The sequence below is a fragment of the Heloderma suspectum genome, chromosome 1, assembly GCF_057233095.1.
Source record: "Heloderma suspectum isolate Gila_16-S chromosome 1, 16-S_ref, whole genome shotgun sequence".
NCBI lineage: Eukaryota > Metazoa > Chordata > Lepidosauria > Squamata > Helodermatidae > Heloderma > Heloderma suspectum.
The window spans coordinates 33182845-33254933 of record NC_139458.1 but is presented as its reverse complement, the minus strand read 5'-3'; the positions used below and the strand labels follow the sequence as shown (position 1 = coordinate 33254933).

Genomic DNA, 72089 nt, shown 5'->3' with positions numbered 1-72089 from the left:
CCAACTGCACCCTTTTCTGCTCCATTATTTGATGCAGGTTAATCTGCAGTTGTGGAGCATTAATCTGTAGCATGGATATGGACTAACACATAGAGATTCCTGCCCTAACCCAATGAAATGGCATAGAAAAACCTTCAGACAATGGAGGCCCTAAAGTACCAGATCAGCAACTCATCTGTTAACATAAGACATTACCTTAGACCAAGGATCTGTCTGTCTCGTACTGTTTTTCCAACTGTGGCCAGATACATGCCGGAGTGCTTATATGCTGGTCATGATAGTTATTAATTTTTATTTATTGCATTTATATTCTGCCTTTTTTCCTCTTGGAAGGAACCCAAGGCGGCTTGCATTATCCTTCTCCTCCTCTCCATTTTACCCTCACAACAACAACCCTGTGAGGTAGGATGGACTGAGAGTCTGTGACTGGCCCAAAGTCACCCAGTGAGCTTCCATGGCCGAGTGGGGACTAGAACCCTGATCTCCTGGCTCCCAGTCCAACACTCTCACCACTACACCATGCTGGCTCTCAGTTATGCCCTGTTGCTTGCCCTCAGTATCCAGCAGTGAGAGTTACACTGCCTGTAAGCATAGAGGCTCCATTTCACTTGTCATGGATAATGTCCAATCATATATTCTTAGGACTATCTATCAGTCAGGGTGTTGCAGCAGTCTCCAAGGGCCAAACTAGAACTAGACACATTTAATCTGGCTGTAGATCATTAAAATAACAACAAACAGTTTACGTGTGTGTGGGGGGGCAGTCAGATCAGGACTGTAATGTGGAGGGCTTTAAGTCCCCATGCCATGGTCCTGATGCAAACTGCAGAGCACTGCATTTGCTATGTGCAATAGGAGTTTTCCTCTTATTGCAGATTGCCTGTGACCCCCCCCCCATTTGGACCAACACCATGCCATGGGCCAAGGGTTAAAGCCTCCCTCCCCTATACCACTATCTTGATCCAACTCTTCCCCCTCCTGCATCTCACCAGCTATTTTTTTTTTATTATTATGTATGCCAGACGTGAATAATATCATGTCCCAGTTTTGCATTCAGATCAGGTATGGGCAATTAAGAAACTATTCTTCTTGGACTAAAAAACCCCCTCTCCATACTACTCCTTCCACCACATACCTGAAAGTCATCTGAGTCTAGAAGCTAGATTACTGGGGCGGAGGGATAGAGAAGGTAGCAGCAGAGCTGGGAAGGGCAATGACCAGAACTTTTATAAAGCAAATATTGAGGAAGAGGTAAAGCGTGGACTTAGTTTGCCATCCCACCCTAATCAGTATTATATGTAGGGTGACTATGTGTCCTACTTTAAATATGTAGTGTGGCCATGTGTCATTTATTTAAAGGACTGTCCAGTCCAAGTCAATTTAAATATCAAGAATCCTAAAAAGGGAGAGCAACAAGGGCCTTGAAGTTGCCCATCAGCACTTAGCATCCGGACAGCAGACTGAGCAGGTACACAGGTCACCTAGTCACAGTCTCCCCCACTGTGGTGAGATGTATGTTATTTCTATTTCTATTATATTCATTATTTCTAAATTTGCATCTATATATATATATACAGCAGCACATACAATTTTTAAGCAAATCTGTGTTTTCTTTTGTACTTCTTCGGTGATGCATTAATGGATCACTAAGTGTGTGTGTGTGTGTGTGTGTGTGTGTTTTAAAACAAAGTCTAGAATTGGACTAGGAGAATCCAATTGTTGTTCATGCAGAATCTATCAGGTAGGTGAACAAGTGGCTTAAGATTGCAAAGCTACAAAGTGAGCACAAATTTCAACCCCAAACTCAGAGCCTCCCCCCACCCTCGCATGCTTTCAAGAAGAAAAAAGAGTTGGTTACAGCCATGATGATGGGATTTGGCCAGCTCTCATTATGTAGTGCAGTGTTGGGCCGCCATGCATTTCCTCAAATGATTTAACCATAAATTTTCTGTCCATTAGTAAAACCAGTTTCTTTCTTAAAGAAACAGCTGTGTCCTGCCTGCAGCCTGCAAAAGAATGGCATTAGTCACATGCCGTCCAACACGTAGCACAATTGAAAAGTTCGCTGTATGAGACTGACAGCGGCTATTCATATCAAATCATTCCACCATCTGGCTGAATGGCAGGCTTCTGGGTAGCAACTGCTCCCCTCCCCCTGCACACAATCTTTATGGGTCTCAAAATTTAGCTCATAGTCATAACTTAAATCCCTGCATAGAACAGAGGCAAAGAGGACATGTAAGACTGTGAACTCCCCTCCACATTTAAAAACACGCACAACAGAGTTGATTGCACACAAATTGTATATCAGTCCACTGGTCTCTCCATTTGTCCATCCATCCATCCTGTTTTATGGACATAGCCTTACTTCAGATGAATCTGATAACCTTGGTATGATCTCATCCTCCCCAGTCCCCACCCACCCTCCTTGGGAAATCTTTTTGGTTGCCCTCAAAATTCTATAGATATTTCAGCTGAGAAGAAACCACTAAATATGCTTAAAGTTTTCACTTTAGGTATCAACATAAGGATGTGCAGCAGGCACCCAGAGAAATTTGCTCCTCTGTTAACAGAAATTTTTTATTTTTATTTTTCTGGCTTCCATCAAAAGCCCTCTGATGTTCCCCCGATAGTGAATCTCCCCCAGATAGTTTCACACCTGAGTTTAGGTGACATTTCAGTATAAACTAGATCAGCCTTGCCCAACCTGATACCCTATACATGTGTGGTCCTGCAACTCTCATCATTTGCAGATCAGAGAAAACATCAGGGATGTGGGTAGTAGGGGATGAGCCAGTGCTGGGAAGAATGGGTGCTCCTCCTGGTGCAACTGAGTCCCTTTCTCCATGCTGACAGAAGCACAGAACTCTGTGCTTCTCTCAGCACAAAGGGAGGCTAAAGTCAGTGAGGACAGACCATTGATGTCAGTGGATGTGGCAACATCCAACCTACAGAGGACCTGGTGGGGACAATCTGGCCCCTACCCATATTTAGTACTGCATGACTGATCTAGGCCATATAGCTACAAGGTAGGCATGAATGTTTCCTTGCCATCTGAACTGTGGAATGTGGTTGCCAAGGAGAAGGCCTTTTCAGTGGTGATGCCATGGCTTTGGAACCCTCTCCCCAAAGAGGCTCACCTGGCACCTGCTCTAATGTCTTTCCAGCACAAGGGCAATAAGATTTTCCCCAGGCTTTTAAACTTTGGTTGACCTATTTGACTTGGATGATTTAGATTATTTTCATGCTGATATAGAGTTGCAGTGTTTTATGTATTTGTTATATTATGTTTTAAATATTTTACCATAAGCCACCTTGATAATGTGTTTGAAGTCCGGGATATAAATCATATACATCTAAATATTTAATTAGGGGGGGGTGCGCGTGCGCGCGCAATTTCTGGTGAAATCTCAGAAAACATCTGTGTCAGTGTGTAAGGTGGGAGTGGCAATGTGCACCCCCGGACACCTTTCTTGGTTCCCAATGAGGTGTCTCAGGGCATGTGAGTGTATATGTGAGTGAGCGAGTGAATGAGTGTGTGTAAGAGGGAGAGAAAGAGTCTATGGATGGTGATACAGAGTGAGAGAGAAACAGAGATGTGGGGAATGTGGTTTGCTGGCAGGAAAGGGGTGAAAAAGAGTTTGTGAAATAAGTTTCTGTTGGCACTGAAAACTGGGTTCACTTCAAATGAGGTTTTTTTATGTGTTGGGGCTCAGACCCCACCTCAGCCTTGTACTCGGTCTTTTGGGCAGATTACTTGTCCTTTGTGACTGTCCTTCCCATCACAGCCATTTTGTGGTAGTGCCCTGGACAGTTTCTCAGATTACCAAATGCGCTCCTGGGCCTCAAAAGGCTGTTTACCCCCAGTGTAGGGAATGCATGACAAAACACAATTTCCTGTGTCCAGGGACCTGTGAGGGAGAAACAAGCCATTCAGCAGAATAAATTAAGCAAATATATACATATTTGGATAATTTATAAAGATTGGACAATTACCTTTTTCTGGGCTTGCCTTGGTGCAGAATGTTGATATCACACACCCACACCCATCCAGCCCCTGATCCTAGGATGTATCCAAATGGGCATATCCTCATGATTTGGCATTCCTATTGTGCTGACAGTTGTTCCACACCCACCCTGCCATTGTTATCCCTTCTCTCTCTCATGACCAACTGCAGATGTGTGGACAACAACCATGCAGTTTGGGGGGGGGGTGGCGGGCGGTAGAATGGCGGGGAGCCTCTGGAAGAAGAAAAGTTTGTGTTTCTTTCACAGCCACTTCCTATACTCATGGATTAATGCTAGAGAATTAAATGAAAAAAGCCAGGAAGCTCAAGCTGGGTCTGACTACCTAAACATTTCTGGAATGTTTCTGCCAGAGCCATGCTCTCAATTCTAGTCTTGATAAGCTGGCACCAGCTAGATTCAGTCTGATGGTGGTTTTCAAGCAGGAAATGGTACAAGTCTTTTGCTTAGATTTTAATTATTCATTTTTATTTTTTGCATGTAACCGCTTGAAGAAAAAGCAGGGCATCAAAGCAGCTTGCATTTCATTCATGGGCAAGCTTATGGTAGCCTGAACCTGTTTCGCTTCAGCAGTAGAACTGCTTGTCATATGCCTTCAAATCATCCTCTGGGTTGCTCTCTTTTATCACTCAGTGTTAGCTTTCTTATTGCTTAATGCAACTTTCCCCAACCAAGTGCCCTCCAGATGTGTTTGACTGCAAGTCCCATAATTTGAAGCCAGAGTATCAAAGTGTGGAAATGATGGGAGTTGCATTCCAACACATCTGATGGGCACCAGGTTGGGGGAGGCCAGCTTAATGTGAGGGTGGTAAGAAGCCGGGGGATGTAGTTTAGCGAGCTGGGACACATCCCATGAGAACAGAGCTAGGAGGATGCCCAACAATGGGCTGATTGGGAAAGGGATTTGCCCCACTTAGACCCCGGGGATTGATGTAGGGCAGCCTTCCTCAACTGGGTGCCCCCCAGGTGACCTAGACGACAACTCCTCTAATCCCTATCCAGTATGGCCAATGGGAATACTGGTGGGGGGCGATGGGAGTTGTAGTTCAACACATCTAAAGGGCACCAGGTAGGGAAGGCTGGCTTAAGGGAAGGAAGAAGGGACGGGTCCAGCAGAGCTGGCCCTACTCTTATGAAGAGTGAATAGCTGATCTTAATTATCATGAAATGGCAGCCAGATCATTAGTTATTTAGTTTATTATTTACTACCAGGGAGGAGGCGGCACTTCTGGGGTGTGCTTTGGGTGCAAAAATAATGTTACTGGCCTTGGATAGCATAGAATAGTAGGGTTGGAAAGGGCCTATAAGACCATAGAGTCCAACCCCCTGCTCAATGCAGGAATCCAAGTCAGAGCATCCCTGACAGGTGGCTTCCAGCCTCGTCTTGAATGCCTCCAGTGTGGGACAGCCCACCACCTCCCTAGGGAATTAGTTCCATTGTCGTATTGCTCTAACAGTCAGGGAGTTTTTCCTGATGTTCAGCCAGAATCTGGCTTCCTGTAACTTGAGCCCATTATTCCGTGTCCTGCATTCTGGGATGTTCAAGAAGAGATCCTGGCCTTCCCCTCTGGGACAACCTTTCAAGTCCTTGAAGGGTGCTATGATATCTCCCTTCAGTCTTCTCTTCTCAAGGCTAAACATGCCCAGTTCTTTCAGTCTCTCTTCACAGGGCTTTGTTTCCAGTCCCCTGATCATCTTTGTTGCCCTCCTCTGAACCCTCTCCAGCTTGTCTGCATCCTTCTTAAAGTGCAGTGCCCAGAACTGGACACAGCACTCTAGATGAGGCCTAACCAGTGCTGAGTAGAGGGAAATTAGTACTTCCCAGAATTTGGAAGCTATGCTTCTATGAATGCAGCCCAAAAGAGCATTTGCCTTTTTTGCAGCCACATCACATTGTTGGCTCATATTCAGCTTGTGATTGTGAACAACAATTCCAAGATCCTTCTCACTTGTACTATTGTTGAGCCACATATCCCCCATCTTGTAACTATGCATTTGGTTACTTTTTCCTAGGTGCAGAACTTGGCATTTATCCCTATTCAATTTCATTCTGTTGTCTTCTGCCCAGCGCTCCAGTCTATCAAGAACATTTTGAATTTGGTTTCTGTCTTCCAAGATATTAGCTATCCCTCCCAATTTTGTGTCATCTGAAAATCTGATCAGCATTCCCTGCACCTCCTCCTCCAAGTCATTAATAAAAATGTTGAAGAGCACTGGGCCCAGGACTGAGTCCTGTGGTACCCTGATCATTACCTCTCCCCAGTTTGAGAAGATCCCATTGATAAGAACTCTTTGAGTCCAATTCTGTAGCCAACTGTGGATCTACCTGATAGTTGTTTCATCTAGCCCACTTTGAGCTAGTTTGCTTATCAGGATATCATGGGGCACTTTGTCGAAAGCTTTGCTGAAGTGGAGATATATATGTCCACAGCATTCCCACAGTCCACAAGGGAGGTTACCTGATTCAAAAATGAGATCAGATTCGTCTGGTAGGATTTGTTCTTGACAAATCCATGTTGGCTTCGAGTAATCACTGCATTGTTTTCAAGGTGCTCACAGATAGATTGCTTTATCATCTGCTCCAGAATTTTCCCAGGGATTGATGTCAGACTGACTGGTCTGTAGTTCCCAGGTTCCTCCTTTTTACCCTTTTTGAAGATAGGGACAACATTGGCGTAAATAGCCTATGACGGCAAAAATGGGGAAGTGAATGGTGGCCGCAGATGCAGCCGCCATTCACAAAGCAGCGTGAACGGCACCAGGTAAGAGCTCCATTTCGCGCGCCTTTCACGGGGTGGTGGGGTGGGGGGTTTTGTTCCTCAAATGGTGTAAATAGCCATCCATGGTGAAGCAAAGCCCCCCATCCAGTGAAATGCACGTGGAACGGAGCTTACTTGCTGCCGTTTGTCAGTGCTTTACGAATGGCAGCTGTTTCGAATGCCGTGATAGGCTACAGAAGTATTTATGTAGCGTATCACGGCTAACGCAGGGATGCCATTTGCATCCCTGTGGAGGCCGTGATAGACTACATAAATATATACGTAGCCTATAACGGTAATAGGAAGGAATGCAAATGGCGGCCACCATAGCCGCTGCCATTTGCGTCCGTGTCTTTTGCCGTGATAGGCTACGTATATATTTACGTAGCCTAAGACGGCAAAAGACAGGGGCGCAAATGGCGTAGTGGCCGCCATTTGCACCCATCTTTTGCCGTGATAGGCTACATAAATATATATGTAGCCTATCACAGCAAAAGACACAGACGCAAATGGCGGTGGCTACGGCGGCCGCCATTTGCATCCCTGTGCAGCCCAGCGGCCAGATGTCCGGCTGCGGAGTCGCCGCAGAGCAGAGCCGGCCGGGGAGGATTCCAGGGGGAGGGACGGAGCGCCTCCCCCCCACCGCAGATTGCCCGGCGCGGAGCCAGGTAAGTGTTTCGTACATCCCTAGGTTAATCCTTGGAAGTAAAAGCTCATTACCTCCTGTAGAGATAAACCTTCACAAGGCTGCTTCTAAAGGCACCAGTAAACCTGGCTGCATTAAGGGTCTTCCTGAGGTCATGAGTAGAAGCTATGACTAAATCCAAAAAGTCAAGATGCACAGATATGTGTTTAAGATAAAAGAACTAGAGCTATTGCTAGGTTAGATGGTAGAACATAAGAACACAAGAAGAGCCATGCTGGATCAGACCAGGGGTCCCTCTAGTCCAGCATTCTGTTCACACAGTGGCCAACCAGCTGTCAACCAGGAATCCACAAGCAGGGCATGAGTGTAACAGCACCCTCCACCCATGTTCCCCAGCAACTGGTTCACATAGGCTCACTGCCTCTGGTACTAGAGGAAGCACACAGCCATCAAGACTATCAGTCTAGTAGACTAGTAACCATTGATGGCCTTTTCCTCCAGGAATTTCTCCAACCCTCTTTTAAAGCCATCCAAATTGGTGGCCATCACTACATCCTGTGGTAGCAAATTCCATAGTTTAACTATGTGCTGTGTGAAGAAGTCCGTCCTTTTATCTGTCCTGAATCTCCCACCAAACAGCTTCATAGGATGACCCCGGGTTCTAGTATTTTGTGAGAGGGAGAAAAATGTCTCCATATCCACATTCTCCACACCATGCACAATTTTGTAGACCTCTATCATGTCTCCCCTTACCCTCTTTTTTCCAAGGTAAACAATCCCAGCTGTTGTAACATTCCCTCATAAGGGAGATGCTCCAGCCACTTGATCATTTTAGTTGCCCTTTTCTGCAGTTTTTCCAGCTCTACAATAGATTTTTTTTAATGTGGTGACCAGAACTGTACACAGTATTCCAAGTGTGTTCCCACTATAGATTTGTATAGGGGCAGTATGATATTGGCAGTTTTATTCTCAGTTCCTTTTCTAATTATGCTTAACATGGAGTTTGCCTTTTTTACAGCAGCCACACACTGGGTTGACATCTTCATTGACCTGTCCACCCACCACAATCCCAAGATCTCTTTCCTGGTCAGTCCCCATTAGCTCAGATCCCATCAGCTTATACTTGAAGTTGGCATTTTTTGCCCCAACGTGCATCATTTCACACTTGCTTACGTTGAACCGCATTTGCCATTTAGATGGCCATTCTCCCAGTTTGGAGAGATCCTTTTGGAGCTCTTCACAATCCCTTTTGGCTTTAACCACCCTAAATAATTTGGTGTGACCCATAAACTTGGCCACTTCACTGCTCAGGTGAGTCACAGACATGAGAAACGAGCTAGTTGGATGGAGCAGGAATGAGTCTCCCATCTCACTGGCATGAGTGCAAGACATCCCTAAGGATCTGCACAAGACACATATTGTACTCTTATGGGTTCCCCAATGTTCCCCATTGGTGAAGCCATTCACTGTGTCAGGGATGGTTGGTGGGCATTATTTTCTTCATAGAAGTGAATGGTAGCTACTGAATGCACACAGGGGCACCACTGGGTTGATTAAACCTGTCCACTGTCTGTGGTGATCCCTGAGTCTGGGATGAGGAATACGTTTTGCCCCCTCTTAACAGTGTGCTGATTGCAACCAGTGTACTTTGTTCCATCAATCTTATTCAGACAGTAGCCTGAACAGGATACAAGCAACACATGTAAGTGGAATGCCAGTCCTGTCCCGGAAGTCCCCAATCTCCCCATGTTGAGCAGGAAGGTCTGCAAAGGGCCCTTCAGTGGTGGCACCCCGTTTGTGGAATGCTCTACGTTATGGTCTTTCTGGTGCCAGGTAAAGACTTTTTTATTCTCCCAGGCATTTTAAGAACTGCTTTTAGGACTGTATTCTGCTGCTGGTTTTAATTTGTAATGGTTTTAGTCTTTGCTGCTGGTTTTATCTTGGTTTTAATCTGCACCATTTTTATTTTTGTTTTATTGTTTGTATTTTATATTTTTAATGTCTTGTATCACACCCAAGGAACTTTGGTTACTGGGTGGTTTAAAAGTATAGTATATAAATAGATACATTTTACTCACATTCACTGAATGCGAGTAGAAACCTCTACACCACCAGGGACACTACTTTATCAGGGTTCCCAATTGCATTCATATTTAAATGAACACAAGTAGAAGCTCATTGCAGACCTCCCCACTCAACATGAAGAGGCTGGCGACTCAGGGAGTGGGGCTGGTGGAGCACACAAGGATGTTGTGGATGGAGCTGTGTGTGCTTCTGTTGCTTGTAACACCTGAACAGAGCCAACATGGCTTACTTGTTTTATGACTCCATGGTACAGTCCAGAATTCTACCACTTCATTCTGTATAATATGTACAATGTCTCTGAAACTGGAACTTGTTTACAACTTAATTCCTTGGCAAGAAAGCCACAGTTATGCCAATATCTTTCCAGAAACTTCACATTTCTCAGTGAAAGCAGACTTTAATAAATCCTTCCTAGATTATAACTGCAGGCATAGCATTGTGTTTCAAAAATACTGTTCAAGTTAAAATTGTACGATGTGAAAAACTATCCTATACTACCCATACTACACCATTAGTAAATAATACAAAACTATGATTTCTTTTTAGTCCAAGGCCTGTATCTATGCAGATGTTTTCTGTGAATATCTTATATAGAGATGGCTAAACTCAAGATGTCATTTTAAATAATTACATTTAAAACACTTGATATTCACATATGGGAAAGAAATGAGAAAGTCTTCCTGCACTTTTAAATGCTAAATGCATTTGCTCTCGTGAAATATCCCCCCCCCACACACACACACACACTTCAAACCTTTGCATACCAAAATGCCCAGGAACCCAGCTGTCAGAGGAGTGACATGTCAGATATGAAGTGGCTCTACAGCTGGTCCCTGTCTGCATGCTGGGAATGCATGTGGAGACATTTTTTTCAACTGCTGTATGACTTTGACAGTCTCACAGTTAAAATGATGTATCATTCTTATGCCTTTCCTCAGTGGACACTTCAAAGTGCATTAGAAACTCCAAGAGGAGTGCCCTATTGTTAATTGTTTCTTTCAGATGTACATTGGGATGAACATGGCTAAAACAGAGAGGAACAAAAGGGTTCCAGTGGCCTCTTCGGAAAACCCCTGTGCAGCTCAACCTGAGTCTGACCTTGAAAGGGTTTCCTTTATTTCGAAAATCGTGCTCTTCACTCCACTGCTCTATTGTCATCCAACTGCAGGGGAACACGGATTCTAAAGGAGGGAATGTCGGTACAACATCAAGAACATCTTTCTGCAGCTTCATGGAGCATTTTGTTGGTGCCCTTAAAACATTAAATACATTAGGTCCTAAATAAAAATGCAGATACAAATGTGGGATTAGAGTATGGTTTTGGATGCATCCATGTTGGTAGTTTGTCATATAATCTGGTACTAATAATCACTCATGAAGATGGCACAGGAAAATCTGGTGCTGTGATCTGTCATTCATTCTTCCTCCTTCATACTCCACTTTCAGAAAGTGGGTGGCTCAAAAGCATATATGTCATTAAACTTTCCTGCCCTGGACTGGCTTTCTTTGTTCAGAATATATTTCTGTCTCCCAAAAGTATTACATCTGACCTGAAAATCAAAATGAGAGATTCTTCAGTGCAGCTCTAGTCAGGCCAAAGGTTTTACATTACTCCCTCTTCCTAGTCATTCTCCTGCTCCTCTATCATTACTAGATCCTTAGAAAAGATATGCTTTTACAGTAAATTTGCACCATTTCACCTGGGCACACTTTGACTTTGCTAATTTCATCTGCTACTTCTCTTAAGACAGACTAAACACATTTATCTCCCATTCCTGGAATTCCTCTTTTCAGCATGTTTTATCTAATGTATTGGGATATGTAAAGGAGCAGGGATAAAAATGTAAAAATTCAGTATTCTTTGGCAGGGAAGGGAAAACTGAGCTCCCAGTTCTGTGAGGAGAAACCTGTGAAGTCAGGAGGGACAAAATTAAGTGAAATGAGATATGACAAGAACATTGGAATGAATACATCTCTGTGCATTATGCTTGTGTCATCAAATAATTCTAAATGGGTTACCAGGATGTTGATGTATTCCAGATTCACTCACTTAATAGGTAGCGTACCTATTTTCTCATATGTATGCAGTGGTGAGAAAAAGTTTGTGAACCCTAATGATAATAACGGAAATTCCATAGTTTTACCATGATAGTTTCATGAATCAAAAGCAGTCGTTTTCTAAATATCCAGTAGGGCTTATCTTAACCAGTTCTGTGTCTTGTGAAATAACATGATGTATAAATTAGGCAAACATTGAGTACTTAAGAGTCAGAATATGTGCAACAGTAAGTGAACCCCTGATTGCATAATTAGAATAAGGTGTTTAAGTAATTAGGTAGATCTTCAGGGGTGAGTTTGGGAAGCCCCACCTTATAAAAGGATCAGAAACTCTGTGGATTTGGTCTTCACCATACAGTGCATCATCCAGGAAGTCAAAAAGAACCCCAGAGTAACATCCAAGGATCTGCAGGCCACTCTCAGTTTGGCTAATGTGAGTGTTCCTGACTCAACAATCAGAAAAAGACTGAACAAGAATGGCGTTCATGGGAGGATAGCCAGGAAGAAACCACTGCTCTCTAAAAAGAACATTGCTGCCTGTCTGAAGTTTGCTAAAGATCACATAGATGTTCCCCAAGACTTCTGGAACAATGTTTTCTGGACAGATGACTCAAAGAGCCTCACCCCAGCCATCAAGCATGGTGGTGGAAATGTGATGGTTTGGGCCTGCTTTGTTGCCACAGGACCTGGACAGCTTGCCATCGACACAACCATAAATTCTGCAGGGTAGCAGAAGATTCTAGAGGAGAAGTCAGGCCATCCATCCATGAGCTGAAGCTGAACTGAAAGTGGGTCATGCAACAAGACAATTATCCTAAACATACAAGCAGATCTACAAAAGAATGGCCGTGGAAGAAATTCCATGTTTTAGAATGCCCTAATCAAAGTCTGGACCTAAACCCCATTGAAATATTGTGGCAGGACCTGAAGCAAGCTGTTCATGCCAGGAAGCCCTCAAATGTCACTGAGTTGGAGCATTTCTGTAAGCAGGAATGGGCCAAAATTCCTCAAAAATGATGTGAGAGACTGACCAACAGTCAGTTAGAGGAAACGCTTACTTGAAGTCATTGCTGCTCAAGGGGGTGCCACCAGGTACTGAATCTAAAGGTTCACATGCTTTTTCATACATGGATATTGAATGTGGAATCAGTTGGAGATACAGTCAGGGCCAGAAATATTGGAACAAGGACAACTGTTTTGGCAGTTGGCCTCCATACACCACCACACTGAAGTTGAAAGGAAACACACTCAGATGGGAGCGAAGTCAGGACTTGGAGCTGTAATTCAAGGGGTTTGACAAAAGTGGGGCACTACCCATTCAGGAAGGACAGCCAGTGGCATACACACACACCCATCATTGGGGGCTCATAAGTAATGGAACGAATGGCTGACAAGCAGCTGCATGTCCAGGTGTGGCCTGTTTCCTGGGTACCCCATGACCAATCAAGCAGATGAAAGGCCTGGAGGTGGTTCTGAGTGTTACATTTGCATTTGGTAGCTGTTCACTGGAACTCCCAACATGAGGTCCAAAGAGGTGTCCATGCGAGTGCAGGAGGCCATCATTAGGCTGAGGAAACAAAATAAACCCATCCGAGAGACAGCAAAAACATCGGGAGTGGCCAATACAACAGTTTGGAATATCCTGAAAAAGAAGGCATTAACTGGCAAGCTCAGCAACAGCAAAAGGCCTGGCAGACCACGGAAGACAACTAAAGTGGATGACCGCAGAATTCTGCTCATGGTAAAGAGCAACCCTTTCACAAGATCTAGTCAGGTCAGGAACGCTCTTGCGGAGGTAGGCATGTCATTGTCAACATCTACAGTCAAGAGATGGCTTTATGAATGTAAATACAGAGGCTTCACAACAAGGTGCAAACCACCAGTAACGCTCAAGAACAGACAGGCCAGATTAGCCTTTGCCAGCAAACTCCTAAAAGAGCCTGCCCAGTTCTGGAATAAGATTCTTTGGACTGATGAAACCAAGATTACCTTGTACCAGAATGATGGGAAAAGTATGGAGAAGGAAAGGAACAGCTCATGATCCAAAGCATACCACATCACCTGTCAAACATGGTGGAGGCAGTGTTATGGCATGGGCATGTATATGGCTGTCAAAGGAACCAGGGCACTGGTAGGGTTGGCGGAGAATTTCTCCCCGAAACTTCAGGGGGCCGAGCGCCAACGTGTTCGGCCCCCCGAAGAAGTTTCGGGGAGAAATTCTCCGCACCCCCCCGCACCCCCCCCAGGACAGGACTTACCTTTCCCGAATGTCTCTTCCGGCGGCGGGTCCCGGCGGCGGTTCGTTGGATCTTCATCAGGGGCGGGGGCAGCAGCCGATCTTTCGACCGGCTGCCGCCGCCGCCATTCCAATAAAACTAAAAAAAAAACGCCCCCGTGATAGGCTACGTGACGATTAACGTAGCCTATCACGGCTAGATCTGCAAAGTCAGCCGTGATAGGCTACGTAAATCGTCACGTAGCCTATCACGGGTGACTTAAAAAAAAAAAAAAAAAGCGCGTACGGCTAATGGCGGCCCCCATAGGGAGCCGCCATTCACGTTCCTTATTTGGTCACTGTAGTCTACGTAAAGATTACGTAGACTACGGCGACCAAATAAGGAACGGGAATGGCGGCTCCCTATGGGGGCCGCCATTTGCGTACGCGTTTTTTTTTTTTAAGTCACCCGTGATAGGCTACGTGACGATTTACGTAGCCTATCACGGCTGACTTTGCAGATCTAGCCGTGATAGACTACGTTAATTGTCACGTAGCCTATCACGGGGGCATGGTGTTTTTTTTTAACTTTTTATTTCGCAGCCGGGCGAGGCGAGGCGCCTCCTCCCCGGCCTGAATTTCGGCCGGGCGAAGCGGGAAGCCTCCCCCCCCCCGGCCTGAACTTCGGGGGGAGAGCAGCGACGCGCCTCCCCCCCACCGCGAAAAGCTGCGAGACCAGGTAAGTGGCTTTCGTGCACTCCTAGGCATTGGTGTTTATTGATGACCTGACTGCTGATAAAAGCAGCAGGATGAATTCTGAAGTGTATAGGGCTATACTTTCTGCTCACATTCAGCCGAATGCTGCCAAACTGATAGGACGCCGCTTCATATTGCAGATGGATAATGACCCAAAACATACAGCAAAAGCTATCCAAGAGTTTCTCAAGGCAAAGAAGTGGGATGTTCTTCAATAGCCAAGTCAGTCACCTGATCTCAACCCAATAGAGCATGCTTCTCACTTACTGAAGGCAAGACTGAAGGCAGAAAGACCCACAAACAAGCAGCAGCTGAAGGCAGCTGCAGTAAAGGCCTGGCAAAGCATCTCAAGAAAGGAAACTCAGCATTGGGTCATGTCCATGGGTTCCAGACTTCAGGCAGTCATTGACTGCAAAGGATTTTCATCCAGGTATTAAAGGCGATCCTTAAGTTTGAAATAATGTTGGTTTGTTCCATTACTTATGGGCCACCAACGATGGGGGTATGTGCATGCCACTGGCTGTCCTTCCTGAATGGCTATTTCCCCACTTTTGTCAAACTCCTTGAATTACAGGTGAAAGTCCTGACTTCACTCCCATCTGGGTGTGTTTCCTTTCAACTTTGATGTGGTGGTGTACAGAGGCCAACTGCCAAAACAGTTACCCTTGTTCCAATATTTCTGGCCCTGACTGTAAATAAAGGTTGAAAAGCATCACGTTTGTCATTTGTTTACTCAGGTTATCTATCATTCTTTTATCTAGGATTATGGGGTTAGATTAAGGTCTAATAACATTTTAGTTTGGAAGTATGTGACAATCCCAAGGGATTCACAAACTTTTTCTAGCCACTGTTGCTTGCAGGTATATACTGGATTTCTACCTAACACTGGACTCTACCTATTGACATAACATCATACATTCTGATCTTGCAAAGGAAATCTATGCATACAGCTCATGCATACAGATGCATGTCACAACAGTTCACCTGGCTCCTACTGAACTTCATGGATGCATTTGATGCAGATGGTAAAATCCAGCCTAATCAAAGGCCACAATCCATATATAACAAAGCCAGCCTAGAGCTGGATTGGGGTATCTTCTTCAGAAATTGAATATTGAAAGCACTGGGCAGTATCCAATACTGCTGCTGTACTTCTGCTCGATGTGTTGCACAAGTGGGAGCCGCCGCTCTCACAATGTGGAGCTAGTGGTTCAAAAATCAACCCTGCTGCAATCCATAGTGCTTCCAAACTAAGGCTTTTATTGTGCAATCACCCTGCCTCACTCACTGAATTTTACAGGGCATCCAGACATAGTCATCTTCCACTTGTAACGTTTCTATGTTTTCCCACAGCTTCTTTCCACAAAAAAATCCATCAAGGAGGGAAAGTTGGAATAGCCGCACAATGTCTTCTGACTGGTAGTGCTAGGAGCTGTTCTTCTGGAAGCACCCCCACCCCCCAGTTGAAGAGCCAGCTAGATAGGCAGAGCTGTGGGGTCTCAGTGTGTGGTTAAGAAACTGTTGTTGGGTGTAAGATTTAGATTTGTTAAGCGCTAGAGAACTTTTTAGAAGAAGCAAAGCTTATACAAAAGGGATAGGCTCTACTTGAACCATAGTGGAACCACACTGCTGGTCTTCAACATCAGAAAGGTTGATGCTGCTTTTAAAGTTTAAACCCACTTCTGGGGGAGGGGGCTGGAACTAGGGATAGGCAACAGGAGACCTGAGACTACATCCAGGCCTCAAAAGCTTTCCATATGGCCCCTGGCATAGTGACTGATCCCAAGGACTTACACAGTTATGTACTTCGGCCACTTTCTCCAAAAATTAAAGCAGAAGCAAAGGGCCCATTTGACCCCTTTTCTGCAGTGTGAACAGCAAGAGAAGCTTTGGCAGAGCTGTTTCCTTATTATTTCAGCTGTTCAGTCCTCAGCATAAGCCAACCCACAAGCAAATGGTGGTGAGCAGATGACTATTGCCATTCATACTGGGAGAAAGGGGGTTAACTAATCTATTGTCGATCTATCCGCAGTGGTGATGACTGGCTAACAGGCACAAAACTGCTCCAAGCAAGTCTACAAAAATCTCTTGTCTCTAGTACATTTTCCAGCTGAGGGTCACTGCTGTTGAAAGAAATGCTGAAAATATCGTGGAAAATCTGATTTGGAGAGGGGGTGTGTGTTTCCACCAGTGATTTACTCCGAGCCAGCTGCGTGTTGAGGTCATTAGGGATAGATGACATCTTGGCCATCCAGCAGCCACCCCGGAGCTTATCAGGGAAAAAAACATATTTTCTGAGACTACTTAAAGTCCAATTCTTTTCCTTAAGTCAGGTTCTTTCGAGTATAGTTGCTGTGTGCCCCAACCCCCACATTTAGCTTGGGTATGCTAGCCCTGCCCAGGGGTGTGCCTTTCACCGTGACCCTGGTCAAGGGGTGTTTCCTCCTATTGTGCTGAATGAGGCTTGCCCTCTGAACGCCCACAGAACTTACAGAGATCCCCTCAACTGAAATGGCACAGCATGATCTCGAGGTTTCGATTCCCTTTTGGTTTATTTCCTTAGGAAGAAACTACTTCAACCCTTTGTTATTGAGATCCCGTGGGTTAAAATGGGGGCTGGTTCCCATCTTTGTGTTTATTGCCCTCTTTCCCACAACAAACCTATTAGCGTCTCCTCAGAAGTAACTCCCATTGTAGTCAATGAGGCTTGCCCTCTGAATGCCCACAGAATTTACAGACATCCCCCTTTACTGACATGGCACAATTTGAAGCTCAATTCCCCAAGTGCTGTAAAGCACAATCGAGGCTCTGATTCTCCTTTGTTTGGTTTATTGCATTAGGAAGAAACTACTTCCACCTTTCATCCTGAGATCCTGAAAGTTAAAATGGGGGCTGGTTTCCCGTCTTTGTGTTCTCCCCACCCCTCTTTCCCAGAACAGTGTGTGTCTACTTGGAAGTAACTCCCATTGTGCTCAGTGAGGCTTCCTCCTGAAATACAGGTGCATCTGAACTTTCAGGGGAAAGGAGAAAGGGGTGGAGAGGGGGGAAGCCTCTCTTATTGGTTGAGCAGTCCCTGCCAGTCAGATGACATTCACTCCAACCCCCAACCCCACCAGGAAGTATGTTCTGTGAAGCGATTTGTACTGCTGCAGAGACCTGCTCGTGGAGCCCTGCTCGCAGCAAAGCTGATTCCTTTTAAAAAATCTGGTACTCCTCCATTAGCTTCTCCTTCCATTGTCATGGAAACACAGCCTGGGATAGTTCCTTATTTAAAGTGTCTTCTAAAGCATGTTAACCCTCTTCCACCCCATTCAGGTGAAAAAGCCAGGTTCAAGTTGCAGGATGAAGCTGAGAAGTTCTTGTAAGCACAATAAACCTATTGGCAACAATGCATTCCTGCAGCTAAACTTGTTGCCAGCAGAGTTTGGTGCAATCTTTGAGTACTCAAGTTATTATGACTTCTAATATCAATATCATCAGCTGCCACGGTGGCAGCTGCCAAGAGTTACAGAAATGTTCCAATCGTGCACCTTTCACACAGCTTTCATCCACTACACCAGGAACTAAAAGGAGAGTGCTAGAAGAAACTACCTGTTATTTTTATTTTGTGTGCTCCTGGGACATTAGCACAGGGCAGACAGTTACCAGAAGACTTTATTGCCTGAGAGGTTCTGGGCCAAAGAACTTATACCCAGTAGTCATGATACAGGCATGAAGAGTTTGACCCCTATTACAAGCTCTGTGAAAAGAATGGAAGTAATCTAATGCAGACAATTAAGAAAAGAGGAAAAAAACATTTCTAACCCTAACCCTATATGCATTTTTTTTTTTACTTTTCAAAGAGCTAAGGCTTCAACTTGAATAAAATCTGGATTGATTCTCCAAAAGTATCAGACTCAAACAAAGCTCATGCATTTTGTAACATTTTTTTTCTGATTCTTTAGCCAACAGTACAATGGGTTGGATCCAGACTAAGTTAGCTGCTCTTAGTTCCCACTGAAGTCAATGGGACTTAAGTAATTACTCACTTATTCTCATGGATTTCAATGGGTCCCTAGTGTAACTAACTTAGTCTAAATCTAAGTCAATCTGTACAAGTCTTTGTACATAATCATGAGAGTGAAAAACTAACTTTTGTGAAAAAGCCACAAAAGCATCACCAATCCAACTATAGTCATTCAGATTTTAGGATTAATCCCCCTCCCCCCCAAGCCAAGGGATTAAGACATAAAATCTGAAACCTTCAAATAACAGTTGAAGTTTTGAAGTGATTTGAAGTGATTCAAGCTACCTTGAGTTATATCCAACATTACGCTAGCAGAAAAATAGCAATGTTATTGCACAGCCACTATCTGATCTAACACAACTAGCACAAGCAAGACCTAATCTAATGAAGTGGTAATAAATTGTGCAACACCTTGTGCAATGATTTGCAGAACAGCTCAAGCAACATGTTATACTATAACTTGTACAACAGTTCACGTAAGCAGAATCAAAGTATTGAATTTGACTTGGGCAAGGATAAAAACAGGCTTTCCACAACTGGTAGAAGCTTTGTGCTAGCAGAATGACACCATTAGATACAACACCTTGTCTCTCTCCATGGTGAAGGAAAGAACTAAATGCTTCACCATGAGCACCAATCCTGGGTCAGCATTGCACATCCTACTTTCTGATATCTCAAAAATGTTATGTGAATTGATCCTTAATTTTGGGGAAGTTAACCCCAGACTACACAAATTGCAGGCTGATTCAGAGCTACCTAGTCCTCTAAGGGGGCAAATATCAAAAGCTCTGGAAAGAATTATGACCCAAAGGGACGTATGTTGTAGATTTTTAACATCCAAATGTTAATTTGTTGAGACTTGAGGATATAGACAAGGTGCTTGGTCAAGTCTGGCTGCCACTAGTATGGTCAACCCTTGTCTTGGCTTATCACATCTAATAGGGAGGGGAAATCTGGCTGAGACCAGGTAACTGTAAATTTCTCTTTGAGAGAGTGGGTGATACCAGCTTCCTTAAATAAGGCAGTAATCAGGTCACTCCTGAAAAACCTTAACCTAGACCCAGAAGATAAAAACAAGTATAAGCCAGTTGCCAGCATCCTCTTTCTGGACAAGATGCTGGAATGTGTGGGTGTTCATCAGATCCAGGCACTCCTTGATGAAATGATTTTCACCATATGATTTTGGAACAGAACCTGCTTTGGTCACTATGTAAGATGACCCATGCTGAGAGATAAGGTGTGTGTGACCCTGTTTGTTTTCTTGGATCTCTCTCAGTGGCTTTTAATACTATCAACCATGTTTTCCTTCTGGATAGACTGAGGTGGAATGTGGGGGCACTGTATTCCAGTGATTCTGCTCCTACCTGGATGGCCGATTCCAGAAGTGGTGGTGGAGGAGTATTGCTCAGCCCCTTAGCAGTGCAGTTACGCTGCTGTGTTCTACAAAGCTCTATTTTATCCCCCACGCTTTTCAACATCTACATGAAACCTGCTGGGAGAGGTTATCTGGGGATGTAGGCTGAGGTGTCACCAATGTGTGGATAATACCCAACTCTACGTCTCCTTTTCATCTAATACAGGTGAGGCAGTTGATGTTCTGCATGAGTACGTGGGCAGAGTAATAGACTGGATGAGAGCCAATGAGCTGATACTCAATCCAGACAAGTTGGAGATACTGTTTGTGGGTGGTTCATCTGTCCAGCTGAGTGTTTACCCTGTTCTGGAGGGGACTGCACTCCCCCTAAAGGATCAAGTGCATAGTTTGAAGGTATTCTTGGATCCATCATTGTCACTTGAGGCACAAGTGGCCTCAGTGGCTTGGAGCAGCTTTTATCAGTGTAGGCTGATTTACCAACTATGACCTTAGCTGTACAGAGATAGCCTTGCAACAGTTATTCACAACCTGGTAACCTCTCATTTAGATTATTGTAATGTGCTATATATGGGGCTGCCTTTGAAAATGTTCTAGAAACTTCAATAGTCCAAAACGAAATTGTTAATAGAGACTGGCTGATATAATCACATTTTGACAGAACTCTACCATTATGCCAGTCTGTTTCTAGGCCCAAGTCAAAGTGCTGGTTCTAATATTTAAAGCCTTAAAAGATTCAAGCCAAATTACCTGAAGGAGTGTCTCTTCTCATATTTACATATCTGGACCCTAAGGTCATCATCTGAGGCCCTTCTAACAGGTGGCCCTGGCAAATGAGGTAAGGTGGATGGCTTCAACAGAGAGAGCCTTTTCCGGGGTAGCACCCCATCTGTAGAATGCCCTCTCTAGAGTGGCTCACCTGATACCTATATTATGGTCTTTTATGCCAGTTGAATACCATTTTATTTTCCCTGTTTTTAATACTCTTAGATCTTTGCACTGTTTTATCCCTTCTGCTGGTTATATTTTCATTTTTATTATGTGCTGCTGCTGGCTTTATCTTGCTTTTATCACCTTGTTTTATTTCTAGTTCATAAGTTTTTAATTTGTACATTCCCAAGGGAACTTGTTACTTGGCAGTTTAAAATGTATTAAATAAATCTTTCTTAAGAATCCCCTTTATTTGCATAATGGCTGTTAACATAATCTAGCACAGCAATCATATGCACACTTCCTTACGAGTAAGTCTCACCATTTCCAGTAAGATTTACTTCTGAATAAAAAAGGACAGCCTGTTAAGTTTATTTTGTTATTATTATTTCCAAACACTCTACTGAGGTGTGATTTCAGTATTCCATCATTTAAAAATATTGTTGGACAAACCAGTGCCCTGGTGGGGTAAAGCACTTGTTCCTCTGAACATAGTCAGAATGTGACAGTGTTTATACGATATCCTATATATCTTGAAGGCACTTCAGTGTTTGTACTGAGATTAGAAACAGTGGGACTCATGTCTGCTCCAGCCTTGGTTGTGACTGGACATACAGCATTGCTAGCTGGCTTTATTCCTGAATGTCTAGCATTTCTGAAATTCACTCAGGGCAACTCCCCCCACCTCCTTTCCTATTCTTAAAGATCTCTGTGGGCATAATACACAGTGTGGGACTCCTGGCTTTAGCGTGCTATTAAGTTATTGCCACCCCTAAGGACAACCCCGCAAGGAGGATGAGGACTCACATAACTCTGAATCAATAAAGGAAGCAGCTCAATTAGCATTTCACATGCTTTTCTTCCCTCTCTTCTTACCTTCCCTGCAGTGGGCATGCTTTCCCCTTAAAGGATTGTCCTGTTTCTGCTCCTTGCCAGCGTTGGCAGGGTGACAGTAGTCGAGTGTGCAAACTTGTGCTATTGTCCCTGGGCCAGGGGGAGTCATGGAGACCCACTAATATGACACAGGAAAATGTTTGCTGATGGCAATTCTATGGGCTTTGTCTAACTCTTTCTCCATCATGACGACTCGATTTAAGTCTCTAACTGTTTGACTACAGATGCAAGAGTACTATCCAACTCCATCCTTTTGTCCGGGTGGTTTGAATGGGTAATTCAGCTTTTGTGCGGCTCAATTGAGGGGGCAAACATAAAGACAAGATTCTTGAGCGCTCAAGCTCCTTTTCCATGGATATCTGCACATCTCTTTAGAGATTTGTTCCTTTCCTACCTTTTTCTGACATCACTCTCTCTTTAAGGGGGAAAAAAGGCCCTGATCAAGAACAGTTTAAAAAGTAGGCTAGCCAGGTCTTCTAAACTAGCATTGTCCAATGTTACTCAAGCATGGTTACTGCCAGCCTTCAGACAGCTTTGGAGTAGTTTAGAGAAAAGGGCCCCAGCAAACTTTCTTTACTCATCCTTAGCATATCATGTTTGATTGTGCTTAAGAAAAAGGGGGAGGGGGCTGGAACAGGGCGAATGGTAGGAATCACAGGGAAATGATCGTATTTATTAGCTGTCTTTCTGTGGCTGTCCCCATGGTGACAATTTGTGATGGCAAAGAATGTGAGAACGGGGAGCCTAATGCTTGATTGGGATGCTTTGTATTTGGCAAAGTGGCTTCTGATTGGCCTGAGAAAGCCTCCTAACTAGAAGGACTTGATATTCATTCAGCTTACTCAAGTGCTGCAAAACACTCACAGGGTCCGGCTGCTTCTCTAAAGGTTGGTAGTGTCTAACCTATGTAACAAGATTAGCTGGTGAGCTTCTTCTCTACCACAGAGTTACAGTAACACTCAGTATTTAAGAGACAATCTGGCTGGAGGGGTGTATGTGTTTGACTTAAAGCACCATGAAAGCAATGCATAGATTTCTACTCAAGGGTTAAATGCTACCTGTCTAACAAGATTAACTAGTGGGGTCATAGAGGTAGCAAGTGATGTGTGTAAGACTGGGAAAAATGATTACGTTGGGCAATGGATGGGGTTATGGGTGTATGCATGGTGCAATGTTCATTATTAGCTATGAGTTCATAGAATAATTGTAAAGAAATGTGTGTACAGTACAGCAGAGTCTTTGCAGCAGCCCCGATTCCACAGGAGAAGAAACAAGAGCATGTGAGGCAATACCTATATTTGGATCAGCTAGTTATTTGGACCGAAATATACTTATTTGTCTCGCTAAAGTTATTGTCTCACTTATGATAGCTTTCCTTTGTACATAGTATAATCCTGAATGTATGTGCTGCATGACAGGAACAGTATAATGTAATTGTGAGCATTTAAGTATGTAAGTGGAGTTATAAGTACTCTGGATTTAACTATGTATGTATACCATCCTGTGATCCATTGTTTTGGATGAAGTTGCTATCTATAAATTTCTAAAATAAAGAAAACTATGTGGAGAGTGTGTGTGTGTGCGTGCGCGCGCATACACAGAGAGAGTGGGAGAGAGTTGTGTATCATGTGAGCATAATAGATACATGAGAAGGGGTGTGTCATTTCTTTGAGTATTTTCACACCTGACAGTAAACACACCTTTTAGTCTCTGTTCCCCTACTTGAGTACACACATGGATGTTAATCCATTGTTTTGGATGAAGTTGCCATCTATAAATTTCTAAAATAAAGAAAACTATGTGGAGTGTGTGTGTGTGTGCGTGCGCGCGCATACAGAGAGAGTGGGAGAGAGTTGTGTATCATGTGAGCATAATAGATACGTGAGAAGGGGTGTGTCATTTCTTTGAGTATTTTCACACCTGACAGTAAACACACCTTTTAGTCTCTGTTCCCCTACTTGAGTACACACATGGATGTTAATAATGTGGGACAGAATGGGGAAGACAACTTTTTCCTCACACTGAATTTACACTTTAGGTAACATAGGTATACTGTTTTGTGTGAAATGCAAGAAAGCTCTTTAATACTCCAATCCTTTGTACAAATTACCTGCAATTAAGCACCAAGGAACACAATGGGACTTACTTCCAAGTTATCATGCGTAGTATCGCGATGAAAAAGGTTGTTTCATACACCACATTATTAGCAAGTACAGGTTGCAGACCCGCAGCGTGATACCCACTCAGATTGTGACATCGGAAGCAACTAAATGCAGCTCCACAGAGTGTGCATTTTCAAAATAAATAAATACATAAACAGCATGGGGCCAACCACTTCACCCTTTATGGGAGACAACACATGTTCTGAAAGACATGCACATGGTGTATCCCTCATAACAACGGGGGAAAGTTCTCTGTCGTGTGTAAGCACCTTTCCCGTGAAACGAATCAGTGTCATCATCATCATCATCATCATCATCTTAAAAAACAAAAACTCATTGGCATGCGTACTTGCCGTCTTTGTCGCCCACTTTACCTCAGGGAAAGAGGATATGGGTTTGTCTCAAGGATAATGACTCCTCGCGGTCCTCTTTAGCCTAACCTAACCATCACCTGTTATATGTCTGCCTGTGTCCCCTCAGGCTGGCCGAGGAAGAGAGCGAGAGACCGACCGACCTTCATGGACGGGCCCTTCTTCCCCGTCCCTTCCCACCCGCGGCGGCTCCCCGAGTTGTGAGAGATGGCCTCGGCGGACAGCGAGGTGAAAACCCTCCTCAACTTCGTCAACTTGGCCTCGAGCGACATCAAGGCCGCGCTGGACAAGTCGGCTCCCTGCCGCCGCTCGGTCGACCACAGGAAATACCTGCAGAAGCAGCTCAAGCGCTTCTCTCAGAAATATTCCCGCTTGCCTCGATGCCACCACCACGCGCAGCAGCAGGAGCAGCCCCCGCCGCCGCCGCCGCCGCCGCCTGCCAGGGAGCGGAAGGCGCCTGAGGGGAGAGCGCGAGGCCTGTGCGCCGCCGACGGCACGGAGACCTCTGTAGGCCGAGGCGGCGCCGCCGCTGCCGCCGCGATGGCCAAGAGCGACAAGGCCTGCAAGGCCGCAGAGCCCGCCGGGGAGCGGGAGCAGCAGAGCGCCTCGGAGGCGACCGCCAGGCCCGACCAAGTGCCCATGAGGAAAAGGCAGCTGCCCGCCTCCTTTTGGGAAGAGCCCCGGGCGGCTCCGGGCCCTTTGGGTGTAAGCGGCGTGGTCTTCCCGGCAGGCGCCTCCTCCTCCTCTTCTTCCTCCAAGGACCTGCCCCATTACGAGGGAAAGAAAAGTAAAAAAGGCCCCGGCGGCGGCGGCGGCGGGACTGGTGCCGCGCCCGAGAGCCCCACGAGTGGGCCGGACACGGAGGGCGTCAAGGCGCTGAGCGCCTGGAGCTGCTGTCCGTTTCAGTACCACGGACCGCAAGCCTCCCCGGGGGTCTACCAGCCGCCCCTCGCCGCCGCCCTCCCCCCAGCGGCCCCCTTCCCGGGCTTGGGGCTGTGGAGGAAAAACGCGGGCCCCGCGACGGAGGGCGAGGCCTTCCGCAAGCCAGACGGCAGCGGGGCAGGGCAGAAAGTGCACCGGCCTGTGGTGTGGAAACCCATCCCCACGAAGCCCGCCGCGCCGCCCCCCATCTTCAGCGTCTTCGGGTACATTTAGGCCGGGCGGGCTCCCCTCAGCTGGCAAGGGCATCACCTCTCGCTCGCGGCCCTGCCTGGGCCATCCGCAGCGCCGCGTTTCAGGGGCCTCGCGTGGCAGGGAGGGAGCGAAACAAAGGCGGGCGCCTCACTCCAGCCCCGGGGCTTGAAAGAGCGGCCGGCCTCGTTCTTCTCTCCCCGGTGTGGGGTCTCCTTACTCGTGAGATACATCAGGGATCACAGAAAGGAGGGAGTGAGGGAAATCCATATCCCTGTAAGAACCAAGCCATGAAGCTCGCTGGAAGAGCTTGGGGCAGACATCATCTCGCAGCCTAACTTACCTCACAGGGTTGTTGTGAGGATAAAGGGGGGGGGGCAGTTTGAATTATGGACACCGTTCAGCTCCTTGGAAGAAGGGTGGGATACAAAACATTAATGTAATAATTTAAAAAAAAAAACCCACCCCGCTTGGTGAAGAACCTGCCCACCTACGTTGGCCAAATAGGCATTAACAACAAATCATGATGAACGTGAAGTTATTCAGGAGGAGGTTTCCCTTTGCTCTCACAGTTATAGGAAGGCTGTGTAAGAAAGCACAAGGCATACCTTTTGTAAACAAGAATGCAGTTCTTTCTGGCATGTAAATATTAAGAGCGTTAAAACGAACAAACAAAAATAAAAGTCAAAAAGTTGTTTACTTTGAGGCCTCGCTATTCAAATGCTTCCAGATGGAAAAGTGCCTTCCTATCACCAAAAATGAGAGGAGAGAACTGCTTTACTTCTGTGCAAATGCAGCGGTTGTTCTTTGGGTCTGTGAGTAGCTGTGACAGAGTACTTCTGTCAGTGAGATTACCCTTGGCGATTTCCCGCAGTATGAGTCTATGAATTTTTTGTCATTTAGAAGCAACTAGCCTTGTTCTGCTCTCATCTCATGTTTGCATGACCATAATTTATAATAGCACAGAAGATAATGGCATTTGCTTGTTATACATTTTAGGGTGACAAGTTTGCCGACAAGGATATATATTACCCTGGACAACTAATGCATGCTCATGGAAACTCCCGTGTGTCACTGTGGAAAGGGGCCATGCAAAAGGTAGAGCAGATGTTTTGCATACATAAAGCCTTAGGGTTAGTTCCTATAACATCTAGGTAAAAGTATCTCAGGTAGCAGGTGTGAGAAACATCTCCGCTTGCTGAGACACTAGAGAGCAGCTGCCAGAGTAAAGAATACTGGACTAGATGGACCAATAAAACTGCATCATATGATTAACTTTTGGAACAGTGGCAGCAGCGGTGATTTAAGTAATGAACTGTAGTAAAAAAGATATATACTATTATGAAAAGTGACACGTACACAATGGTTTGATTATTTTATTATTTATTCAATAGATTTATATATTGTTGTCCATATTTAAAAATATCTCTAAGCGATTTTGCCTGTTACTCAGTTGCGGTGTTGGTTCTACCTTTTAAAAACAAGATTTGCATGTGCTTGTGAGAGTTCATTAGTAGTAAACTACTAGTAAATGTGATCTGAACCCATACATAAGGGGTTGGGTTTGGTCCATATGTTCAGTGACATGAACTAGATCTTACCAAAGGAAAGAGGCTTAAAAACTTTGGGAGACATGGGTCAGGTGGGATGTGAGGGCCTTTCAAAGGAGGAATTTTTTAAGAGGGATTTTTTTTAAGGGGGCTATATGGAACGTCCATGTTCAGAGGCAGTATGCAACTGAATACCGACTGCTGATGAGCAGCAGCAGGAGAGCTGTTGCCCTTATGTCCTGTTTGTGGACTTCCCAGAGGCACCTGGTTGGCCACTGTGGGAAACAGAATGCTGAACCAGATGGACTTTTGGTCTGATCTAGCACTGCACTCCTTATATTCTTAATATTAAGCAGGGGTTGCAGGGCTCAGAGATCCCCAACTTTTTGGACCTGTGGGCCAATTTGGAAATTTGAGAAATTGCTGTGGGTATCACCACAAAATGGCTTCCACGGAGCATGTGGCTAGTCACATAATGGCTGCCATTGGGCCTGGCTTGTCAAAACTCACAAGAAACTGAGTATAAGCAGAGGAAGGGTCTGACCTCCAACACCAGTCCACATATTTAACCTCACAGAAGCATAACAAAATTTTGCAATCCTATGTATGCTTACATGGAACTCAAAGGAATTACTTCTGAGCAGCCCTACATAGGATTGTTCTGCTCATCGTATCCACACGCATGCACACACCTTTCTCCAGCCCCAAAGGAAAGGAAAATGCCCCAAAAGGAAAGAAAAATTTTTCCCTATCTGACTCTAGGCCACTCCATTACCATCCAGAACCCCTGCCCAGGAAGCTGCTCTGTGTGTGTGTGTGTGTGTGTGTTTGTGCAAGAAGAGAGAGAAGGGACTGGGAAGGGAGAGAAGAAGAGCAAGGCTGGGGGTTGGAAGAAATAGTGAGATAAAGGGGTGAGGGAGAGCAAGCGTAAGGCTAAGAACTGGGAGGGAGGAGTAAAATAGCGAGAGAGCAGGGGAGGGGGAGAGAAGGAGTGAGATTGGAGGCAAGAAGCAGGGAGAAACAAGGAGGTAAAGAGGTAGCAGGGAGGAAATAGCAAGGAAGAGGGGAGAGAAATAGACTAGAGCCTGGAAGTGAAGAGAGAGCGTGCAAAGGGGAAAGGTCTGTATGGGCAGAAGAAGATTAGAGAGGGCCAGGAAGCAACTCATTCCTTCTCTTCCTGCCCGCCACACAGCTGATCAGCAGCAGGTTCATGAAAACGGGGAACCTAGCGCCATAAAGCTTTTCAAGTTTTTTTAATTGAAAATAATTTTTTGAAGGGGCCAGGGAATGGAGAGCTTCACGGGTGCCACTGGAGGGGCCTGTGGGTGCCATGCTGTGAACCTCTGCTCTAACTAGCGCTGTAGTGGTTAGGGGTGGACGAAAGTCCCTTACCTTTCGCCGAAGCTTGTTCGCGGTGGGGGGGAGGCGCTTCGCTACTCCCCCCGCGAAGTTCAGGCCGGGGGGGGAGGCTTCCTGCCTCGCCCCGGCCGAAATTCAGGCCGGGGAGGAGGCTTCCCGCCTCGCCCAGCTGCGAACTCGAAAGTTTAAAAAAAAAAAAACGCCCCCGTGATAGGCTATGGGACGATTAACGTAGCCTATCACGGCTAGATCTGCAAAGTCAGCCGTGATAGGCTACGTTAATCGTCACGTAGCCTATCACGGGTGACTTTAAAAAAAAAAAGCGCGTACGCTAATGGCGGCCCCCATAGGGAGCCGCCATTCGCGTTCCTTATTTGGTTGCTGTAGTCTACGTAAAGATTTACGTAAAGATACGTAAAGGGCATAGCGTTGCCCTTATTTTCGCCGTAGTCTACGTAAATCTTTACGTAGACTACAGCGACCAAATAAGGAACGCGAATGATGGCTCCCTATGGGGGCCGCCATTATCCGTACGCGCTTTTTTATTTTTTAAAGTCACCCGTGATAGGCTACGTGACGATTTACGTAGCCTATCACGGCTGACTTTGCAAATCTAGCCGTGATAGGCTACGTTAATCGTCACGTAGCCTATCATGGGGGCGTTTGGTTTTTTTTTCTTTTGTTGGAATAGCGGCGGCGGCAGCTGGTCGAAAGACCGGCTGCCGCTCCTGCCCCGCACGAACAGCTGCCGAACCGCCGGCCGGACCCGCCGCCGGGAGGGACATTCGGCGAACGTAAGTCCCGTCCCAGGGGGGTGTGCGGGGTGCGGGGGGGTGCGGAGGATTTCTCCCCAAAACTTGTTCGGGGGGCCGAACACGTTGGCGCTCGGCCCCCCGAAGTTTCGGGGAGAAATTCTCCGCCATCCCTAGTAGTGGTAAATTTTGAAGTGCAGGGACTCACTGTGAAAGTCATCAGCCACGCCCCCAAGAAGATTAAAAAACTGCAGGCAGCTGTGTTGATCCATATCAACAAACTAGTTCTAGAAGTTTTCATCCGCTAGGAGCAAGTCATTTGTAAAGCTAATGGGTCTTAATTGCCCATTCAAGACCAACCCAACTCAAAATAATTTACATTACATTTACATTATATTAAGGAATAATATAATTGTTGCTAGGCAAATTCCTTTCCAGGAAGCTGATTGCATCTAAGTTCCGAAAGAAAAGAGAATTCTGAGGGATGGCAGATGATGTCAGCATCCCTACTAATAAAAAAGTGCTGGTGCTGAATCCTTGCAAACCCTGGCTCCGCTACACCACACTGGCTCTTGGAGACAGGGCCTAGGGAGCATTTTGTACTCCTAACTACTCTGTGTATTTCAGGTCTGGATTGTTCTGTTCCTCTATTGTGGGATGGGCTTAAGAGAAATAGAAATAGCAAATAGTTTAGCAATGCCCACCATGTTTTCAGACGACATGTGATATTCCTTAGCATCATTCACCTATATGTCTATTATGTGACATATTTCTTTTTATAAACAAACCTCATCAAATGCTCTTTAATTGTGAGTTTGCAGTTAAATCTTGAATACATCTAAGACTATCCCTTTAAGCCTTGTTGTGAATCTTGCTTCCCCAAATTGCAATCTTTCCCCACTGAAACCTGAAATAGTGCCTCAGAGTAATCTTACCATTCAGAAGCCTGGGTTGTCTTATGTAAAGTTATGTTGACTCTTTCCAGCAATGTCATATGACAATAGCTATGTTTTAATTAACTGTTATCTTCCAGACATTGTGGCAAAAGCAAATAATAATGTAGGTATGTGTGGACAGTATATATCTCAGCTTCATAAATACAGGGAATGTTGAACTTCAGTAGACTTCCATATTTTTACAGAAACAGCAAACTGTGACTAGCCAGCCATTTTATCATGAGATGTTCTGTTTGCAAGCTGTTCTCCATTCAATCGGTTTACATTGCTGCATGCCTCAGTGACTGCACGGTTGTCAAAACCAGCAGTTGGAGAAATACTGTCTTCCATATTTGATATTATTTGTGAAGTTATATGGCAGGGCAAAGAAAGTATAAGACATTATTTAAGAATAGATTTGTGAATAGTCACACTCCTGCTCACATGTGGTGAGTCAGAATTTACTCTAGGAGACTAAGCACAGAATCATAGAATAGTAGGGTTAGAAGGGGCCTATAAGACCATCGAGTCCAACCCCCTGCTCAGTGCAGGAATCTAAGTTTCTAAGCTATGCTTTTAAGTTTCTAAGAATCTAAGCAGAGCTTTTGTAAATTTAAAGGTTGCTCTTTTTCTTTCAGGCTATCAGCTTATCACAAATTGCTCATGTATATGTAGGCAGGTTAGTATGTTGTGGGCTAGTAACTTTTGTGAACTTATTTATAAGGCTATTCTAGAGTTCTCAGAGAACTACATTTCAGTGCTATACTGTACCAACTTTGTATTGGTTTATATAATGGCATGGGGGCAGATGTGTCTGATAGGGGGGTAGGGGCTGGGAGACATTCCATATCATGTTGCTGACCTATGCTTCCTATTGTGATTCTTCTGGCTCCTGTTACCAGCTTCAGTAAGTTTACCCCACAGCCCTTCTAATAATATGACACTTCTGATCCACGAATCATGTGTGAGCATAAGGACTCTAGTGCACACATGAACTAGTCTTGCCCTCAGCGTCCCTACTCACTTCAATGGAGGAAGCACCTCTGTATGCACATTGGTTTCTGCATGTGGGTCTATTCCCTCATTGGATGAATGGGGAAGCCAACTCATGCCAGAGCTCTGTAGGCGCATCAGATTCCAGGCAAGGCCACAATGGCATATATGTTTATGGTGTGAAGAAAACTGGCAACCAGCTCACCTGGAAATGAGTTCTCTCTGCAGTGGTTATTGAAATTTAAACTAGCTTAAACTTTTCCAGTCTGAGTTGCACATGTGCCCCAGTTAAAACCAATTTTTTTGTTTTGCTTAGTTATAATAAATCATTATCTTAAAAAATAATCACATGACAGGCAACTTTCACTCAAATTTAATGCAAACAATAAAAACTACAAATATAACACCTTTATATACACTGCACACACCCGTCCCTCCCCCTAATCAAACCCCAGTTTAAAAAAAGTAACAAAACAAGAACACTCAAAAGTGCGTTATAGCACAAAATGAATTGCACATATGCCAATGGAAATAATACAGCAATCAGGCCATACAGCACTTCAGAATATTCTGAAAAAGTCCTAGAATATTCTTTGAATATTTCATATATGATAACAAAGGTTTTTATCAGCAGCAGCAGCATCTTAATACATGCCACCATTCTATATGCTGGGACTGTGGGACTTGTTACAAAGGCCTGCATATTCTGTCTGGTACATTTACAACCACTTCTATATAGCTGCACTGACTTTTATAAAGGCAGTAGAATTTGTACAGATTTGGTATAACTGCTGAAATATTTTTGTAATACTTCAGTTTCCCAGATCCAGGAAATTACTGGAGCAGCAGAAAGCCACATACCTGCTACTGGGCCTATATTTCCCAACAGCAGGCTGCTGTATGGAGATTTGAGTGGGGTAATTAATGGATGCAGTTTTTACATACATGGAAGCCAGTGCTCAAGCCATCTTATTTTCCTCATCCAGTAGCCTCTTCCAAACCCAGTCCAACTGACCTTTCTGTACATAGATTTCTGTTGCTGGATTGGGAAAATGGGTAAGAGAGGTAGCATGTACTATGTGCAAATAAATGTAAACCAACTGTGTAAAAAAGATGGCAAAAAGACTCAAGTGAAAGCACAATTTTCAGGGGAGCTTTTTAGTGGGAGTCATTTCCCTCTCAGTTTATGTGCATAGGTACTCTTGAATCTCCTGAGGGTTGCCCTAATGTTTTCTGCAGTGCAGATCCAATTGCCTCATTGGAGATGTTCCTGGTTTGTGGACATGTGAATGGGGAATTCAAATCTACAAGTTATCTCTGCATGTCAGATAGGAGAAAAAACTAGGAGGGCATTTTGTGTGCTGCTTTTTCTTCAGTGCATTGGATAAAAGAAAAGTGAGGGTTTTCCTAAGACCAGTGAGTCGACCAGATTCCTTAATTCCTCTATAATATGAACTCGGGACTGTAGGTTAAAGAACTAGTACCATTGCTCCAAGTTGTGATTTTAAAAGCTATACACAAAACTGCAATCTTCTTTAATATTACTGTACATGGGATATTTTTTACTTAATGGTAAAAACTGTGCTATGTGTTCCTTATTATACTCCAGCCTTGCATTACAATGTACGAGTTTCAGATAGTTCTGTCCACCAGCTATGCTAGTCTATTTCGGACATCCCCACCAAGCACTGTTGAGATGTATATAATGAACTCTAAAATCTGCTTGATTCTACTTTGGTAGCTTAGCTTCATTGTCACTAGACTTACTGCCATTGTCACTCTTCTAAAACAAACAAAACCATATGATCAAAGCTCAAGGCTCTAACTGTGAATTACACCACTTGAACAGGCAATTGTTATATATTTCAGAGATCTATTTAGTTGAAATGTGTTATAAAAGAGGATGAGGAACTGTCACAACTGTAATGCTCTTGTGGAAGTGTTCAACGTGAAGAGAATGCCAACCAACGAAACCATAGACATCAGTGAAAGTGAATGTGCTTTATATCAGTGTCACCTAGTTTACTCATTTAAATGTGTTCCAGCCAAACTATGGATTTACTTTGAAGGAATTATTTACTGATGCTTAGCCACTACATAATACGTAAAAGCCATATGTTAATTCTATTTGGGTTGTTGTTTAGACATAGTCTAGCTAACCATCTGAATTTTCAGTTCATAGAACCTCATAGAATCATAGGGTTGGAAGGGGCCTACAAGACCATCGAGTCCAACCCCCTGCTCAGTGCAGGAAGCCTGATTCCCAGGCAGACTCCCATCCAAGTACTAACCAGGGCTGACCCTGCTTAGCTTACGAAATCAGACGAGGTCGGGCGCATCCAGCCCTTTGTTCACAACCCAGTTAAGCCAAAGTATTTTATCTGAAGTTGATCCAATATCTATTTGCAGTTGTGCAAACTACTATTACTGTTTTCTAGCAACAGCAACTAGACCTGAATCTACTCTTTCCTTCATTACTGCTATAATTGAAGAGTTAAATAGCATTCTATGACATCAGACTTGAAGGGTGATGTACTACAATAGACTAAAATAAAATTCTATCTGATTCTTATGCCTGTTCAATATAATTTAGATACATATTTTCTATGGTTAAATCCTTCAGTTCTTGGTAAATTTAATTTTTACTGAAGCCATGAGTTCTTCACAAGATCAAAAATTTACAAAATGACTTAGGAGGGAACAAAAAAAATAGTTAAAGGCTCAGGGCTCTTATCACTAAGGAATAAAGTCAACAACATTAGGTGGACCAGTTAAATTAGAACAAAAAATGTGACTGATATGGTGTCAAATGATATAGAAATAGCAGCTGGAAAGTTGGATAATCCAGCAAACCAAACAAAAATAAAGCCCAACTGATGAACTAAAACATGGTGAAATGTAACAATTTCAGGGTTTTAAAAAAATCTTTCCATCAGATCCAGATGCCTTTGGCTATTGGACCATTCAGAAAATAAATTTGTTCTCCACCTAAGAAATAAATTTGTTCTCCACCTAAGCACCTAAGTAATCCTGCTTGTTCTTGGGTATGCAGCCGGTCATGCAGACAAACCATGTGTGAACCAGCGGATCATGAATATAGTTGGTAGCAATTCCTGTAATTGCCACAGCTTGAAAAAACTGCCAGAACAATAGTAATTATGTGTTTACTTGTTTCATGCATTACTTTTGTCTGTGTGAGTGTGTATTTTGGGACTACCTATGTGAACTGGCCCTGACTGCTCTTTCACCTTCTCCTCCTTATATAACTAGTAGTATTGAGGTGTTTAGCAATTCAAAGTTGTATTTTTGACTGCAAAGTAGCGTAGTATCCCCCCTCCCAAAACTTGTTCTCAGTGACCTTTACCCTGATTTCCGTACGTTTTTCTCTTTCCCATACCCATACATAAACAATATTTATATTGTTGGATTAGCTCTTTCTGCAATTCTGATTTACAGGCATCCTTTCTTCTTCTTCTTACATAGCAAAGGAAGTCTTTTCTTCCATATCAGTTTGTCTCCATCATGTGACTGTGCTCTGTCATAAATATGACTGTCACTCCTTAAAACGATTGACTGCCACGTTCACCTGAGGTCACTGGGTAAAATCATACTGTAAATAGCGAAGCAGTCTCCCAGGCAGAGGCAAAGTGTCAATAAGTGAAATTCGGCTCTTCCCAATCACACGTCGAACTTTGATCCGGCAGAGGTGAGCAAGTGGCCTTGGTGGTTCTGGAAAAGAGGAAATATGCTCAAAGTCCCAAAGTAGTCATCAGAGAACTTTACAAATGTTTCATAGAAGCACACATTTATTTTTACAGTTTCTATACTATCCTTCAGTTTAAAAAATCCAGGGTGGCTCACAGCAACAACATTAAAAATATAAGATCAACAGAACAACAATAACCATTAAAATGACAGGTAAAAAGTGACATTAACACTATGAACCAGTTTAGATGATCAAGATCTCAGCTTATTACCATGCAGGTTATTTAGGCACCGGCTTACAACCGCTTCGTTCTTCCCTTCACACCTATGGTTAATAGGTTCCAACCAAGACAGGACACAGAAGCCCATTTTAAACCACAGCTTCATATTCTGGCTTATTTGGAAACCATTAACCATAGTTTCTATTTAGAACTAACAGTAAGCTATGGGTAACAGCAGTTCCTGGTTTGAGTTGCTGCTCGCAGGAAGAAAGCGGCTGCCTGAAGGTTGCCCATATCTTGGCTTATTAAGTAAACATCTTGATCATCCAAACATGGCCAATGCGTTAAGACAGTAAGCCAAATACACAATCATATTGTGGTATGTGCTGGCAATAGATGCCCTCCCACCCCTTGGGGTTTTGAGAACAACTGAACTTTAGTCAGCAAATCCTTGTGGCTAGAACATTTCACCCTGATATGATCTCTCTCACACACACACACACACACACACACATATATATATATATATATATATATATATAATTCAAGCATGGGACTGCAACCTGGAGTCTTTAGGTAATTCATCAAAAGCTGTACTAACTATGCTGCTTGTGTAGCTTAGAAAAAAAGGCAAATGAGGGTTGAGGTGTACAAAACTATGCATTGTGTGGAGAAAGTGGATAGGGAGACATTTTTCTCCCTCTCTCATAATACTAGAACCCATGGTCATCCCATGAAGTTGATTGGTGGAAGATTCAGAACAGATAAAAGGAAGTACTTCTTCACACAGTGCATAGTTAAACTATGGAATTCATTTCCACAAGATGGAGTGATGGCCACAAATCTGGATGGCTTTAAAAGGCAATTAGACAAATTCAGGGAGGATAAGGCTGTCAATGGCTACAAGTCCTGATGACTATATGTAGGAGTGCACGAAAGTCACTTACCTGGTCTCGCAGCTTTTCGCGGTGGGGGGGAGGCGCTTCGCTGCTCTCTCCCCGAAGTTCAGGCCGGGGGGGGAGGCTTCCCGCCTCACCCGGCCGAAATGCAGGCCAGGGGGGAGGCTTCCCGCCTTGCCCGGCCGAAATTCAGGCCGGGGAGGAGGCGCCTCGCCTCGCCCGGCCGCGAAATAAAAAGTTAAAAAAAACAACGCCCCCATGATAGGCTACGTGACGATTAACGTAGCCTATCATGGCTAGATCTGCAAAGTCAGCCGTGATAGGCTACGTAAATCGTCACGTAGCCTATCACGAGTGACTTAAAAAAAAAAAAAAAAGCGTACGCAAATGGCGGCCCCCATAGGGAGCCGCCATTCGCGTTCCTTATTTGGTCGCTGTAGTCTACGTAAATCTTTACGTAGACTACGGCGAAAATAAGGGCAACGCAAATAGCGTTGCCCTTATTTTCGCCGTAGTCTACGTAATCTTTATGTAGACTACAGCGACCAAATAAGGAACGTGAATGGCGGCTCCCTATGGGGGCCGCCATTAGCCGTACGCGCTTTTTTTTTTTTTAAGTCACCCGTGATAGGCTACGTGACGATTTACGTAGCCTATCACGGCTGACTTTACAAATCTAGCCGTGATAGGCTACGTTAATCGTCACGTAGCCTATCATGGGGGCGTGGGGTTTTTTTAGTTTTATTGGAATGGCGGCGGCGGCAGCCAGTCGAAAGATCGGCTGCCGCCCCCGCCCCTGACGAAGACCCGACGAACCGCCGCCGGGACCCGCCACCGGGAGGGACATTCGGGAAAGGTAAGTCCCATCCCGGGGGGGGGGCGGGGAGGTGCGGAGAATTTCTCCCCGAAACTTCTTCGGGGGGGCGAACACGTTGGCGCTCGGCCCCCCGAAGTTTCGGGGAGAAATTCTCCGCCAACCCTAACTATATGCTACCTCCAGTATCAGAGGCAATATGCCTACGTACACCATTTGCTGAGGAACATGGGCAGGAGGGTGCTGTTGCACTCATGTCTTGCTTGTGGGTTTCCTGTTGCGCAGCTGGTTGGCCACTGTGAACAAAATGCTAGAATAGATGGACCCTTGGTCTGATCCAGCATGGCTCTTCTTATGTTCTTATGGGTATGAGAGGTGTAACATTTTAGAACAATGTTTTCAAATCACTGTGTGAGAAAAGCTCACTAGGTTTAATTCAGAGCTGGATACATTTATGAAGGGTATTTTGTATCTTTTTCTGTACCTCAGTTGTGGCCCAGAATTGTATACGATATCACTTCCTCCCTCTTGGGAGATGTGGGGTTGAATACTAAAACTTTTCCTTGGTTTTTGTGTGTTTTTCACTGTAAATGCTTTCATATTCTTTCACAAGTCTAAGTTGATCCAAGAAGGGAACCAACCTATTCATCCTATTTTGTATCTTCCCTCAGAAACCTGATTTTAATATCAAGGAAGCTATCGAAATGTATTATGCACAATTTACTCTAATATTTAGCTTTTTGTAATAACACACTATATGCCTGTATATAGAAGGTTATATCCAAGGCAGGGGATTGTTGCTGGTTGCCTGGAGCAGCTGCAGTGAACTGTAGAGCAACGAGGGTCAATTTTATTCTGGTGTAAAGCAACTCATTTGTATTAACCAACCTGCTTTGGTTTTAATGTTAGACCAGCCTTCATAACTGTCAATATGCTCCTTCAGCCGAGAACAAAGTTGTACATTGCCCACATAATCCAAAAGAACATCGATAATAGGCCCTGCCCAACGACTCATCTCTGGGGCTGAAACCATTTCACAAAACTAGAGAGAAAAATGAGATATGAGTTATTTTATTGTGGGGGGATCATAAGAAAAAAAAATTATACATGAATTGCAGGGACGTGCAACGCTTCTGATTTTCAGCAACAACCTACAAATGCTGCATTCATACATTGTTCCTGTGACATCCAAACCCAGGCACTTGGGGTTGTTCATGGGTTAAACAAGCCTAAGTTAACCTATGGTTTGTTCTTAGGTTAATTAACCCACGAACTGCTGCCAAATGCTGCCATTACATGTGAACAGCCCTGTTACTTTACTAGTTTATTTCATGCCAACAGTAAGCTAGATTTTTTTTTTTTTAACCACTCTGGCAAGAAAACTCAAGGAAGCTCATGATTTCTGCTAGGAAGCTCACGTTTGCAGAAGATATTCACCTGACTGCTATACAAGTCAGTCATAGGGGAGCAGATCTACACATTATTCAGAAAGAAGTCAAAGCTTGATGTACTAGAATTCTTTACCATTTAAAGTTAGAGGTGGGGTGGTTGCATTCTAAATGCTCTCCCATGTAAAGACCATTCCCTGAATGTAGAAAATAAGCATATTGGGGAGAAAGGTTTAATACAGCCTTCTCCCCGTTGTCCATGTTTACTACATGTAGGGAGGAGTTTTTACACTGAGCATTCACGAATATGATCCCCAACCTGCAGTCTGAAGTTATACAGTCCAGAATTCTATCACTTAAATCTGTGCACTTAGTAGATTGTCTCTCACACATGGCTCTTGATGTGCTTCTGCAGATGCCAAAAGTTCCCATTTTTTATGTCTGGTCATGGAAAGCTCTGAAACGCATAGCCTAGATAATTTTTTGCCTCCTTCTTTGTTTAGCTGTTTAATGTGCTAACACTACAGACTGCAGCCTGATTTTCCCACATGTCCATAATATCACAAAATGGGGAAAGGCAGAGGAAGAAAGTCCCATCATGCCAGTGGACTTCAGCTAACACCACATTGGATTTAACCCAGGATCCTTGCGTGGCACAGTCCAGTGCCCAGCTCCTAACACACCAGCATCTTCATGATAAAATATTGTTCTGGCTATAGAAGTCTGTTTCTATATTAAGAGAAGTCTCTCCTAACTAGACCACTCTGCAGCTGTATGAAGTCTGATGTTAGAAGAGAACAAAAAATGCAAAAATGCACTGTTAATAGTAGCTCTTTTGCTCTCTGTGAAATAGTTTAAATGCCCTCTAGTGGCATTCAGATAAAATACCTCTATATTCTAAGTAGCTTAGCAAATTCATTGCCCTCAAGTTCCTATCCTTACGTAGTCAAAGAAACACTATTCACACACTATCAGCAGGCTTAAGGGAAGCGCCAAGTTTACAGACAAAACAAAAAAATTTTTAGGGAAACAAAATTCTAAGAGGAGAAAATTCCAAAAACAGTCCAATGACAACTGAGTGGGTTGGATCCAGATCAAGCCTACTGAAACCAAGCGGGCAAGTTAATCATAACAAACCTAAGTTTCATTGATTTCAATGGGTCTACTCTAAGTAGGACTAAATCTGGATTGAGCCCATTATGTTCAGTAAGCATGAAATGTTGGAGTGGGTGGGGTGAGGTGTGTGGGGTGAAATGGAATAGAATATCCGGAAAGGGAGTATAGTTGGCTAGAATCCTGAGCATTGTGTTGTACGTCCCACTTGTTTGTAATATGTTCATTTCTAATGTAATAATAACCATTTCTCTTTTCTGTTCCATAGGCATGGAGAACTGGATTACTCTTCATGATTCTTTTAATGCTTTTCAATGTAGAAAGTGCTTTACAATGCTTAGAACCTTACTTATACTCCCGATCCTATGAAGTAGGTAAGACTAAGAGATGTTCACTTGACCAAAGCCACCCAGTGAGTTCCATGGCCAAGCAGAAATTTTTATACAAGACAAGAGGAACTACTGGGTGCAGACTCAAACCACATACAGTACTGTGAAAAAGTCTTAGGACACCACTAGATTTGTTGTTTTAGCAATGGTATAATGACCATATATAATTATTTTTCAGTCTCTTCATTAGAATGCAACCAGAAAATACAGGAAATTTGTATGCAGTATTCAACAACAGAAAAAAAATCAGAAAAAACAGCTTCCATAGGCTAAAGTGGCGAGTATTTAGTGTGACCTCCCCTTACTCTAGAGTAACAGCAGGCACCTGGCTCCCCTAAAAGGACTGGAAGACCAAGAAAACTTTCAAAGTCTGATGAGAAGTTCCTCATAGTTTTTTCTTTGAGAAACCGGAGGAAGTCCAGCAGGGACCTGGCTCAGCATCTGGCAGCTGCATCGGGATGCCAAGTTGACCCTTCTACAGTCTGAAGAAGCTTGATCAGGAAGGGTCTTCGTGGAAGGGTAGCAGCCAAGAAACCACTTTTGCAGAAGGGGAACAAGGTGAAAAGGCTAAGATATGTTAAAGCTCACGAAGACTGGAATGAGGATCAGTGGAAAAGAGTATTATGGAGTGGTGAATCCAAGTTTGAAATTTTGGGGTCCAATCGTCGATAATATGTGAGAAGAAGAGTTGGCGAGAGATGGACGAATGAGTGCTTGTGGCCTTCAGTGAAACATGGTGGAGGGTCTGTCCTGATTTGGGGCTGCATTTCTGCCAGTGCTGTTGGCGATCTTATCCGTATTGATGGGATCATGAATGCTGAAAGTACAGACAGGTTTTAATTCATCATGCCATTCCTTCTGGAAAGCTCCTGATTGGGAATGGTTTCATTTTTCAGCATGATAATGATCCCAAGCACACTGCTAATGCAGTGAAATCATATTTAGCGAGGAAAACAGCTGATAAAACACCGACAGTCATGGACTGGCCTCCACAGAGTCCAGACCTGAATATTATAGAGGCAGTATGGGATCACCTGGACAGAGAAAGAAATAAAAGACAACCTACATCTAAATAAGAATTCTGGGAAGTGCTGAAAGAAGCCTGGTATAATATACCAGAAGATTACGTCAGAAAACTTCAGGACAGTCTCCCCAAAAGAGTTCAGGATGTGCTTAGAGCCAAGGGAGGTCACACTAAATACTGACTTTTGCCTGTACATATTTCCTGTATTTTCTGTTTGTATCTTAATACAGAGACCAAAAAATAATTATGGATGGTCATTAAAACTTTGCTAAAACAACAAAGCTGGTGGTGGCCTAAGACTTTTGTACAGTACTGTATATAAGAAGCTATCATATAGTGAGCGAGCAAGAAGTTACTAAGACGTGGGACACCCTGCAGATGAGTTTGATCACTTCTCATTGTGCTGTGTTTCTGTCTTCCTGTGGGAATATGTTGAGCTAGACCGATAGCTATGTTCGCTGCACCAGGCAGGTACTGGCTTTTCAGAATTTCAGACTGAGACATTTCATAGTCCTGCTACTTGACACTTTAAACTGGAGAAGCTAGAGACTGAAGGTGGAGCCTTTTCTAAGGAATGAACATTTTGGTACCTATATGAGTGGGGAGAATTCTATGGCATTCCTCCAAAAAACATATGATGAGATAGTAAGAGTAGACTTACCTGTATGATGTTTTGCTCTTTATTCACCTGGGGATCATGATACCTGTCCCTCCTAGTATCAATGGGAGGATGTGGGCCACTTCCATACCGACACTTAAAACAGGAGTTGGCATCACAGCCCAAATCCATCAGAAATTTCAGCAGAACAAGGTATTTCATTGAGAACATGATGGTAGCAGGGAAAGTAGTAGGGTGGGAAGCCACATAGGCATCAATGTTCGCTCCATAATCAAGGAGAAGCTTCATTGTCTTTAAGCAGCCATGGCGGATGGAGATGAGCAGTGGGTTGATGAGGTCAACATTGGGGTTGGCCCCAGCCTCAAGCAGCAGCTCAGTAGCATAGACATTGTTGTTAATGACTGCAAAATAGAGGACAGTGGTGCGCCTGTCCTCATAGAGTCGAGAGCGCTCAGAAGAGAGGGTGGCATTCACATCAAAGCCAGCCTCAATCAGCTCTTCCAAGACATCATCGTGGTTGCGTTCAGCAGCCAGATGCAGAGGGCTGATGCCACTGCGCTTGATTCGGGTACGGCTAGTTACTGGGAGCAGCATTTTTACAATCCTAGCAAAAAGGAATCAAGGGCCAGACATAAGTTTGCTTTTCTAGTGAGGATATTGTTGTCATTGCAGCATCTGGGAGTCCCATTATGCTAGGTGCTATGGAAGCACATAACAACAACAAAATAATCTCTGCCCTCAGACCGTCTATGATTTACGATATAGAAACTTCAGGCAAGAGAAGACAAATGGTCACAACAGACTTGGGAATAAGCAATGACGTTGAGCACTAAAGCTGTGTACAGATCATATTTTTTCATGGCCTTAAAGGCAGTGTGATAACACTGTCCTTGCATTGCACACATTTGTTTTTCTGTCCCACTACGATCTATGGTCAAGTGGAGAACTGGTGTAGTAAATACAGTGGAGATAAACTTTTGGAGTCAGATGAGGATCAAATCTGCACTCGGATATGAAGCTCAGTGGGTGACACTAGGCCAGTGACTGTCTCTCAGCTTATCTCACATAATTGTGAAGATAAAGTAAGGGCAATCCTATATATGCCACCCTGAGATTGTTGGAGGCAATGACAGTGTGAGTGGTAGTGGGAGCTGAAGGTAGTACCTGCATGACAATGTTAAGTGGTGAAAAGGGGGACAGAAGGAACCAAAATCTGGGGAGGGTATCATCCAATGAGGCTGAATGATGGGAGATTCAGAATAGATAAAAGGACATGCTTCTTCCCACAGTGCATAGTTAAACTATGGAATTCACTTCCACAGGATGTGGTGATGGCCACAAACCTAGACAGTTTTAACAGGGGATTGGACAAATTAATGGAATATAAGGTTATCAATGGCTACTAGTCATGATGGACATATGCTATCTCCAGGATCAAAGGCAGTATGCTTTTGCATACCAGTTGCTGCTGGGAAAGAAGGGTGGGAGAGGGCTGCTGCCTTGATGTCCTGCTTTTGGGGTTCACAGGGGAAACTGGTTGGCTACTGTGGGAAATGGTGCAGAACTAGATAGGCCATTGCCCTGATCCAACAGAGTTCTTCTTATGTTCTTACCAGCAAGTGTTGCTTCACTACACTGCAACTCCCTGCTGATTCTCCTGTGGCCAACCTGAGTATGTGGGCTAAGTATTAGTCACCAACGATCATTCAAGAACATGTAGCCATCAAATACCATTGAATAAGCATCTTCAGCTAGCTCTAGAAACATCAACTGTCCTTCAGTATTCATTAGCAAACTATCAGCTTATGCAAAATATTGTCCTCTTTCCACTAGACCTCACATAATCCCTTAGACTAACAGCAAATCATTAAAAACATAGAAAATAATAAATCAATGAATCCAGATTTGAGCATCTCTTATTTCTAGCCCAATTCCTTAGCACTAATAGGAAATTTGGGGGGAAAAATCCCTTCTCTGCAAAAGGAAAAAGGGGGTATAATTCAGTGCCTCTGCAGCTGCTTTCAGCAAACTTCTCAAACACCTTTAGTTGCTTCAAACACTAACATAACTTTATTGAATGAAACTGGACAATTCCATCCTAACTTGCAAATCCCTGTTTATCTTCCAGTCCTCATGTGCTGTGCTTGCTTCCTCTTAGAGTGACGACAGACACATTTTTAATGATCTCTATATAGCAGGAATGGAGAACCTGTGGCCATCCAGATGTAGTAGCCCAAGCCAGGCATAGCCCAGCCAGTGTGGCCAATGATTAAGGATGATGGGAATTATACTCCAGCAACATCTGGTGGACCACCCCTGCCACATAGGATGCTATGGTGAATGACAACCCGTTCCTGATGTTCCTCCTTGGATTACGTGAGCATTGACACCAGCTGGGCTGAAGAGAGGCAGGAGACCAGCATGTGCTAGGGTGTTGTCAGCATATGGACTGCAAAGACTGAACCTGCTCACTGAGCACATCTGGTCCACAGAGATATACTCGATGCTGTCCGAAGAGCAGGATGGGTAGATGGGCAGCATGAATGTTTTTTTCTGAAACATTCTCAGACGGTTCAGTTTGAGACAGGTCTCTGGCATGAAATAGTTCAGCATGAACAGTTAAACATTGGGGAAAGGTTTAAGCAGCTGGAGCAAGACTGTTAATGGAAAAGTCTTAGGAACAACAGCTACCAGCCTGCCTGCTATTATCCATGCTATCGAGACATTATGCCCCATCAGAAGGAAATAATTAAAGCCTCACGAGGAAACTCACACATAGCGGAGAGGCTGACCTCACCCAGCAGTGATGTTCCCTGGAAGGCGGGAAGCCTGGGTGCTGTTTAGCTGGCAACTGTCCATCACTAACAAATGCTTTCTAATAGCCATAATAGTCATACACAGCACTGAAAGGAGAGTATGCCAAACACCAGCATTAGTCATCCTGTGGTCTACTGGGGTTTATTAAAATGTAAGGGTTGAGACTGTTATCCTGCTCAAGCAGCCTCCCTACAGCTGAGCTAAAGAGCCATTGCAGGCTTTGCTTCTTGTTAGGGAATGAACTTGTTCAGCACTAAAAAGAAAAAAGCATAGCCCTGGTAGCTGTTTGAGGCCTGGGGTCAAATTCAGCTCTGAAAAGGGACCCTTATAATGAACAAAGTATGCCAGGATCTTTTGGATGCAAATATAAACAAGAAAATATAAACTGGCAGGCCACTAGATAGGGTGGGATGGGCAGGTCAACATTTTACAACCCTCTGATTGCTTTTGTCTGTTTCTACCCAGAAGGTAGGGGCTTATAAAGGGTGGGGGGTGGGGATATTTTAACTGGTTGCTCTTTGTGCAGATGATTAATCCAGGTGAGATAATTTGTTTAAAGGAATTATCTAGGCAGATGAAAAGCAATACTCCTGTTCAGGCAACTCCAGGAATAACAAGAGATGGATATTACACCAATAACGCCCGAAGAAAGCCTTTCTGGTACAGGATAAGCCACTCCTAGCCTAGGTGAAGATTTGCTTTTAAGTTCCTGGAAGTTGAAGCAGTAGATGGTCAAGTACAAGCCCTAAACATCCACATTAGACAAGTCTGACCTGTGTTTTAAGACCTCCACTTCACTAAGGCTTGGGGTGGATAATTAGAAAGCAAACAGATATCCCTAGTAAAATACCAATCAAACAAAATACAGTTTAAAAGGTATTTGTGTCGAGAAGTCTACACAAGGGCATCTTATCCTGTAAACAGCCATGACACTGGAACGTGGACACCTACATTGTTCCATTGAGGACTAACACATCCAGTCACTCTAGATATGGCTAGTGCTCCATTCCAGGATCACATCATGCATACGGTGCTCTGGTCATCTGAACTATTTGCTATCTTCACAAGTCATGGCCCAGTATGCTGCAACATACTCTCCTAATGTGAGTTTAAATAGGGGCAATTTGTACTTGTGATGAAGTACTTACTATTCAGACTATTTATTCATCAGGTGCACAGGACAACACAGGCACAGAATGATCATGTGAATTGGCCCTATGAAATTGCTCAGAATGATTGCCTGGCTCCTCCTTTTTACCCTGATCCTGCGTATGCTCTCTCTGCTTGTTTGTTAGTATTGTTCTCTCCCTTCTGTAATGATGGGTTCATCATACCACTCGCCTGATCCCACTCTTCTAAACCCTGGATTACTCCTGCTAATGCAGAAGGGGCTCCAATAATACAATATTAATATTAACACATCCAGAAATGAATACACAAGGAAATAATTCCCAACCACCTCTCTGCTACAAATATTCATGACTGTATGAGTTAAATAATATTTCACTAAGGTCATGGAGATGACAAGATATGTTATCCACATATGCCTTCCAAACGGTGAGAGCATCATGTACAATAAACAAAGGCCAAGCAGCAAGATTTGAAAAAAACAGAAATAATCTCCTTCGCTTTTTGATGTTATGGAGCCTTCAGGTCCTGGCAGTGAGTCTGAATATGGAATTCCTGCAGAATTACGTATTAAATCCACATGCTTACAATGAGAGGTCACTGCGAAGAGTGTTATTATACAGAATACAAAGGGATTAAATATAATTGGCTACATGGGGGCAAAGTCTGTCATTTGAGTAAATATTTTGTCCAAGTCTCTACAAATGGGAAGCTATTTAACACTTTCATATCAAGCTTTTTAATAAGTACTTGGTCTTTACAAATTAAGAAATATCAGATCTTAAACCTAATTCTGATCTCATGTATTGATGTGAATCAACATTAACCAGTCTTTGCAAAGTAAAATTCTGCACCATTTTGTTTTGTTTTTGAAGCAGAGAGGAGTCCAATAACATAGCTATAATAATGCTTCAGTAACAGCATGTTAACCTGCAAGGTTTCCATCAACCTGTGTGAGTTTATCAAGTGAAATCCACTGGCTCCTGTTAGTTAACTGGGAGTAATCCAAGAATAATTTGCCTATGAAAGATTTGTCTCCTACACTTGAAATACTTAAGCAGAGGCTTGGCAGCCATTTGTCATGCAAGATTCCTGCACTGAGAAGGGGGTTGGACTAGATGACCTCCAATGACCTTTCCAACTCTAAAATTCTATTATTCTTTTTCTGTGGTGTCCCCATGCTACTTGCTTGCTGCCTGGCAACCCAGCTACAGTGATTTATTTTATGTGTACCTTAATCTAGGGATGGGTGAGAATTTTGTTTGGTTTGTTGTTTGATAACAACATTTGCAAGGTTTTCCATAAACAGGACACCCATCAGCCTTCAACAGATCAGTCTTCACCACCATGTGCCAGAAGTAACAAATATGAGGTAGTACTTCAAATGTTGCCATCAGAGCAGTACCTCCAGATCCGCACTGCAGAGGGGTGGCTGTTCTGGACAATCAAAGCCACCTATATACCCTTTTTACCAAATTATAATCCAGTCTCCTTAAAACCAGACTTTCCCATAGTCCTTATTTAAGCACCTAGGTTTCATTCCCAACTGTTAGAAGTCTAAGAATAGGCAACTGCATTTGCTCACAATCGCCTGCTGCTATCTTTGTCTCTCCTCTCTCTGTTCTCACCATAAAACTGTAAGTTCCTTGGGGGCAGGGACCTATTATTTTGCTTATGGTGCTTGCCAGCAGTCACTGTGAATATTCATGTCGTGGCAGGTTGTCGCCATAGCTTATCGTGACATTCGAACGCAGCACAGGATGGGTTGTTGGCATTGTTAACTAACTACTCCCAACCCAAGCACTGCCCATGGGTTGTGGATAGTTTGTTTGGGTTTGGCCCCTTGCTGGGTTTGGACATCATGAGAAGCCACAGTGATGACTTGAATATTCACAATGGCCTGCCAGTACATGCTGCAATCTACTGTAGCTTAAATAAGCTGTGGTGGGCTGTGGTGATTGTGCGAAACAGCCCATTGTTTTGATAACCTGTAGTGTATTCATAGCCTGTCAGATCCCTCTTGAGTATGATGTGGATGGTAACTTTAAATTTATTAGCTCAAGGTTTCATAGTGAATGTAACTGGGTTGTTTTTTTTTTTAATCTTTCAGCTTTAATCTTCATGCAAAAATAATTCTCACACACCCAAAACCACCAACAAGAATAAAGCATACAACTTACTCATAATAGCCTTTTTTGGAGGCCATATGAATAGGTAAGAACCCATCCTTATTGGCCTTGTTAGCATCAGCACCTTGGGACAAGAGAAACTCCACAATCTTCTCGTGTCCATTTTTAGAAGATTCATAGAGAGCAGAGGCTTTGTCACTGGCTTGGGTATTGATATCAGCACCTGGGAATGAAAGATAGACAAGGCATGATTCAGTTGCAGAAGATTTGGAATCAAGAGCATCTCTCTCTAGGGCAGAACTTTCAGTACCAAAAGGAATATCAAGACGTCTCATGTGTCTAAGGGCTCCTTCACAATGAGCTTTTATCCTGCAATTGAGATGGCTCCTTCACGGAAGTTTGTGGGCTCTTTACATAATGCCGTGATTATTCAAGGCATCTCCTGCACTAAATGCCCTTTGTTCCATTTTTAAATAGATCACAGATAATGAGCTATCAAATTACCCCATTGTGTTCCGCTTCAATTTCCTCCCTGAAAAGAGTAAAAGTGGCAAGAAGAGGAGAGAGATCAATGAAAGATAATGGAAGACTCAGAGATGGGGAGGAGGAGGACAGAAGGGGGTAGGGGAAAAGGAAGTGGGTGAAAAAGGGAGTTGTTGTGATCCTGCATTTAAAACGGAAGCAGAAAGTCCCATTTTAAATGCAGGATTTTAGGCTGGTGTAGAGATGCCCACCTCTGACTTAAATGGAGGAGGCAACACCATGCCCTTCAGTGTGGGGACACTGCTACATACACAAAATATCGTTTTAGGTTCCTGTTAGATTTTCCCACCCACGTGGGTAACGCTTATACATGAATTGCTTCTGCACATCTGGGAGAAAACATTTAAATTACCCGCTCACGTGGGTACTGGTCAACTGAATGAGTTTTTCCCACAGATTGAGTACCACCACTAGGTGCCATTTCTTTGGGAAGGCCCACACCATCAGCCCTACCCACTTGATTGGACGGGCCATTTAAATGATCTCTTATATGTGTGGCAGCTATTCATAGATAAGCAGTTCCCACTCAGCCAAGGGAAAAGGCATCCAAATTAAAGTTATAATCCATTAAGTCCCATACTATGACATTCTAATATGCCTGTCAGTTCTCTTTCTCTGCTTGATCACATAAGGGTGCAATCCTATGCACGCCTAACTTGGGAATATGCCATAATGAACAGGGTGGGACTTGCTTCCAAAAAACGTGCATAAGATTCAGCTGCGCAAGTCTCTGCCAAAGAGAGTCTGCTTCCCTTGCAAACAACAGAAACCTCTCTGTTGTGTTTTGCAGTTTTAACATAACTGTAAATATGAACACAATTACAAAGCCCCGAACTGGGCTGCTTCCTAATGAGGAAGAAACAGAATCTTTATTTTATGGCAAACACTGTGCATTGTACAAATGCAATAAAATTATTATAAGGGTTCTCAAAGGGGCTTTTAAAACTTGGAACAGTTAAAACAGTTTTACTGAATTTTCTCCTTGTGATTCTTTTGTTGTAGTTATTGTCTGTAATTTAACTTTAGAAACTAAAACCCAATCACAGTTATTCTTTCAATTTACCCATAACATTTCAAATAATGATCCTGAAAATAATTAAACTGAACCAAAAATGAGGAGTGTAAAATTATGCAGCTAAATTGTTGGAAATAAGGGGCAAGGTCTCAACTTCTAAAACACAACTTGTAAAAATATTAATTACCACACACATAATGTTGTCCTTCCTTATGTCTTACAAAGTTCACACAACTACCAAGGATGGTAATTCATACTCCACTATACTGCAGTAAGCAAATCTAAATTCCTTTTTAAAATGACAATAAAACATGTGCAAAATACATGATGCAAACCAATAAATACGTGCAAATTTAGTTATTTTGCACAAACCAATGGAGGGAGCAATCCTACCAAGATAGGCGGCTGCCTCCAAACTCGGAGGCGACTGCCTATCCAATGCAGGGCAGGAGAAGCGCAGAGGGGATCATCCCCTCCATGTTTAAGCCACCCTGCATTTGCAGCTAGACAGCTGATTTCGGCTGTCGAGCCGCAGGAAGACGGAGCGGGGGAAGTGGCTGCTGGATGACATGTTGGATGTGTCATACCGGCACTTCTGCCTTCTCTGCCCTGGAACACCCCCAGGACCCCCCGTTTTCACCGCTCCATGCTCCTCCTCTGAGCATGGAGCTGTTCCACACTACCTATGAGGGAGCGCAGGAGCGGGGGAAGGTTGTTCCCGGAAACCAACGTATTCTGTGGCCGTCTAGCCGCTGACTAGCGGCCATAGGATTGCTCCCTAATTTGCCTTATTCTCAACCTGATATTTCAGTCTTTGCAGATTTACAATACTTTAGCAAGGAGCAATCAGAGCTGGCTCCAGGTTTTGGTGGATTCTTGGTTGAGAAGTTATCAGTGGGCCTCCCTACTCTCATTTTCATAGACAGATGAAAAAAAGAGCACAGTGCCCTGGAAGATGTAGAAAGTTTAGTCCCGTATGCTCCAACACTCCCTGTTTACCAGGGACAGTTATTTTCTGGTTTCTGTCCCTGGTAAAGCACTATATTTATTCTGCCCCCATGTTTGCCTCTTGGTGCAAATGTTGGGTTTCCATAAGTTACGTACATCTCAGTGGAGGACAAAATGTTTATATAGGTCCATCTTTGTACCTGGTGCTTTACATTGGGGGTGAGCAGAAAGCAGATCTCCAGATGTTTTGAACTTCAGCTCCCAGAAGCCCCTGCCTGAATGGCCAGGAATGCTGGGAGTTGAAGTCCAAAACATCTGGAGATCTACTTTCTGTCCATCCCTGGTTTATATCACAGGAAAGACCACTGTTAATGTGGATGGAAGATCACAGTCCACATGAATGTTATTCCAAGGTCGGTTCCCGGAAAACCAACCCCCCCCCAAGTCCGCGCTGCCTCCCCATCCTCCATGCTCGGAAGAGGAGCGCGGAGCAGCTGAAAAGGGGCCGGGCTGGGAGCATTCCGGGGCAGGGAGAGTGGAACTGCGTGTACGACACATCCTATGTGTCCAACAGCAGCCTCCTCTCCCGCTTGGACCCCCCGCGGCTAGACAGCTGAAAAAAGCAGGGCAGGAGAGGTGCAGAGGGAACGATCCCCCCCATGCTTCTTCTGCCTGGCTTTGGATAGGCAATTGCCCCTGAGTTCAGAGGCAGCCACCTATCTAGATAGGATTGTGCCCTTAAGAATGTGAGCTAGAGTGAGCCTTATATATGCCTTTAAGGGGTTAAGCAGAGCACAAGTGGTGGCATTGTGCTAACTCTGTAATTAGAGGCTTCTTTGGAGCTATTTTAAATTTCATTTTAGTGGGTGAAGTAGCTCAGGCAGGTCTGGTATTGAGAATGGTGTTTTGACAACCGAAACATTTACGAAGTACCAAGGGTAAGAACAATAAAAACGCCTTTGGTGAGATTAACAATCTACAAGGGTTTGTGAGAGAATGTGTATACCTTCCAGGAGTTACCAATTTATTGAAATTTATCCTTGAGTAGAACCTTTAAATGTTGCTGAGAATCTCCCCACCCCACCAAAATCTGAAAAGTTTCCTTGGCTTTTTGTGACTACAAAAAGTTTGTGAAAGTGACGGCTACTAATATATATTAAGTTACCTCCAACATGAATTCGTTGATATTGGAATGTTGACAATCATCCTTTGGAAAGATTTCTGGACAAAATGTATAAAAATCAAAGCCAAAATCTTCGTTTGGTTAATGAAAACCCAACTGTGAAGGGGGGGGGGGGCTAACTCCTGGCAGTGTAGGCAGGGACAAAAGGTTGCTTGGATTGAACACCAACCCATCAAGGTAGGCTGCCACCTCCCCTTATGTGCAACTCAGCCTGAGCCAGGGGACTCTCAGACCTTACAGGACACCCCTAGGGCTTAAGAAATAAGCGCCCAAGCTGGCACCCTCTGTTTCAAAGCCCTAGACCTGAAACCTTAAACAGTAACAATAACCAAGTGGAAAGTACCAAGGCTTAGAATCATAGAATAGTAGGGTTGGAAGGGGGCTACAAGGCCATCGAGTCCAACCCCCTGCTCAATGCAGGAATCCAGGTCAGAGCATCCCTGACAGATGGCTGTCCAGCCTCGTCTTGAATGCCTCCAGTGTGGGAGAGCCCACCACCTCCCCAGGTAATTGGTTCCATTGTCGTATTGCTCTAACAGTCAGGACGTTTTTCCTGATGTTCAGCCGGAATCTGGCTTCCTCTAACTTGAGCCCATTATTCCATGTCCTGCACTCCGGGATGATCGAGAAGAGATCCTGGCCGTCCTCTCTGTGACAGCCTTAATTGGAATGAAACAATTATGATAGGCGGGAAAGGGAAAGGGGATAACATACAACAAACAGAGCAGTATTTGAAAACAGTACTCACAGAGCAAAAACAACAAAACTTACCAAACCTGTCTACATGGACTAGCAGCGTGTGGGTCCTGTTCTATGGGTCTTCCATAAGACAGGACCTCAGAGAGCCAGCAGTCCAAAACAGACAATGGAAACAAAACCAGACGAAGAGCAAACCCGGCTTCTCTCCCCCACCCCCCGGGTTTATACCAAAAAGCCTTTAGCAAAGCTAAGGTAATTCTTACTGCTATCACAAGTTAGGTGAAACAGTCTTCCCAGGCTTCCGGGGTGGGGGGCAGAAAATTCCCACCAACGATCAGCTGAGCCCCTTCAACCCAATCAGTCTGAGACCCATACACGTCACGATTACACCCACAGGTGGCCTTATAAGAACATGCAGGCTCAGCCTTACAGAATGGAACTTTACAGATTGCTAAGACCTAGGAAGAAAAAGGATTTCTTGACTCCATCACTCAAAATTAATAGATCATTTTGCAAATCTAAGCCTCAAGTGCATGGAATGCAGTTGTGCAGTTCTACTGACCACACTTGGCAAGATATCGCACGGCTTCCAAGTGGCCACTCTCAGCTGCCACGAAGAAAGAGGTGATTCCATAGCAATTTGCAGTTTCCACCTTGGCACCGCTTTTGACCAACAGTTCTATTATTTCCAAATCGTTTCGAGCTACAGCTTCATGGAGGGCAGTCCATCCCCGATTGCAGCGATGGTTTGTGTCCGCATTGTACAGCAACAACACCTGTACAGCTTCGGCATTTTTGCGTTCACAGGCTGTCATGATAAAAAAAGGTTTAGGTCAGGGATGGGGAACTTCTGGCCCATGAGTTTAATGCGACCTGCAGTGCTCCTTAATCTGGCTCACGGCACTCTTGATAGCCACACTCCTGCCCCTGGCATGATCTTCATCCCCATAATGGCACACACGAATGGTGTGGAAAGTGGGATGGCCATACCTACTTCAGGCCCTGGACATACCCACTTCTGGCATGCAGCCCCAGGGAAGTTTCCCAGGTGGCAATCCAGCTCTTGGACTGAAAAAGTCTCCCCACAGTGCAGGACTCATCCTTAAGACACATGATAAAGATGACAGTTTGGAAGAAGAAGAAAAGAAATCCCTTAAGAATAATTCCATAAAAACCTACAACGAAAAGCCAGTACAGTGCAGGCATTACAAATGGAAAAGATAAGGGTTTCCCATGCCTGATTTAGCCCTATAAATCTGCATCTTGAAAACAATTTAATTTTAGACAAGTAGCTATGATATGGCTTTGGCATCAGCTATGTTGGCAAAAAGTAGATTTGGATGTGCTGGCAGATCTCTGAGTAATTTGCAGTAGATCAGCAAGGATTTCTGACTCCCAATTTTTAAACAATTTTTTTATTATTATTATTATTAAACAAAATTGTCCTTAATTATGCTGCTGCAATAAAGAAAGCTTTGGATGAGCAGGAATGGATTTTTCTATTTAGCTCTGGTACTCAAAATCAATTCCTGGGCTCCGAATTCTTTAATTCTAAGCATATGCCTTTTGCACCAGGCTCTGGTTGATGTTTATCAGGTTTCTAGTAAAAAACAAAATACATCTGGAAGTCTGCCTGCCACTGGACTATTATTTGGACCATGTGTCCATGAAAGGCATTAATTTCATTCTAGGTTTTTTTCTTTTTAAAATGAATCAATGGATTTCAGTTTGCTTTTGATGTATAACAGGATTTTCCCCACCCAAGTTTTTCTCACATATAACATGTCCACATTTTGTGTGCACTCCTCCTAATATACACATTTTTGTACACCAGTTTGCCAAATACATGCATTTCTGCAATCCACCTTCCCTAGTATCATGCATGTTTGTACTTAACATATGCATTTGTATATGCATTTTTATTTGGAGAACTGCACTGCAAAATTTGGAGACATTCCTATACCGAAGGATGACTGTTTTGGTTTGCATCTTGGTTTGGGAAGTGCAAGCTAGGTAGGTTCACTTTAAAATGTGACCCAAAAAATCCCCCCCCCCATCCCTAGTTCGAGGGCATTCAGCTCTCATAGAAAATTGTACATATGTGACACTGCCATGGACTGGAAAGATTTCCATACCTAAACAATAAATGCAGACTAGCTCGGTGCAAACATACATTTCCCACCCACAATTTCTTGTTTGCTCAAAACGCATGAGACTCAGGCCACTTACCTTTATAAAGTGGGGTCTCCCTAACTTTGTTTGCAATATCAGGTTCTGCTCCAGCCTGTAGCAATGAACGCATACAATCAATATTCCCTCTATTCGTGGCTAGGTAGAGAGCTGTTTCCTCCTGCAGTGTACGCTGATCAATTGTCCCAGGATAAGCTATTGAGAAGGCATTGGACAATATTTAGCAAGGCATGTAATGCACATAGATAATTCTAACATCAATTCTTTGCTAATTACCTACGGTAATTATTGTCACAAAGTCAAACTCCTATGCAATAGGAAGCTAACTCAGTACATATTGCAAGTCTCATATCCTCCCATGAGGCTAAAATTCTCCATGTTTCCTTGTGATTTTCTTGCTCCACTTTTGCTGGAAGACATTACAATTTTCTTGGCAGGTTTGGGGAGCCCAGTTGCCTGAGTTCACCACCATCACCCCCATCTTCTGCTAGTGTCATCAGTGAAGACTTTGGTACATTCAGATTGCAGCTATCCCATGAGAAGCCACCAGAAGATTTTAGTACAAAGCAAACTTGGATGGAGTAAGGGGAGTTTAGAGAAAATACACAAATAATCCTTCAATATATGCCAAGGAAACTTGGAGGAGACCATTAGGAGTTCCAGACTTCTCCATAAAACAACTACCAGAATTGTTATCCCGGAGTGCTTGCTGTTACTTTTCTCTTTCTTGCCATGCATGATATTCTGGAGGCGCTGTGTGTGTGTGTGTGCGTGTGTGTGTTGATATGGTTATTTGTGATTAGCTTTTAACTTTGGAGGAGAAATGTGTACAAGCATGAAGCTCCAAGCAAAATTTGAATGTGCAAAAATAGGTTGCATAACCAAGCTTGTGTGTTTCAGCATGAAATGGGTTATTCTGTACTTTGTGATGGTTTTGTGTTTTCATCCCATCTGTGTTTTCATCCCATCAGTTCCCTTTCTGATACTTGCATCTCTGCAGCAGTTTCAAGCAGCCCTCTTGTCCATAGTAAGCAGCATCGTGGAGTGGCAACCATCCATCTTTGTTCGGCTGTGCAAGGTTTTTTCCTGACTGTATCATACTATGCAATGCCTTTTCATCTCCTCCCTTGATCGCTGACACCACAGGATCTGGCGCTCTTTAAAAGAAAGTTGAAAGCTAGTCACTTTTTGTTGAATTGGCTCTAACACTTGCAATGGTATGATAGTATTATCCAGGAGTTGCTTGTGTTACATGAATCTGGAAATATTTAGTGTGCTCTGGCTGCACTGGAGTCCAGCATAGTCATTCAGCCTATTGGGCTATTTTTGACTGATGGATAGGTAGTTACTTGCAAAGACTTCTTAACACTTGCCTCTGAACTCCTACCTAAACCAAGCCCAAATCCAAAGAAACAGGAAACATTTACTGCTTAAGAATACAATAATTATCCTGGCCTTAGGACCACAATCAGGGAGCAGACATACTGCATAACAGGGCAAGCAACCCAAGTAACAGCTGAAGACACAAGCAAAAGAACCAAGCAACAAGGTACAAGGGGAGCCAAAACAGACACCAAACCTGCAAACAGATTTATTGTTGTTGACCAATCTGAATTGGAGGAACAGACATGGCTGCATTTCTATACAAACTAATAAACTGAACTGAAATTCAATATGCACTCACTTGGGAATAAGCCACATGGAACTCAGTTATGCATAAACATTAATAGGATCAGGTTGCTCATAGTATATCTGCACTTTTAAAATCTAACATTTTTCTGTTTTTACAGTCGTTGGTTTGATGATCAGTCCTGAAAGTATCCAAGTTTATATTGGTATTGCATTTTATGTTGTGTGACTCAGACCCTTCATTTTGATTCCAGGGCATGTCAGCGAATATATCACTCTTCTATAAAACATCGTCTCTTGTTCTTATAATCTGCTTTTATTTACTCATCAATGATTTTTTTAAAAAATCTTGACTAAGCTTGTTCCCAGTCCTCCAAACCACTGGAGACCATGACAACTGTATGTAACCTAGGACTCCAAACCAACTTCAAAGTGTAGTTTGCTATCATGATTTGGAGGCCAAGTGCAAACCATAGCTTGCTGGTTTGGATATAATGGCAAACTATGGGTTGTGCTAAACAGGAATTAACTAAGTTGGAGTGCTTAACAGAGAGCAGGGAGAAGGTGAGCACAAGGTTTATTTGCACAGTGCCAAGCCATGGTTTGGCATTATGTGTGAACCAGCCCAGGAGAAGCACAGCTGGTCCTACCGTTAGGCAGGCTGACCCAGGTAGCAGGTGCTGGGAGGCAGAGAGCAGCAGGGAGGTGTTGGAAAACTGTATGTGCCACTCAGCCTGCCCGGCTATCCCCTCTGGTACAGTGGAGGATGTTGTCCTATTGCCACTGTTCCAGTCAGTTTCTGTATATGGAGTGGGTAGAGCACCATCTTGTTCTCTTCAGGCAGCAAATATCTTGGGTTCACCCTAAGTACTGGCCAGTTTCATAAGTTTATGTTCAACCACTGTACACCCCTTCCAGCAGACATGTATATTCTACTACAGGGGAGGTGAATCTCAGGGCTGTGGGCCAAATCTGACCTACCTGGGGTCCTCAACTGTCCCCTTCTCCTGGCCCCATGTCCTTTCCCCCAACCACTGATCATTTCATGGCTTCCTGGTTTTGTGCAATTTTCCCCCCTGTTCTAAACTGTTGAACTGTCTCTCCTAAGGTTTAATTACTGGCAGTAAGGGCAAGGGCTTCTTCACAAGAAACTTTTATCGTGCTATTGAGATTGCTCACGGGAGTTTGCAGGTCCTTTTCACAACGTCGTTGACCTCCAGGGCACATCCAGAGGTGTTTCCTGGTTATTTCATCTCAAAAAGATCCGGAAATAATGAACTATCTATTTAAACTGGATTATTACGCTATTAAAACAGCCACTAGATGGCACAGTTTCATTGAGCTCCATGGAAGCTTGAAAATTAAAAACTTCCCCTGGCAGCAATCACATGATTGCTGTTTGGGAGCCCGCTGTGAACACGGAAAGGCTCCACAGCGGGAAGACTGCGGGCGGGGGCCGGGTAGTGTAAAGGCAGCCTTAGGCTTAGCTTGCTAAAAATATGCTAAAATGTTTAAGCTAAACTATGCTGATATTTTTGGTATTTTGGCCCCACCCCTTTTGCCTTCGGTCTTGCCCAGCACTGAGATGTGACCCCTGAGAACTTCTCCAAAATTGAATTTGGCCCTTGCACTGAAAGAGGTTTGGCACCCCTCTTCTGTTACATTATGACTCCAAATGCTCTGTTGCCTCCTTTGGTGTTGACTCAGGCAAGCAAACAAATCACCATGAGAAAATAATGGCATTTTGAAACAGTTTGGACTGGTGTTTGGAAGATTATAGTATTTACTGTATTTTAATGTGTTCTATCGTTTTAATCTATTTTAAATTGTTTTTATAAACTATTTGTGTGCCATTTGGGGGGGTAGGAAGTGGATGTATAAATAAATAAATAAATAAATAAGGGAGGACTGGGGGCTGATAAGTATACCTACAATGGGTACTGCAATCCACATCAAAGAGCACTGGAGGTGTTCTTTGCAGTCGTACTGGGAGTGACTGAGAGCACAGCCAGCCCAGAGTCCAACGTTTATGGAGAAGAAACTAAGAATTCAAAGAGCATGATTTCTAGGTAAACAAGGCCTGGGAGTCAACTTTTCAGAAATTACATTTTTTAGAAATTATTGCAACATATTCCAGTATTATCAGATTTATCATATCTGTTGAATTTAACGTATTTTCTAAATTCAAACTGGGAATTATTTCACATGTTTCAAGCTGTTATGTGGTTGACAAAAAAATACAGATAATATTGGCTGAGAGCCAAAATAACCTCGCCCAACCCCCATTTCACTGTCAGTGAATACAGCAGTCTCTATATTCCAAATGTCACTAAGATCAGATCCTTTTTTCTTCCTCATTTTGATGCTTTTTGAAACATTGGTTCTCCCATTTTCCATGCTTAAAATATGGACTCAATGGCAACACAGCTAAAAATAACTCCAGTCAGGTTCATTCACTATTTTGACATAGGAGCTGGTCGTTCTAAATAAATCACGCAACAAGCGTCTTGTTTCCTGAGTCAATCAGTGCAATGAAGAGTCCTAAAAAATATACATTGATTTGATACTTACATGGGATTATGAAGATGACTTCGAGACTAGTGGTTGGAGAAGGTGGGGAAAATGAGAAGGCCGGGCAGTGAGAGGGAACGGAGAAAGTTAGTAGAGTTCCCCTCAGCTACTTATGTGAACTCTTAATGAGGTGCATGATGCTACCATCCCTGCCAGCCAACAAGAAACATTAAGCTGTGTAATCAGGGCAAACACAGAAAAACAAAAGGGTTTTTAATAGGAAAGAAAGGAGTGGGGAGTGGGAAAGAAGGGAGTGGGGACTTACTCTGGCTGGGGTGTGATGAACAGGCTGCCGTCATACCTCCGTCTTACCCCTTGAGATGACCCCGAGCTGGAAGGTTGAGTCTGGCCTCCGGACTGTGCAGCGTGCCTGAAGTGATGACGGCACGAATGAAATAGCGAGAAATACTCTGAATAAGAAAAGCAAGTCATATTTGGGACTCTTAAAAGAGGGCCTGGAGAAGGAGGAAGGGACTGAACAAGAGTCACAAAAATAACTTGTAGCTCCTCCGGGGTTTAAAAACAAAAGCAGAATGGCCTCAGCTTGCTCTGGCCCTGGTCTCAGCTGCTCTCTCAGAGTTGCGGATTATTTTTGGCCCTCAGAGGAAGTGTCAGGGGAGTCAAATGACCATATAAGACAACAGGGAGATTAATCCCACCGCCACCACACAGCAGGGGCAGAGAAAAGGTTTGAAGGCATTCTTCACCTCAGGAACAAGAAAGCCTTGAGAATGGTGTTGCGAAACAGCTGAGGGAAGAAAGCCTGAGAGGATTGGTATGATGAGCAAAAGAAGAGATCACTGGGGATCGTTTATTTATTTACTTAAAAAAAATGTATACCCCAACATTCCTTTAAAAAGCTCACGATAGCTAACGACAAAAAGTTTTTTAAAAATTAAACCAAAGCCCTTAAGAGGGATCCTGTGTGTCTTTCAAGGCCAAAACAAATGTTACTTTAAATGTGTGTCTAGCAGCTATGTCTTCTTTTCATTTTTACTCTAGAATAGGTGCAGGGCCCTTGATCTGATCTTAAAAGCACCCCCAAACATACATGCTAGGGTCTTGCACTGGGGCCTTTGCCTACTTCAGAGTAAAGATGGGGGGGAGACATAGCTGCTAGACACACATTTAAACTAATGTCCGTTTTGGCTAGGGATGTTGCGAGAGCTGTTCAGGGTTCGGGAATTCGTCGAGCAACTGCACCCGCAACATCCCTAGCCAAAACATCCTTCTAATATTGTGCTTATTTAGCTTTCCCAGCTCCAAACTGCACATATTTGAATATGCGCATTTTTTAAAGTTCCTGTTTTTCCTAGAAAGCAAAGGCGCGAAAATGGCGGCGCTTGCCGCATGGGTTCACGGTGAGTGCTGGGGAATTCACCAAACTCGTGGGTGGCTCGAGCACAGGTTCAGGGGGGAAGCAAGCAGGGACTCTGCTTCGGTGAGTGCACGGAGAACCGAACTAGGGTAAGTTCTTACATCCTTAGTTTTGGCCCCTCACACTTGCACAGAAGGCAGAACTTTACCACAGGTTTTCCCATTGCACTTCTACAGCGAGCGGAGCAGCCACACTGGGTGGAAGCAAACACTCCTTTCTATGCAACTCTTAAAAAAAATATTGACTTAAAAATATACATGGCAAAGATGTCAATACAGGTATAACATGTTAAAAGCAAACAAATACCAGTGTGGTGTAGTGGTGAGAGTGTTGGACTGGGAGTCAGGAGAACCGGGTTCTAGTCCCCACGTGGCCATGGAAGCTCACTGGGTGACCTTGGGCCAGTCACAGACTCTAGGCCCAACCTACCTCACAGGGTTGTTGTTGTGAGGATAAAATGGAGAGGAGGAGGATTATGTACGCTGCACTGGGTTCCTTGGAGGATAAACAGTGGGATATAAATGCAATACAATAAATACCATCAATTCAGACAAAACCTGATAGAGTAAATAAATGCAATATCATCAATACTGGTAAAACATGCTAAAGGAATAAATATAATACATAAAACAGAGGAGGGCACTATCTTTCCTTAGGTCATTAGATGATATATCACAGATCAACAATCAAGAACAGAAAGGAAGAGTTTTCATCTGCCCCAAAGATCTCCAGTGAATCACATGAAGCCTTTCTTAAATGGAAAAAGATTGATATGGCCATTTTGCTTTATTTTTTTAAAAAGATCTTGGAGTATCACCGCCGGTAGAGTTGTCCACTCTGCACAAAATCATTTGCGCCCCATGAGTATTAAAGATGAATGCTCAGGAACCATCAGGGGGAGTTTCTGAGTGTTTAACATTTAAAGGGCGTAATGCCAGCCCCCTTCTGCTTGCTCCCCTCTCTTCCTCCCCTCCCCCAAGCAAAGAAGCCTCAACGTGGGGAAGTGGGAGTAGCCAGCATGGCTCCAGTAGACCCAACAGGCCTCTTTGGAAAATGACAGTGCGCATCTTTTCCCATTGGGGATGATGAGGCTAGAGTATAGGAAAATCATTCCCCCCTAGTATTGGGCCTCTCCTGTCATCACTGAAGATCTCCTCCGCCTGCTGCCCTTTTCCCATGGTGTACTTTCTTTTCTCACAGCAGGGAGAGAGGTAGCAGGTAGACAAGGCAGGGATGGGTATGAGCAGAATCGACTCGACGTACAGCGCTCACTGTTAAGTCAAGCAGGGATGCTTATATAATTTGAGTACACCTGCTTTGAATACTTGCCCCCTCCCAAATCTGTGGATGTCTCACAATATGTTATGAGTGGTTGCCATGTAACGAAACAAAATAAAAGATCTATACAATTCTTAAAGATGCAGAAGTTCTCATGACCTTGGCGCTGGCCACCCAAGAGGTTGCTAATAGGGAGGCCGCTTATGCATCACCAAAGAAAGGGGATGCGTTTTTGCATAACATTTGCATACGCTAATTCACATAAGGTAATCTGTAGCCCATGGGCCACGTGCAGCCCTTGGCCAATTTATGTGCAGCCCTTAGGGGGCTCTCCCTGTTCCCCAGCTACTGCTCCAATCAATTCAGAGCCCGCAATCCTCATCATATGAGTTTCACATAACATGTAGTTTGACCTTGAGAGCTTTGTAGAACTCTCCCATCCTGATCTTTGCATTTAGATCCTTTAAAATATTCTCCAGAACAAACTCACAAGGCAGGAGCTGTGGACATTTTCCTACATGTACGGAAACTTAATCCCCAAAGCCTGGACAGCTGTGATACAGTTTGCATTGCAGATGATTAGGCAGAACTCTGTGAGGCTAAAAGGGGAGACAGGAAGAGTGCAACCCCCCAACATGAAGGCAGGATTCTTTACACATTCCCCATGCCCAACTGATTACACCAGAATTATATAAAGATAACATTGCAAGAATAGTCTTGCACTGGGTTTTTCAGTTCTTGAAAGCACTCCTCACACAGCTGCCCAAACTCCCAAAACAAATTAAGGATGCAATCCTATGCCTGTTTAGACGGAAAATAGTCCTACAGCTTGCATAAACATGCATAGGATTGCACCCTAAACAACTGTGCCACAATTTGCTACATCATCTGTTGCTCTCAATTTCGCAACTACAAAGTCAGCATAACTAATTTTAATGTGATCAAGTTTACTTTGGTCAGACCTTCCCCAAGAGTGTTTTCATCCATCCATGTAATTGCCACCATAACCCAGAGTCAACTGATCCTGTTTGTAACCTAACTGTCACGGGGTGTAAAATAGGACACCCCCTCAGAGTATCAGCAAGAAATTTTAAAAGGCTTACAGGAAGGAGTTCACTGGTTATTGCGAAAGCTCAGGTCAGCCAGAAACATATTTTGCAGACTTGCTTCCAGACGTTGTGTTGAAACATATTCTTTGGCACTGTTACCCCCACTTTTGTAACCATGACTGTTAAGATATGTGTGAAGAACAAATATCTTCAGAAGTGGCCTTAATCTCATGTTTTACCTAAAGATTAATCAAGGGCACAGGATTGTGACCAAATGTTTGTTTTCATTAGGCAAAAAATGTTTTGGAGAATAGTTTTCATCTATCCCAGGGCATGGTTTGAAGGCACATGAGGCAACCAGGTTGCTGAAGCTAAGCAGGTCTGGGTCTGGTTGGTGCTTGGAGGGGAGACTACCTGGGAACCACATGTAGCCACCTTGAGTTCCATGATGGAAGAAAGGTGGGATATAAATAAAATAATAATAATAATAATATAATCTTTTTTTTTGTTTCAGTCGTTCAGTCGTGTCCGACTCTTCGTGACCCCATGGACCATAGCACGCCAGGCCTTCCTGTCCTGCGCTATCTCCCGGAGTGTGCTCAAGTTCATATTCATTGCATCGGTGATGCTATCTAGCCATCTCATCCTCTGCCGTCCCCTTCTCCTTTTGCCTTTAGTCTTTCCCAGCATCAGGGTCTTTTCCAGAGAGTTTTCTCTTCGCATTAGGTGGCCAAAATGTTGGAGCTTCAGCTTCAGTATCTGTCCTTCCAATGAGCACTCAGGGTTGATTTCCTTTAGGAAATATAATCTACCTTTATGCAAAACTAATCCAGTGACAAAAGCACTACTTGATTAATCAATGTAGAACTGTGGAGTGATATGGTAGCACTGGAAAGAGTCATGCATACTTTAAACCACATTGGAATCCACTTCAGTAGACTCAAGTTCAAAACCTTTTGGTCAAATATCCCAGTTGAAATTCAAATAGTAATTTAGGGCGTAATCCTATGCATTTTTGGATGAAAAAAGTACTACAACTCTCACATTCCTGGAATGCTGGGAGTTGTAGGAGTTTTTTCCATTTAAACATGCATACAATTGCGCCCTTAGGGATTGGCAGTTAATTGGCAGTTAACCCTTGATATCACTGCTTCAGTATTTAATGGTTAAATTTTAATCTCAGATTTTTGTATAAAAAAACACAACCTATCCCTGTCATGCTCTTTCCCCAAGGTGCAGCATACATGTGGTTCCCAGGCAATCTCCAATCCAGGTGTTAGCTGGGTCAAACCTTTTTTGTTTCAAAGATGAAACAACATCAGACATCAACATCAGATTTGATATACAACCCGACAAGTTGGTGACATCAATCATATCATATTGATAGGCTTGTTTACACAATCAAGATTCTGCAGTTATGACCTCAGGGTCATTATCCTGAAATAACTCTCTCTCTTTAAGCCATATCCCCTTTCTACACTTTCTTGGCTCACTCATAACTCATGATGTTTTTTTCCACGAAACTATGAGTTCCACCCACTGGAGATAACAAACAAACAAACAAATAGAAAAATAAATTGAAAGCCCATGATCTTACCAGGGGTGGTTGTCTCTTGCACTGCACTTCAGCTCTGAGTCAATATTTGAACATGCAGAGGAATCAGTGTTTAAAGACTGCAAACCCAGGGTAACTGAATGTGTATAAACACCCTGTTTCTCTATTCAGAAGTCACCAAATTCCTCCCCAAAATAGAAATGCTGGTATATCAAAATCTGGGAGCAAAACATAAAACAAGAGGCAACAACACCATTGCCAGGTAATTACAGAAGTGGTTCAGGCAAATTATGTCAGTGCATAATTTGGATTGGGGCGCAAGACAGACTGAACATTCCTGCAGAAAGATTTTGCTCTGCCATGATCAAACAACCTCTCATCCTCCACACTATGACTCCGCTCTGTGAACTCACGCTGCTAGAATTACCTTTGCCAAGGATAAATTGGGAATGGTGGATTATGGGTGCAAGGTTGATTTGCCACAACCTGGTCTCTTGGGGCTGCCATGATGCTCTTCTGTGCAGCTATTTGTTCTGTGGGATCTTCTGTCAGACTTTGCTCTATGGCCATCTGAATGAGCTCATCTTCACTCATACTGCTGTACAAACTGTAGTCCTCATATCCTATTGTTCCTGTTTGTGAGTTTCTTGCTGTGACCTGTGTCGCCATCTTCTGTTTTCCCGTTAAATCAGAAGAGATGGCTAAAAATGAAAACCTGGAATGCATAGAAATGAGGCATAAATATCTCATCATGAGTGGGTCACACATAGGCACTTGTATCATGCGGGAAGCTGACCACACCCTCTGCTCCCCACCTTTCTGGTCACTGAGAAATGTAGACATATGAGAGCAGCATGTCACCCCATTGTCTGATGTTTAACTTTTGTGGGCATCTAAGAACATTCCTAAGGACTTTGATTTAGTGAGCTGACAAGCCAGAGGGAAGTCATTATTATGCACCATTCTGCTATGATATTAGTGCTTTTAACCTATTGTTCTGTTTTTAGCTTATTTTAATTTGTTTGTTATTGTAAACTGTCTTGAGTTATACATTGAAATAAATATCCAAGTGGCAGTTTGCTTTTATATATATAAAAAATTAAACAAAATGTACACTTGGATTTCTTGTGCAATCAGGGGGGCCCTCTACACAACCAAGGCCGCATCTCTTTGGCACTGCTTTGACCCCCACCCCCACCCCATTGCAACCGTGCAGCAATGCGGCTTTGTGTCAGCATACCCTGCGATACACTCACAATGGACTGCACGCTTCCTTTACAAATTCGCTGTGCCCTCTTCTTTTTGCCATTTTACTGAAATGCGCAGCTGTGCAGTCCCGTGAGTGTGGGAGCGCAACACTTCAGTGGCTGTTTTGTATTTGAGGGGCTCTGCTGTGTCTTTCCATCCCTTTTTTGGTAAAAAGTGGGTGTTTTGTGCTCCTTCATTTCTGCATCATCAGCCTGAGACTCTTGCAATCGTTTGCACTCACAAGCATGAGCGCTACATGCCTAGCCATCGCTTCAAAATGTTGGCTGGAGTGATGTTGTTCCTTCCCCAAGACCACCCCCTGGCCCTTGGGTACTGAGTCCACAACCATTGTGAAGATACGAAGCTGCAAAACTGTGTGAAAGTGTGATTAAATAGATGAAAATGCCCCTCTGTGCCTCTGTAACTGCGCAGCTGCGATGGGATGGGGGAGTAAAGGGGCATCACAGAGTGTCGCAGGCACTATGCATGCCTACAACATGCCCACTGCAAAATGCGAAGTCAGTTCGGGGAAGGAACAGATGGCCTGCAACCATGGGGGAACCCACAGCAAACCCCCCAAATCACAGTAAAACGACTCCTCGGAACTCTGCATTTTCCGGGCGAAAACCACAGATGGCTGTGAATTCACGACTACATCATCTATCATGAGGGACCTTGACTTGCACCTGCCCCGGAGTAAAAGCCCGGTGTAGATGGGGCCCAACACTGGTAACAAGGCAGACCAGTCAGGTATGTGGATCTGTTGGGGGCCAGTGTGAGAGGAAACACCTGCACACCTGGACAAAGGGAGCAGGGTGCACGCAAACATAAGAACAGTGCTGCTACTAGGACCGGTCTACAAGGCTCAGGTCCAGGATCCCATAGTCCACGAGGCCCACAAACCACCCTCTGACAGGCAGCAGCAGTGACTCCTCCTGCTGCCACTGTGTTGCCAAAGGGAAGTGCTGCAGTGGTAGCAACTGGCCCAACAAGGCTGCAGCCCAGCCCTTACAGCGCACCATTGTAAATAAAATAATTTTTATTTGCTAATTTTGAGTAGCAGCTATCTGAGCCAATCAGATACTGCCTTTGGGGAGCACAGTCAATGAGGCCACCCTTTCACTGCTCCAGTGCCCTCATGGGCTCCACCCCTTCGAATGCCGTATCGGGTTGGTTCAGAACACTGCTACTCAAAATTGGCATATTAAAATACTTTAATTTAAAATAGCACGCTGCAGAGCCGCAACTTCAACCAGCTGGCCATCACAGCCGCAGGGGGCCCTCAAGCCTGGCAGCACTTCTGCCATGCTGGTTCAGAACAAATGCCTATCAGGACAGGCCCAAGACATATTGCTTCCTGAACAAAAGAACAACATCGCATCCCCTTCCCATTCCACATGTAGAAGCCGACTGGACTGGCAGTTGAATCTTACTTCAGCAGTGGTGATGGGGTGGCATCCTCCACTGTACCTGAGGCAGTAGGCTAGTTTAGAGGGGCCTGGGACGAGTTGTCCGGCATACACAGCTGTTTTCCAAGAGAAGGGAATGGCTTGGGGGCTCAAGAGGAGCAGCTGGAAGGATAGTTCTGCTGCCCCCCAGCAACTGCCACCTGAGACTATCACCTCACTTTGCCTAATGGTAGGGCCGGCCCATTATGTTCTCACAGTGGCCAACCAGATGCCTCTGGGGAGGTCACAAGCAAGACGTGAACACAATAACACCCTCCCACTTATGTTCCCCAGCAACTGGTATTCAGAGGCATTCAGAAACATCTTCTAATCTTCTACACTATTACCTTATGTCATCACCACAACATTCCTCAACTCCCAACAATATCTTCTATTGTGTTAGCCTGGGATGGGGAGCTGGAAAGCTATTAATGGAGCTGAATCTTTCCCTCCTCTGGCACAAAGTATTATTTCCTTTTGACCCTGCTTATGAGCTTTCCAGAAAGATAATGTGGCTGGCCTCTCTGGGGAAAAAAATGCTGGAACAGAGTTACCTTTGGTCTGATCCTGCCAGGCAGTTCTTAGGTCAAGGATGGGCAACTTGTGGCCCTCCAAATATTTTTGCCTGGAACTCCCATCAGCCCTAGCCAGCATGGCCAATGACGAGGGATGATGGAAGCTTTAGGTCAAAACATCTGAAGGGTCAGATCGTTCATCACTGTCTTAGATCCTTAATGGATTTGTCTCAACATTGATTAGTGCTTCATACAGGAGAAATTATCTTTATGGATTGCAGGAGATTCGTTCCAGACCAGGGTAGACAATGTTGCATCTGTGGGTACCAATGTGCCCCTGTATACTTTTCTTGGTGCCTACCAAGGTACTCTAACCCTCCTACTTTAAAACTACAACAACAACACATTTTCTTACTAGCAGCTAGGATTGCTTCAGAGCAAAATTAGAGCCTCCAACAGCTGTCATCTTCATTTCCCTTTCGGCTACAAGGTGACTAGCTGTCATGCCTAGCTTCGCCTCCCACGGCAGCCATTTTATGTTAGTGTCCAGGACAGTTTCTCAAACTGTCAAATGTTCCCATGGGTCCAAAAAAGTTGCCTACCCCTGTTCTAGACGAACTGCAATTCTATGCATGTTTACTCAGAAGTAGTTCCATTGTGTCCAGTGGGGCTGACCGCCAAGTAAGCGCTTCTAGAATTGCGTCCTAACAAGGATTCTTTGTGTATTTAGAAATACGTGCCTACGTGTTAAATGGGGCTTACTCCAGGTATGTGTACATAGGACTGCAGTATGCACACTTGCTTGGCAGTAAGCTCTTTTGAATAAATGGTTCTTACTTCTGAGTAAATATGCAGGGTCACAAGGTATAGGATCAGGCTGTAAGTCCTTAAGGCCAACTGGCTATTTCCCCAAATGTTCAAAAGCCTTAGATTTAGAAGACAGTTCCTCAGAGGAAGTCATGCACAAGAAATCATGCTCTGCCCCCCACCCTCCAAAGACACAACAATTTGCTGTTATTACATGTAGTGTGCGTGTGTGGCGGGGTGATAAATGTATGTGGGAAAGTGTGCTTTTGATGATGACGATACGTAGAAGCCTTGAGAGATTTTTTTTTTAATCGTGGAAAGCAGATTATTCCCAATAGTTGGTATTAAGTTTCAGACCATTATGTGTTTTTCACAAAATCAAAAGAGGCCTCTTGTTTGAACTGTCACATATCAACTCTCCCTCCTTCCTCCCCACTCCTCCTCCCCTGAGTTGTGTCACTCTTTAAAAATACTCCGCTTGGGTCAGGTTGCAACTGACATTTGCCAAGTATTTCATATGACACATAAAGCAAAACAAACAGCTTACAGGAGGTCACTGTGTGAGGAGGAGCATGGCAAAGCAGAACATTCCCTTCAGTAGGGCATAGTGTGTCTCACGATGGGTGTTAGTGACAGCCCTGAAACAATCATCTGGATAGCTTGAAAGACGATGCCCGTCTGTGAGTGTTTCAAGGCCAGTCCACGCACACATAACACAGCTCCTGGGCAGCCATTTTGTGGCTGTGATGCAAATGGATGAACTGCAGAACGCAACGGGGTAATTTGATAGCTCGTTATCTGCAATCTATTTAAAAATGGAACAAAGGCACTTAGTGCAGGAGATGGCTGGGATGATCACTGCATCATGTAAAGAGCCCGCAAACTTCCGGGAAGGAGCCATCTCAATCGCAGGATAAAAGCGGTGTGAAGGAGCCTTGAGAAACAAAACTTGGGATGGTGCAGGGAGGGTACATCCATGAACCTGAAAGCATCTGACAGTGTCGCTGAGGCTAATCAGAATGATAAAATGTACCTGGTCTTACCTTTTTTAAGTGTGTTATTTTTTTTTCTACATTTTAAGCCTACAAATTGAATTTAAAAAATGAGTATGGGTTATGTTCCCATTTATTAGATAACTGCAACTATATGCATGGCCCATAAAAACCAAATACACAAGCTTTTGACCTGATGCTTTTTAAAGACATATGTAAAACAGCTATCATGGTTTTACACTAAAAATAAAATAAAATTGTGACACCCCCCCACCCCCTGGAGAGCTTCACCTATAGGGTGGTATAGAAATGTAATGAATAAATAAAATAAATATAAAATACATTAACAAAATTTTGTAAGGGGACTGTATGAAGCTGAAACCCTGTATGCAACTCACGTTGAGGCTGGCTGAGAAGATGTACAAATTCCAGTCTCCCTGCTGAAAGCAAGCAAACCAGCTCACCCACTGGACATGAATTGGCCACTGACACAGGTACAGAAAAAGATGACCTGCATTCGCCACCAAGAGTACACACTGCTGCCAGGAGTACACACCAAAGAGAGCTGCAGCAGGCTTTCCGAGTGTACCTGCATGACCCATGTCAAATTTAACAGCTCATTTTAAAAGTGTACATGTAGCACATTTCACATGCACATCTAGAAATGTAATGCATGAAGTGACCATCAGACACACATCAATGTAGCGGTTTTATGGCACAATCCTATGCATGTTTAGACAGAAAAAAAGGCCTACAACTCCCAGTATGCCCCAGCCAGCATGGCTGCTTGGAACATGCTGGGACTTGTAGGCCTTTTTTTCTGTCTAAACATGCAGTCCATCTTTAGGCAGGTTTGTCAGATATACAATTTAGGCACTTCCTGGACACTTCCCAACCACATATTATGGAACTGAGAAGCCTTCTCCAACCAGGTGGCCTCGAGATGTTTTGGACTACAGCCACTGATCATTGGTCTTGTTGGCTGGGGTTGATGGGAGTTATAGTCCAAAACATCTGGATGACACTAGGCTGGGGAAAGCCTGTAGCAGAGAAACGAAGGTTCGGATGATTTCTGGCGTTCGCTTCTTTGATTCAGCAGCTTTCCTCGCAGCCACATACTAAGCACAGAGCCATGCTGGTGCTGCTATCTGCTGATCTAAATATTATGACAAGAGCCCCATAGAGTGCACTGAAAAAACAACGATGCTGGCAGCAGCTCTCCCACTGAGTCATTCCATGAAAAAAAGAAGGGGCCTAAGGCTGAAATACAGACTATGTTTCCCCAACTGAACTCATGGGGCACTGAGAACAAAGGAGTCGAAGCCAGACTATGACCTCTCTGGATTTCTAGGAGGGTTAAGGGCAGGATTTCCTGCCCATCAAGTCTGATTCCAAATAGGTATTTATCTTATTAGCAGAACATCTCTTTTTACGGTCATCATGCACCAGGGGAAGTCTGGGTCACTACAGCTGACTATAGCCTCCTTCTTGTGCTCCGGTCCATAGATCTGATCAACACATGGAGGAGAGCATGCTAGCAGCTGCTGGCCCTCTCCCCAGCCTGCATGCGGTGGCTGGTCCTGGCCCTTGGCCTGTACCCATCACCTGATGGAATGTGAGAATGGGCACTGCACATGTACAACTCTGTGCATGTAGGGCCGGTGTGCATGATCGGGAACCCTGGGCTCTGAGTAGCAGTACAAACCCATTCTCATGTTCTGCCTGTACATAGAAGTCAGAGACAGGCCCAGCAGGTGCTATCCTGTTCCCCTCCATGGATGTCTGAACACGTAAATCAAAGTCTGAGAAATGAGATTACTTATTCTATACTCATTTATTACAGTGTGAACGTAACCCTGCAAGAAGTGGATTGTCTGTACTCTGTAGCATCTGACTCCATGGTGAGAATTGTATCATTATTCCCTATATTTCAATGATAGGGGCATGTTGAAATTCTCTTCATTATTTGGCCATTTGCTATACAGAAACAGCTTCCCATGTCATTGTATGTACACTGCAGTAAGCAACCACAGATTAAATGGTCATCTGCAGGCACCATCGGCTTGCTTGATGCTTAGCAGTAAGGATGAAAGCTGGCTGACAAAGCCCCTTACCTTACAGGAAGATACGTCCCTTGTTTTTCTTTGAAGTCAAGGGTAAAAAGTGGCTACTGTAGAACTCCCAGCATCCCTCACCACACCGGCTAAGGCTTATGGGAGTTACAGTCCAACAACATCTGGACAGCCACTTGTTCCCCACCCCTGCTGTAAAACAATGTTTTTACAATTGGGACAAATCCAGCATCCCCCCTCTCTTCTACAACATGGCCTTGATCAAAGGACATGCCCAAGCATCTGCAGGTGCCAACATCTGCATCACTATACACCAGAGGTTTGACTCTTTCTCTTCATGCCCCCCCACCTTTTACAAGGTTCATGCAGGAATGACCTGGATGCATGATCGAGTCATCTTGGGCTATTGACTGGTCAGTCTGAATTTCTAACTCTTCTGTGGACATTCCTGCCCTCTGTAGAAATAACTTTGATTGTGAAATCTTGCACTGTCTTCATGATTGCTGGCTGAGGACCGCTTGCCTCTCCACCTCCCAGAACGCAGATGCCCACATACACACACCTGCAAGCTTCACCTTCACTGATTTAGTCTTAGGATTTAGTTCCTGTTACGTAAGCTATAGTTGGCTAATTATATGTTTCATTTTATTTTGCAAAGCAACTGTTCATTTCTGAAATGATCTTTGTTGGTTCTTAAATAAATACACTCAGCTGGAAAGTGGAGTTGATTCAGTTCTTTTGCATAGCCTGGGTTGGCCTTACCTATGCACTCAGACCCCTTGGTACAAGCTAGCCTGGTTTTGTGGTCTCTTCTTCTCCATAGGTGCAAACCATAAGACTGGATTACCCATGTGTTTAGACTAAGGGTATTAACCACATGGGTGGTGGCCACTCTACCCCTGAAATAAACAACAAAGGGTGTCTTGCAGCCTGTCCTACCTTGCAGGGGTGGAGGTGCAGACTCCTGTTTATCACGACCAGTAACAGATATAACAAGTCTCAGTCATGTTCAGACTGCACTAAGTGTTATGCCAGTCAGTGATGCAGTTAGGTAATTTAAAATTCTGGACTTAATGATCTTACAGGAGGGGCGGAAGGGCTCTTTAGGTGATAATGTCTAATACTCCAATTACTTAAAATGCCGTTCTGCTGAGTGGGGTTTTGAACTTCTAACACAAAGTCCTGCCCTGAATGCACCACTGCTCCTGATTTCCACTCACATGCTGAATGTCTTTTGGTCAAAGTAATCTGGGAGTTGTGCTACAAGTCCCATCATTTTAAAGTTTTATCTTTAATAGTATTTTTCCCCTGACCCTATTTTTGCAAACGCAGAGGTTGCAATCCTGTTTTCTGTTAAGCACCTGCCCGTTCCACTAATATCAACAGAACTTGCACCGGCTTATCTGAGTACAGAATTCCACTCCTCAGACAGCAGTTGGCGGGTGGGGGATGAAAGGTCCAACACACACACAGAGTTGCCACAACTGTGTTCATATTGTCACAGGGATTAAATGTGCACACACATATGCATAGGAATGAGAGGTGCATAGGAATGAGATGCGCACACATTTTTTTGTGAGTGCATATCGCCCAAGGGAAAGATTGGAGGCCACTGCATAAACATGAGATCTGTGTGTACATCTGAGCCAGACAGATCTTTGGATTCAGATGCAAGTCATTGCAGAAAATTATAACTGTAAAGTCAGCTTCAAATTCTGTTTTA

At 44.0% G+C, this 72089-nt stretch overlaps 2 protein-coding genes across 2 annotated transcripts; one reads left to right on the top strand and one right to left on the bottom strand.

Annotated features, from left to right (window-relative positions):
* Positions 1–23812: 23812 nt before the first annotated feature.
* Positions 23813–26861, top strand: FAM181A (family with sequence similarity 181 member A). Its single transcript, XM_084840154.1, has one exon. It carries the CDS (start codon positions 24488–24490, stop codon positions 25433–25435), a length of 948 nt encoding a protein of 315 aa, XP_084696280.1. The 5' UTR covers positions 23813–24487; the 3' UTR covers positions 25436–26861.
* Positions 26862–31358: 4497 nt separating this feature from the next.
* On the bottom strand, positions 31359–63956 carry ASB2 (ankyrin repeat and SOCS box containing 2). Its single transcript, XM_084840143.1, has 9 exons — positions 63712–63956; positions 58290–58394; positions 54815–54981; positions 53864–54019; positions 52197–52442; positions 47298–47469; positions 41215–41776; positions 37528–37681; positions 31359–34729 (listed from the first exon to the last, which is right to left on the bottom strand). Exons 1-9 carry the CDS (start codon positions 63951–63953, stop codon positions 34593–34595), a joined length of 1941 nt encoding a protein of 646 aa, XP_084696269.1. The 5' UTR covers positions 63954–63956; the 3' UTR covers positions 31359–34592.
* Positions 63957–72089: the final 8133 nt, after the last annotated feature.

Coding starts and splice junctions, on each gene's coding strand:
- FAM181A (XM_084840154.1), top strand. CDS start 24,488: ATGGCCTCGGCGGACAGCGAGGTGAAAACCCTCCTCAACTTCGTCAAC.
- ASB2 (XM_084840143.1), bottom strand. CDS start 63,953: ATGGCGACACAGGTCACAGCAAGAAACTCACAAACAGGAACAATAGGA. Junction 41,777..47,297: donor TCCAAAAAAGGCTATTATGA/GTAAGTTGTATG, acceptor CCTTTTTGCTAG/GATTGTAAAAATGCTGCTCC. Junction 37,682..41,214: donor AAGAGCAAAACATCATACAG/GTAAGTCTACTC, acceptor TTTTCTCTCTAG/TTTTGTGAAATGGTTTCAGC.